Raw genomic sequence first — 72,089 nt, 5'->3', positions numbered from 1 at the left:
ATGCTAGAATGCATGCATATTCTAGTTTAAAATAATACAAACAAACTGTGAAGATGACAGATTTTTGTTTACACCAGAAACTAGCTGGTGGGGTGGTTAAAGTAGAAACGATTCCTTATTGGAAAATGCATAAGGATGCGGTAGCTCCATATAGGGGAACACCTGTGTCAGCTGGGTTGGATTTGCATGCTTTAGAAGTTGTTATCATTAACCCCTCGCAGGTTACAACCATTCCCACAGGTATAGGATGTAAAATACCTGACTAACATTATGGGCAAATAGCTACCCAATCCAGTTTTGCTCAGAAAGGAGCTATAGGGATAGGAGGAGTAATTGACTCCGACTATCAAGAATAAATTAAAGTGATCATGATTAACCTGGGAAATAGTGAGTTAATTATTGGAAAAGGAGAGAGGATGGGTTAAAGTTTTTAGGGGAGGACACTGTGTATACACAGGCCAAAGAGTTGTATAGCCCAGGTTCTCCTGAGGGCCCTTTTACACTTAATGCGTTGGTATGCATTAGTATGCATACAATTTTGTTGTTTGTTTTTTCTTGTTTTTTGTTGTTTTTTTCCCAATGGCGATGCATTGTGAATAGACTTCAATGTTTTTTCAGTGTATAGTGTGAAAGAGGCCATAGGGGGACACGGACGCTGGACTGTACATCAGTTGTTATTTTGATTACAGTTAACAGCAGCTGATTAAGTGTAAAGGGACCCTAATTCCTTTATTTGTAGAGAGGAAAGCCATCAGTAAAGGGTGATGAATATTTTGGTTCTACTAATACAGTAAATGTTGGAGCTAAAATGTGGGTCAGAATCCCCAAGGACCGCCTCCTCCAGCAGATGTGATTGCAGTAAGCAAGGACCGAACTCTGCTGGTAATGAGGCCAGAACAGAAAAAGTGGGAATATATCCCACAGGAAAAATGTTATTTGCAAGAATAAGTCACACTTGTTTGGGTTTTTTGCAGATTGACCTCCATGTCTATGGCATTGTCCTTGGAATCCTTGGTATCGTGTGGTTGGAAAGCTGTTGCGTTAATGCAAGGACTTCAGGTATTCGAGTAACCGATACAGGGGATCCACGGTGACTTTCGTGTGGGGAAATAAAACCAAGAGTTGTCTACAGAGAAACTTTACCAGTAATGCTAGGCAAGCATGTGACGTTCTCAATGTTACTTTCAATGGAACATGTCTCGGTGGGGCCTACTTTGATATTTGTGGATATGATGGATGCTAAAGTGGACCCTGGGCATATAAAGAGACTACCTTCCACTTGTGTAAAGGTGGGGCAACATGCCTAAAAGACTGTGATTCATGCTAAAATCACGTTTCCAGCTGCCATAAACTGTTCTAAACCACACCAAATACGGAGAGAGTGGTATGACACTTTGTTAGATGGATATGGGACATTGACTGGAACTCTTAATAGTTTTGATATTGAAACATTAGCAAATAGATTGCATAACGTTGGAAGTAAAATAAATGATGTTTTAAAATTACAAGCTAAATGGATGCCAACTATATGGGCGCCATTTAAGTTACAAGCTAAAATAGATGATGATTTGCTTGGCTTAATTAACGCAAGTGCCTCTGTTATGTATGAAACAGATGTTAATATAACTAGAATTGTAAACTGGACTATCTGTTCCATGCAAACCTTACAACAGCAACAACAGAGAGTTATTTCAAACTATGTTGTTGACTGGAAATGAGGAGGTTTGGAGGACCGTGTTCAGTTCCATGATAAGAACTGATCACTGGATAGATATCAAAGCACCTAAAGTGATGTGCAATGATACATTTTGCATGGGACAATTGACACTTTACAATGTTACTAAAAGTAGTATAATGTGTAAGAATGTTATTTTGCCATTATTAATTGGGCCAGAAGGTGATCAGCACTTCTGGGTACCTACGTTTTATGGACAGGTTATTGATGACAGCAACAGAACAGATGATTTGACTTTTTGTGATAATACTTTAAACAGTAAAATATGTAAGTTACAGTCTACTGCATATGAACCTTGTTTGTTACAGAACACTGTAAACAAATGTGGGCGGACCATAATGCCTATAACATACCGCTGGATGGTGGAAATAACACCTCAAGTGGTATGTGTAGTGACAGATCGTCAGGTGGTCCCTAAAATGAGGGTGCCTTTTGCAGGATGTATACACAATATCACTGTATTCCAATGGGAAAATGAAACTTTTATGTTGATGCCTGATATAGCGTTAACTACAAAGGTTTCCTGGCAAGGCCAAGGTTTGGAAGTTCCCAATTGGGATCTAAACCTGACTAAACTAAAGCGGATTGTTGAAAAATCTAACGGAAGTGAAAAAGTGCTATTAAAAAGTTGAATAGAAGTATAATCGTACACCAGCTCAGTACTGCCGTGATTGCAAACAAAATTGTTAAAGTGGGCTCTGCCATAGCAGATGCCACCTCTCACCATTGGTGGGATGTATTTATGGGTTATTCGCCATCAGCAGAAACAATGATGAAGTGTATAGTTCATCCTATTTTTTGATTGTAATGATTGTTATAGTTATCCTATCCAGATGGAACTGGTATGTGGCATATGGGATCTGTTGTAAGAGGAAAAAAGTTGTCATGGTTTCATATGTTAATGGTCATCACTAAGGACCGAATGTGATACAAGTCTGAAGAGTCTGTGTGAATGACTGGCTGTTAGGTAAGAAACACATTAGCAAGCTAGTCTGCAGGCAGATAGGACATATTTTGATCTTTTAGTAGTGATGCACCATTCTCCATAAGAAAACCATTGACAGAAGAACAAAAGGTTACTGCAAGTTATAAAAACATACGGCTGTGCGCTGTGTTCACGCGGTTATCACGAGGGATGAATCATACTTCCACGTTGTGGATAGGCTGAAGGACGAACCCACCCAGTCACAACAAGTACTGAGCATGCGTGGCACGTGATATGGTTATATAACATTGTGTTGCAATAAGCGCGTAACCCTGAATTAACTGTTTCAGGGAATGCGCAACTTAACTAGAACTAGTTCTGTTTATGAAAATATTGACTATAAGTCATCCAACCATAGTGAAGCTCATGCCTGTGCATCCCCAGGATGCAATAGGGAAAATGGGTGGAGCTATGAGTATAAGAAAGAGAGATTTCCCTTGCTCTGATGGGACTCTCCACTACTGACGAGTTGTGTGATGTTGTGTATGCGCTGCCTCCTGACGATCGCTGGTCCCCCGATACGGAGTGATGATGCAATATCCGGTAATGTATTGATTCTTTACTCTATTACTTATCCATGATTCACTGCTATACCTGTAAATAATGTAAATAATTGAATAAATATCCTAATACAGTGTGAAGTCGTAAGCTATGTATTTACCTAGTCTGTGTGCTAGTGTGAGTCGAGTGTGAGGCCTTAGCAACGCCAAAAACATAGCATTACACCCTGGCAGTGGGAAACACAGACAGACAGCAGAAGGGCAGTACACAGCAGCCCACTGTAGGTGTAAAATGTGTGGCTGCAGGCGACGTAATAGTCAAAGTGAACCAGGCTGGCTTAGTGAGCAGGAGCCAGGAGGTGGTAAAGGGTGGTAAGGCACATTAACGATGGTTCCGGCAGCCAGTTCATGTCCCCCTCTCGCCGACAACAGGGGCCAGGAACTCGCCTTCCACCCACGCCTGGTTCATCTTGAGAAACGTCAGTCTGTCCACAGACTTGTGAGACAGACGTGAGCGTTTCTCGGTGACCACGCCACCAGCTGCACTGAAGCAGCGCTCGGACAGCACGCTGGAAGGGGGGCAGGACAGCACTTCCAGGGCGTACTGCGCCAGCTCGCTCCAGATCTCCATGCGCTTGACCCAATACTCCATGGGATCAACAGGGGCATCGCTGTCAAGCCCGCTGTACGACCCCATGTAGTCAGCCACCATGCGGGTCAGGCGCTGGCTGTGACCGGAGGAGGATGCTGCTGCATGCATCTCCTCTCTAGTCACTGCTGCCGGAGCCTCTACAGTCCTGTAGAGCTCGTGGCTGAGAGACAGCAGGTCTGTGGGGCGCTTGCTGCTGCTGGATGCAGGCACCTGCTGCTGCCTCTGTGCTGGCTGCTGGACAGTGGGGGTGGAAGGCTGGGGGAAGGCTTCCTCCAAGAGCTCAACAAGGGCCTGCTGCAAGCTCCTTATTTGTTGCGCTGGGTCTCCTCCTGCAGGCGGCAGGAACTGGCTCAACTTCCCCTTGAGGCGTGGGTCCAACATCATGCTGATCCAGATGTCCTCCCTCTGCTTCATCTGGATCACCCTGGGGTCCCTGCGCAGGCACGTCAGCATGTGCGCTGCCATTGGGAAGAGGCGGGCCACGTCTGCTGGCACATCGACGTCAGTGCTGTCCTCATCCTCCTCCTCTGCCGCCTCATCCTCTCTCCACCCCCGCACCAACTCAGCTGCGCTGTGCTGATCCCCCTCATCAGCAGCCAGGTCAGGGACCTCCACCAAGTCCTCCTCCTCCTCCCCCTCAGAGGTGGACTGCGCAGCTGGTTGCCGCTCCTGCTGGTCCAAGGCTGCCGCTCCCTGTTCCAGCAAAGCATCGAGGGCCCTGTTCAGCAGAGAAACCAGGGGCACCCACTCGCAGACCATAGCATGGTCCCTGCTCACCATGTTTGTGGCCTGCAGGAAGGGAGCCAGCACTAAGCACACCTGCTGCATGGTGCCTCCAGTCATCATCGGGGACGATGGACGGGAAGTTGCTGGTCTTGTCCCTTCTCTGAGCTGCGGAAACAGTGGCCAGGGCAAGGTACTGTTTGACAGCGCGCCTCTGTTCAACCAGACGCTCCAACATCGCCAGGGTGGAGTTCCAGCGAGTCGGAACGTCAAGGATCAGCCGATGGCGTGGCAGATCCAGCTCCTTTTGCACGTCTTCCAGGCTCGCACAGGCTGCAGCCGAGCGCCGGAAGTGACGCACAACATTCCTTGCCGTTTCCAGCAGTTCGCCCATCCCCTGGTAGGTGCGCAGGAACTTCTGCACCACCAGGTTCAGCACGTGGGCAAGACAGGGGATGTGGGTCAGGTTTCCCCTGTCTATTGCGGCAACCAGATTGGCCCCATTGTCGGCCACCACCTCTCCGACTCTGAGGCCTCTGGGGGTCAGCCAAATCCTCTCCTGCTCCTGGAGTTTGGCCAACACATGGGTTGCCGTCAGCTTGGTCTTCCCAAGGCTGACCAAGTGCAGCAGCGCTTGGCAGTGGCGGGCCTTCACGCTGCTGCTGAGGCGGGGGGTTTGGCCAGGTGTGCCGGAGGATGGCAGAGGATCGGAGGAACCTGCTGCAGTTCCCCTGAGCCTGCGGGGTGGCACCACCCACTGTGTTGCTGCTGCTGCTGTGCCCGCTGCTGCTCTCCCATCCTCACCCCCTTCCACCAAGCTGACCCAGTGGACAGTGAAGGACAGGTAGCGGCCTGTCCCGAAGCGGCTGCTCCAGGAGTCCATGGTGACGTGGACCCTTTCACCAACCGCGTGCTCCAGCCCTCGCTCCACATTGGCCATCACAAAGCGGTGCAGTGCAGGAATGGCCTTGCGGGCAAAGAAGTGTCTGCTGGGGAGCTGCCAGTCTGGGGCTGCGCAAGCAAGCAGCGCACGAATGTCGCTCCCCTCCTGCACGAGCGTGTACGGCAGGAGTTGGGAGCACATGGCCCGTGCCAGCAAGCCGTTCAGCTGCCGCACGCGACGGCTGCTGGGAGGCAGAGCCCTAACCACCCCCTGGAAGGACTCGCTCAAAAGGCTCTGGCGTGGCCTTTTGCTGACACGGGAATCAGCAGACACAGCAGAGGAGGCCACTGAGGACTGGCTGCCAGAACAGGCCTCAGTGTCGGCGGCAGGAGTTGCAGAGGGGGGAGGAGCAGTGCGTTTCCGCACTCCTGCTGGTGCTGCTGGAGGAGCAGGAGGGCGGGTGGCTGCTGTTGCTGCTGCTGCTGCTGAAGGCTGTGCAGTGATGGGTGTGGTGCCACTGCCAGCACCAGATGCCTTCAGCCTCTGGAACTCCTCATGCTGGTGGAAATGTTTAGCCGCAAGGTGGTTGATGAGCGAGCTGGTGCTGAACTTTAAGGGGTCTGCACCTCTGCTCAACTTCCGCTGACAGTGGTTGCAAGTGGCGTACTTGCTGTACACAGTGGGCATGGTGAAAAACCGCCAGATTGGTGACAGAAACATCCCCCTACGGCATGGAAGCGCTGCTGCCTGTCTCCCTGTGGTGGTTGGGGGGGGGGGCTTGGGTGCGGCTGGTGGTGGTACTGGCTGATGCTGCTGCTGCTGCTGCTGAGCCTGAGACACCAGCAGGCTGTGGGACGCTGCCAATGCTTGCAATGATGCGCCTCCTTGCAAGGCCCACAAGCGCATCCTCCTCCTCCTCCTCAGAGCTGCTGAGGACGACATCCCCTGGAGGTGGTGGCACCCAGTCTCTGTCTGTCACCGGGTCATCATCATCATGCCCCTCCTGAAACATGTCCTGCTGGGATGATGACCCCCCAAACTCCTCTCCTGATGCATGGATGGGACGCTTGACTGTCGCCACAGTCTTGCTGTCCAATCCCTCCTCCCCCAAAGTGCCCATCAGCATCTCCTCCTCAAAATCGCCAACAACAGCAGACAATACCCTGATGGTGCCTGGGGTAAAAAGACTGCTGAGTGACAGGTCAGCGACTGATGGTGAACTGGCCTCCTCCCCAGGCCCTGCTGGGCGGCTGCTGCGAACAGGGGTGGTGGTGGTGGTGGTGGTGGTGGTGGTGGTGGTGAGGGTGGAGGCCTCGGATGCAGAGCTGATGGCGGGCTGCTCATCCTCCGTCATGAGTTGCACCACAGTGTCTGCATCCTTTTCCTCAATGGGACGTTTCCGACCCGGCTGGAGGAAAATGGGAGCAGGTGCTACACGCTGCTGCTGCTGTGTCTCTGCAGCGTGAGTTGCAGATGCTCCTGCTGGGCGGCGCCCAAGGCGTCCACGGCCAGTGGCTATGGGAGGAATGTTAGCCACTGACGCTGCTGCTGCTGCTGCGGAACTGTGCATGGTGGCGCGCCCGCGGCCGCGGCTTGCCACAATGCTGCTCCCTCTCCTCCTGATTCCCTTGCTGCCCTTCCCCTTGCCCAAACCGCGCTGGCTGCCACTTCCAGACATCTTAAATGTTTTGGGCGTATAGACAAAAGTTTTGTAAAAGGGCGGGTGAAAAGTGGGGTACTTTAATGGAGTGGGTTGGTTGGTGAGGTGACTGAGTGAGTGTCCCCTAGTACAGTAAGTAAGTAGTAACAGTCAGGAAGTACAACTAGCAGTTACAATAATCAGTAGTAATCACAAGTAAATTTAGTGTGTGTACACTCAGACAGTGAGTGCACGCACGCAGGAGCTAGTAGCCTATGAACACAGTGACTGAGTGTCCTAGACTCCTAGTACAGTAAGAGTAAGTAGTAACAGTAAGTAGAACTAACTAATTACAATAATCAATCAGCGATCAGAAGGAAATGGAGTGTGGGTGTGTGTACACTCAGACAGTGAGTGCACGCACGCAGGAGCTAGTAGCCTATGAACACAGTGACTGAGTGTCCTAGACTCCTAGTACAGTAAGAGTAAGTAGTAACAGTAAGTAGAACTAACTAATTACAATAATCAATCAGCGATCAGAAGGAAATGGAGTGTGGGTGTGTGTACACTCAGACAGTGAGTGCACGCACGCAGGAGCTAGTAGCCTATGAACACAGTGACTGAGTGTCCTAGACTCCTAGTACAGTAAGAGTAAGTAGTAACAGTAAGTACAACTAACTAATTACGATAATCAATCAGCGATCAGAAGGAAATGGAGTGTGGGTGTGTGTACACTCAGACAGTGAGTGCACGCACGCAGGAGCTAGTAGCCTATGAACACAGTGACTGAGTGTCCTAGACTCCTAGTACAGTAAGAGTAAGTAGTAACAGTAAGTAGAACTAACTAATTACAATAATCAATCAGCGATTAGAAGGAAATGGAGTGTGGGTGTGTGTACACTCAGACAGTGAGTGCACGCACGCAGGAGCTAGTAGCCTATGAACACAGTGACTGAGTGTCCTAGACTCCTAGTACAGTAAGAGTAAGTAGTAACAGTAAGTACAACTAACTAATTACGATAATCAATCAGCGATCAGAAGGAAATGGAGTGTGGGTGTGTGTACACTCAGACAGTGAGTGCACGCACGCAGGAGCTAGTAGCCTATGAACACAGTGACTGAGTGTCCTAGACTCCTAGTACAGTAAGAGTAAGTAGTAACAGTAAGTAGAACTAACTAATTACAATAATCAATCAGCGATCAGAAGGAAATGGAGTGTGGGTGTGTGTGTACACTCAGACAGTGAGTGCACGCACGCAGGAGCTAGTAGCCTATGAACACAGTGACTGAGTGTCCTAGACTCCTAGTACAGTAAGAGTAAGTAGTAACAGTAAGTAGAACTAACTAATTACAATAATCAATCAGCGATCAGAAGGAAATGGAGTGTGGGTGTGTGTACACTCAGACAGTGAGTGCACGCACGCAGGAGCTAGTAGCCTATGAACACAGTGACTGAGTGTCCTAGACTCCTAGTACAGTAAGAGTAAGTAGTAACAGTAAGTAGAACTAACTAATTACAATAATCAATCAGCGATCAGAAGGAAATGGAGTGTGGGTGTGTGTACACTCAGACAGTGAGTGCACGCACGCAGGAGCTAGTAGCCTATGAACACAGTGACTGAGTGTCCTAGACTCCTAGTACAGTAAGAGTAAGTAGTAACAGTAAGTAGAACTAACTAATTACAATAATCAATCAGCGATCAGAAGGAAATGGAGTGTGGGTGTGTGTACACTCAGACAGTGAGTGCACGCATGCAGGAGCTAGTAGCCTATGAACACAGTGACTGAGTGTCCTAGACTCCTAGTACAGTAAGAGTAAGTAGTAACAGTAAGTACAACTAACTAATTACGATAATCAATCAGCGATCAGAAGGAAATGGAGTGTGGGTGTGTGTACACTCAGACAGTGAGTGCACGCACGCAGGAGCTAGTAGCCTATGAACACAGTGACTGAGTGTCCTAGACTCCTAGTACAGTAAGAGTAAGTAGTAACAGTAAGTAGAACTAACTAATTACAATAATCAATCAGCGATCAGAAGGAAATGGAGTGTGGGTGTGTGTACACTCAGACAGTGAGTGCACGCACGCAGGAGCTAGTAGCCTATGAACACAGTGACTGAGTGTCCTAGACTCCTAGTACAGTAAGAGTAAGTAGTAACAGTAAGTACAACTAACTAATTACGATAATCAATCAGCGATCAGAAGGAAATGGAGTGTGGGTGTGTGTACACTCAGACAGTGAGTGCACGCACGCAGGAGCTAGTAGCCTATGAACACAGTGACTGAGTGTCCTAGACTCCTAGTACAGTAAGAGTAAGTAGTAACAGTAAGTAGAACTAACTAATTACAATAATCAATCAGCGATCAGAAGGAAATGGAGTGTGGGTGTGTGTGTACACTCAGACAGTGAGTGCACGCACGCAGGAGCTAGTAGCCTATGAACACAGTGACTGAGTGTCCTAGACTCCTAGTACAGTAAGAGTAAGTAGTAACAGTAAGTAGAACTAACTAATTACAATAATCAATCAGCGATCAGAAGGAAATGGAGTGTGGGTGTGTGTACACTCAGACAGTGAGTGCACGCACGCAGGAGCTAGTAGCCTATGAACACAGTGACTGAGTGTCCTAGACTCCTAGTACAGTAAGAGTAAGTAGTAACAGTAAGTAGAACTAACTAATTACAATAATCAATCAGCGATCAGAAGGAAATGGAGTGTGGGTGTGTGTGTACACTCAGACAGTGAGTGCACGCACGCAGGAGCTAGTAGCCTATGAACACAGTGACTGAGTGTCCTAGACTCCTAGTACAGTAAGAGTAAGTAGTAACAGTAAGTAGAACTAACTAATTACAATAATCAATCAGCGATCAGAAGGAAATGGAGTGTGGGTGTGTGTACACTCAGACAGTGAGTGCACGCACGCAGGAGCTAGTAGCCTATGAACACAGTGACTGAGTGTCCTAGACTCCTAGTACAGTAAGAGTAAGTAGTAACAGTAAGTAGAACTAACTAATTACAATAATCAATCAGCGATCAGAAGGAAATGGAGTGTGGGTGTGTGTACACTCAGACAGTGAGTGCACGCACGCAGGAGCTAGTAGCCTATGAACACAGTGACTGAGTGTCCTAGACTCCTAGTACAGTAAGAGTAAGTAGTAACAGTAAGTACAACTAACTAATTACGATAATCAATCAGCGATCAGAAGGAAATGGAGTGTGGGTGTGTGTACACTCAGACAGTGAGTGCACGCACGCAGGAGCTAGTAGCCTATGGACAGTGACTGAGTGTCCTAGACTCCTAGTACAGTAAGAGTAAGTAGTAACAGTAAGTAGAACTAACTAATTACAATAATCAATCAGCGATCAGAAGGAAATGGAGTGTGGGTGTGTGTACACTCAGACAGTGAGTGCACGCACGCAGGAGCTAGTAGCCTATGAACACAGTGACTGAGTGTCCTAGACTCCTAGTACAGTAAGAGTAAGTAGTAACAGTAAGTACAACTAACTAATTACGATAATCAATCAGCGATCAGAAGGAAATGGAGTGTGGGTGTGTGTACACTCAGACAGTGAGTGCACGCACGCAGGAGCTAGTAGCCTATGGACAGTGACTGAGTGTCCTAGACTCCTAGTACAGTAAGAGTAAGTAGTAACAGTAAGTAGAACTAACTAATTACAATAATCAATCAGCGATCAGAAGGAAATAGAGTGTGTGTTGTGTGTGTACACTCAGACAGTGAGTGCAGTGCGCACACGCAGGAGCTAGTAGCCTATATGAACAGTGACAGTGAGTGTCCCTACGGGTACAGTAAGAGTATAAGTAGTAAGTAAGTACAACTAACTAACAATAATCTATCAGTAATCAGAAGGAAATAGAGTGTGTGTACACACAGACAGTGAGTGAGTGCACACACGCAGGAGCTAGCTAGTAGCCTATAAACAGTGACAGTCAGTGAGTGTCCTACTCCTAGTACAGTATAACTACAATACTATTAGTAAAGGACAGCAGAAATACTGGTATAGATGAGAGAAATAAACAGAGGACAGCTGCCCACAGAGGCAAGGCCCCCCTGAGGCCTAAACCTGTAAGCTTGCAGCAGCTGCCTGTCTCTAATGTAACACACAAGCTACTAACTAAAATACAATGTCTATCTAACTAACAACAATATAGGTGTATATGGCAGGTGTAGGTGAGCAAAAACGCTAGGTAAATGATCACAATAGAGCACTTGCTAAGCCAAAGCACAAAGGAGCAACTCTCTCTCTGTACAAGTCTCAGGCAAGCATGGAGAAACGGAACATGGCGGCCGCTATTTATAGGGTAGGGGCTGGCCAGGGTCCCCCTCTGTGATTGGCTGCCGTCAGAGGGCCTGGGAGTCCTCTGATTGGCTCTAAGGACATCAATCTGGGCTATGACGCTATTCGAGCTCGGTACCGAGCTCGAATAGCGCCGAGTTGCTCGAATAGCTCGAATAGTGAATGGGCTATTCGAGTGTACTCGGATAGCCCATTCGAATAGCTCCAGCTATTCGGAGCTCGAATACCGAGCTCGAATAGCTGAAAAAGAGCTCGAATATTCGAGCTACTCGAATATTCGAGCTCTGCTGAGCACCACTGACCGCGATATGCTAACAAACTCCCAGAGCAGGGAGTTTCTCAACTATAGCCTGACATGCAGTATAGCTGATAGACTCCCTGACATATGGGCTCATCATTTTGCAGCATGGCTAAATTACTGCTAAATCTGCTTCTCTTCCTGCCATGGAAGTTTGTCACTGTGGCACTTGAGTGGCATGAACAAATGTGCATTGGGTAAATCTTTAACTCTCTCTTTAATTAAGATCAAAGAGGATATTGGCATGGAATCATGCAAAAAAAGGTATTTAATACCAATCGCAGTGTCCTGATGGGTAGCGGCAGCGGCGCACACATGCACAGTGGCGGCGGGAGCGAGCGAAGCATTAAAAAGTCCTAGAGCCTGTAACAGGATCCAACAGGACGTCTTAATGTGTCAGCTTGCCGTTAAAGAGCAACTGAAGCTAAAAAAAATTATGATATAATGAATTGGTTGTGTAGTACGGATAATTACTAGAAGATTAGTAGCAAAGAAAATATTTTTTTTTTAGTTATATAGTGTTTTTTTATAACATTGCATCATTCTCTAATATTTGCAGTTTACACACTACTCAGCATTCTAAATGTTTTTACAGAGCAGTCTTGTAAACTATTGACCTGTCCTGACCTGAGAAAAAGAAAATACTGTGACTGACCATTGAGATAATAGGCTTTAGAAGACAGAGCTCTCTGCTACTTTAAAAGTCGTGGAGCTCAATGGCTTTTTTGCATAGATAACAACTGGAGTTTCTTAACTCTTCCTGTACTGGAAACAATATTAGACTTATGTCTCTGCTCCTAGGGCCATATGCAATTTACTTTTTCACCTGAGTTTTCTCCAAGGTGATATTTTTACAACTTAAAATAAAATGCCTTTTACGCCACCAGCAAGCAAACAAATACTCAAAATAACTTTTACAGTAATTGTTGACCTACTTTTTGGTACTTTTTTTTCATCGCAAAGTGCTAAAAAGTTATTTTCAATTGAAGATAAAAAATTATCTCCTAGGAGAAAACCCAGGTGAAAAAGTGAATTGCATATGGGCCCTAATGTTTTATTTTTTAGCTGTACTACATATACAAGTTAAGTAGTTATAAAGTTATTGGCGAATTAAAGGGAGGAGCGATGAAAGGTGAAAATTGCTCTGGTCCTTAAAGGGAATGTCCAAGCAAAATAAAAAAATGAGTTTCACTTACCTGGGGCTTCTACCAGCCCCATGGAGCCATCCTGTGCCCTCGTAGTCACTCACTGCTGCTCCAGTCCCCCGCTGGCAGCTTGCCGACCCCGAAGGTCGGCGGGACACATTGCGTACATTTTTACGCATTTCCGCTAGTGCAAGAACATTAACACATACATTTTTACGCATTACTGGTTCAATGCGTAAAAATTTACGCATTGAACCAGTAACGCGTAAAAATGTATGTGTTAATGTTCCTGCACTAGCGGGAATGCGTAAAAATTTACGCAATGCGGCCCACCGACCTCCGAGGTCGGCAAGCTGCCAGCGGGGGACTGGAGCAGCAGTAAGTGACTACGAGGGCACAGGATGGCTGCATGGGGCTGGTAGAAGCCCCAGGTAAGTGAAACTCATTTTTTTATTTTGCTTGAACCTTCCCTTTAAAGGGTAAAAACCTTTAGTGGTTAACTAGCTATAAAATTGTGGGTTTAGAGCTGTCTTGATTTAGTGTGGTATGGAGTTCCAAAGGGTAAGGGCAGTAATAAGATGACTCTGGCTCTAAAAGTTTTGAGGTGGACTTTTGGGGGGACCAAGTTATTAGATCCTATTGGTCTGAAGTTGTTGGAATCCAATGCAGTCACAACAAATTGCCTTCAGGTATCCAGGTCCTAAATTGTCTAGGGATTTACACATTAGTTGGACAATCTTAAAGCAGATTTTCCGTTTTAGAACTAGTCTGTTGAGTGAGTAAAAGAAAAAAAAGTGCTATGTGGCAATAGTGAGGTTTGGTTTGTTAACAATCTTGCAGCAGCACTCTGTATTAACTGTAGGTGTTGTAGATCTTTGTTTGGAAGTCCTATACAGAGGGCATTGCATTGCAGTAGTCCAGCCAAGATGTGATGAAGACAAGGACTAAGGTTGGAGTATCTTCTCCAGGGATGAACTGCTTAAAGTGAACCTTAAGAAAAAATAAACTAATGAGATAAACAATCCATTCACAGAGGCATAATGTTCATGATCATTTGTGGCATTTAGGGGTGGTGAAAAGTACACTGTAGTGACTGTGGTAAATTATAGTGTACCTAAAGGTTTTTTGCATAATGTGGGGTATTTTATGTGTAGTAACACTGTAACAACTGTGGTAATTTATGGTGTAACTAAAGGTTTTTTGCATAATGTGTGGTATTTGATGTAATATTATAAGAATTTGCCTTATATGAAACACTGATATGGATGTGTATGGGGACAAGGATTTAGGCACTGTGGCTTTAATATAGTAGTTTGTGGAGGGAAGCTTGATCCATATGGGTGGCAGGGATTTAAGTTGTAAATGGCGCAGGAAGAGCCGCACGTATCCTCTACATATATGTGCTGTATATTGGAAGACGGGTTTTATAGCAATGACTTTGATGTAGCCATATGTATAAGCGGAGTGATTACAGTGTGCTGCGGCCGCGGTTTTGCTGATAGACTAGTGGGTGGATCTCGCTAGACTTGGGAGGGGAAAAGGAAGTTACGTATGGGGACCACTGGTTGGAACGCATTGAGGAGGTGGAAGTTCTTTTGGCACAGACGGCGGTAATTATAATTATAGTTTATGTAGCGAGTAAGTGGGGAATATACTTGAAGGGAGGGAATGCATGCAGTGTTCAAGCGCTGTAAGGTACATGCAGACTATGTATGGAATATTGTGGAGATGGCAAATGTTTTTAATGATGTTGGGCGATTTGAATATGTATGAGGGGGAAGGTATTTAAAGCACTGCACACCAATCCTGCCCAGAGCCCCTGATGAGTCGTGTGATGAAACACGTAGGGCGTGGCTAAAGGCCATGAAGTGCTGCAGTGCATGGAGGAGACATCCTCGGATTTGTTTTATATGCCTGAAAACATTTGATGTTTGTGAATAGCGCTACTTTTATATTTGATCTTATTAAAAGGTGTTACACTATAGAAGCTTATCTAGTTGCAGTTGGTCTGGTATTTGCTGGGGGTGACAAACTACTGGATGCCAAGAGGGGAACCATCATTCATAACAGGACTGTGTACACATGCGTAGAGCCGGGACAAGGTCCTCCAGCACCCAAGGCTGAGACAGCAAAGTGCGCCCCTCCATCCCTCCCACCCCAGCCATCACACACTGATTGCTACTAGACCAAGGCCCAGTGAACACCAAAAAGAGCTAGCATAATCGCAAACGCTCAGTAGTTTTTCAAGAAATTTTCCTAGGCGATTCTAGGCATGTGCCTAGCTATTTTCTAATTATGCCTAGAGATTTTTGGGGCATTTCAGTTTAGCATTTTGTTACAGTAGAGCTGGAACTGAACAGCTTCTATAACAAAAACGCTTGGAAAATCGCTCTGAGCTACCGCTTTTCAGAACGATTTTCCACTTTCCTATACTTAACATTGTGGCTGAATTGCCTGAGAAATCAGCAAAAATGCTACTGGACCTGCGTTTGGGGAAAAAACACATCGCTCTGGTGTGATCCATCCCATTCAAATACAAGCGCTTTTCAAAGTACTGGCAAATTGTAAAAGCGCTCTTGGTGTGCACTAGTCCTAAGAGGCGCACCCCCCCCCCCCCCACACACACACACCTCTTAATCTGGCTTGCAGTCACTGCCATGTATCCCCTTTTCTTATTTCTCCCTGCGTCAAACACAATAGGAAATGAAAGCTGAGTGAGTTGTGCGCCCCCTCCTACACTGCGCCCTGAGGCTGGAGCCTCTCTCGCCTCTGCCTCGGCACGGCCCTGCACATGCGGTTGAAGCTGTCTGTGGGTTGGGCAGCATACATGAAAAGGTGAGCACTCTTCCTGATGGTGCTGGGTGCACAATGAACTGTTAAGGTGCCCCCCCCCAATAAATTTTACACGGTGACTTTGCAGCGGTGTCCCCCATAGGACTTTGAAAACAGTCTATGCTATGATTTTATGTATTTTTTTGCATGAATGTGAGGATCATCTTAAAGCAGAAGGAGCCGGGAAGCCATTTCTGTGATTATCAAGCTGCATGTGCTGTCTGTGGGTCTGGGCAGCCATACCAAAAGGTGAGGGAGATTCCTAGTGGTGGTGGAGTATACACAGGAGGAGAAGTTGTACCACAGCACACAGGTGATATATGGTGGAAGATTCCCAAAGTTATACATCCTGTGCGATGATCTGTTTGTTTTTATTCATTTCTGAGGTGCATTGAAGTGGAAGACCAGGATTGGAAAAATCAGGAAGAGGTTTCACTTTGTGGACTTCAATTAGTGGACTGTGAGGCAGCGAATGGTTTTTTAATTTTTTTTAAATAATTATGCATTGCTGCTACCTTGTCTATGAGCAGATGAGAATATTTGTGAAAAATAAGCCACAGACAAGAGACTGAAATAATACTTTAGATCAAAATGTATATCTTTTATATCATACAATTTTTTGAATCAATTAGGAAATATCATGTAACGTTTCATACATATCAATTTTGACAGCTCTTTCACTCTACAAGAATATTAAGCATCATTTTCAGAAAGACAATCATAAACATATGCCATATTTTTCTTGCTCCTGACCATAAGACGCACATAGCTTTAGAGGACAAAAACCAGGGGACAAAATATATACTAATATACAGCACACACCAGACAATCTGTGCACCGCTTCCTTAATCACTTGGTTTATTTTCCATGTAAAACATCAGCAGGTATCAAGGCATTAGTCCTGTGACAACATTCTCATATACATTTATATTGTGCCGGTCTGACCTGTGCCATGGACGGGTGCGGGAGGGTGACCAGGGAAAGAGGAGGACCGCGCGACAGTAATGTATAGTTTGAATATAATCACAGAGTGATGTTAAGTATCTACACAGTCCCATTTCGCCATGTTGCGGCGATCCGATATATATGTACACGCGTGTCCATGGTGACACAGCAACCACTTACCCAACGCCATGTCACAGGCCGGTCTCCTCCCCTCCAGCCCCGCACCTAATCACTTCCCAGCACCCAGTGGCCAATGGCGCGCGTGATGGGCGGGGCTTCCGAGTATCATCACGGAAGCCCGTACACGCCGCCATTCGCCCAAGGATACCTGCACGTGAACAAGCGCCACACCGGCGCGAAACGGCTGTCGCGCGGTCCTCCTCTTTCCCTGGTCACCCTCCCGCACCCGTCCATGGCACAGGTCAGACCGGCACAATATAAATGTATATGAGAATGTTGTCACAGGACTAATGCCTTGATACCTGCTGATGTTTTACATGGAAAATAAACCAAGTGATTAAGGAAGCGGTGCACAGATTGTCTGGTGTGTGCTGTATATGAATTCATGTTTCAAAGTTATCTGTTTGCACGCTTCTACACGCAAGATCCCAGGTGCAGCAAGGAATAGGACGGGACTTTTTACTTTATATGGTGCAGCAGACCCTATTACCTTCCCCCTACTTAGTGCCGGGCAAACCAGCATCTTTTGTGTACAAAATATATACTAAACCTGGTGCATCCATAGTGAAGGGGCATCTTGTGGATTATGCCCCCTTTGTACTTCATGCGCCTTGTACCGCTTGTGTCTTCCTGTGTCCTCCTGTGTCCCTCATGTGTCCGCCTCTGTCCTCCTCGTGTCATCCTCTATGTCCCTTTGTGCCCCCGTGTCCTCCATGTTTCCCCCTGTGTCCTCCTCTGCATGGGCACAGTAAAGAGTGACTTTTTTCCCCACTTTTGGGAGAGAAAAAGTGAGTCTTTAGTCAAAAAATTAGAGTCCTTATTTTCAGGTGCTGCAAGAGATTCCTCATTACTACTCCAAGATCAGCATGCACACAGATACAGGTTGGAACAGGGTTCAATATCAGCATGCACACATGTGCAGGTAGTATTAGGGATCAGGATCAGTGTGCACACACAGGTACAGGAAGGTTCAGGGAATAAGGATCAGCAGTCACACAAGTTCAGGTAGGATCAGGTTCAGGATCAGCGTGCACACATTTGCAAGTTTTATCAGGGATCGGGATCAGCGTGCACACACAGGTACAGGTTGGATCAGGGTTCAGGATCAGCATGCACAAATGTGCAGGTAGTATCAGGGCTCAGGATCAGTGTGCACACACAGGTACAGGTTGGATCAGGGATGAAGATCAGCATGCACACAGGTACAGGTAGGATCAGGGATAAGGATTAGCATGCACACAGATACAGGGTGGCTCAGGGATCAGGATCAGTGTGTCCACATGTGCAGGTAGTATCAGGGATCAGGATCAGTGTGCACACACAGGTACAGGTAGTATCAGGGATCAGGATCAGTGTGCACACACAAGTACAGATTGGATCAGGGTTCAGGATCAGCATGCACACATTTCATTTGCAGGTAGTATCAGGAATCAGGATCTGCGTGCACACACAGGTACAGGTTGGATCGGGATGTGTAAGTAAGTAAATGCATTAGAAACAACACATTTGAAATAGATCTTCCCTGTGCAATTCACACAGTTGCTGCTGTGATGGGTTTAAAACTACTTGACCACCACCAGATAGAGTAGAGTTTACACAAGTATAAACAAATAATAAATACTTGGTTCTGTTTCTATGTTTAGAACACATTATGCATCTCCATCTTGTGGCCAAAAAGTAAAACCACATCCAAATACCCTATTATACAATACAATATATACAATACAATAACATTTCTATAGCGCTTTTCTCCCATAGGACTCAAAGCGCTTAGGCTCTCTCAGATTCAGTAATTAGTAGGATGAAGTATTCACACAACAAAAGTTATATTTCTGCAAATGCCAAACTGAACAGGTGGGTTTTCAATCTGGATTTAAACACGTCCAGGGATGGAGCTGTCCTGATCTCTAGAGGTAAGGAGTTCCAAAACGTAGGGGCAGCATAACAGAAGGCTCTGGGACCAAAAGTTTCCAAGTGGACTCTGGGTATAACTAGATTATTAGAACCTGTTGATCTGAGAATGCGGGGATTGCTATGCAGCTGCAACATATCTTTCATGTATCCAGGGCCTAGATTATTCAGGGATTTAAATGTCAGTAGGCCGATCTTGAATAGGACTCCCCATTCTATAGGTAGCCAGTGAAGGGAGTGCAAGACTGGCGTTATGTGGCAGTGACGGGGTTGGTTGGTTAGCAGTCTGGCAGCAGTATTCTGAATCAGCTGTAGGCGGTACAAGCAGAGGCGTCACTAGGGTTGGTGTCACCCGGTGCGGAAACTCATGGTGTCACCCCCTCCCACCCCATGAACCTCCAAACTTCACCAGGTAGTACCGTTGCTTGTTATAGGGGGGTGTTAAAATGATCACCATGTGGCCCTGTTAGCCTCTGAACTCTGTTATAAGCTCAACAAGGAGCAGCCAGAAGGGAGTATAGCAGGAGAGAGTAGTCTATCAGACAGTAGCCTGGTCAGTATTTACATAGCCTTCTCCACTCTCCCTTAGCCTGGAGCTTGGTGTCACCCCCTCTGCTGCTGACACCTGGTGCGGTCCGCACCTACCGCACCCCCCTAGTGACGCTACTGGGTACAAGACCTTTTTTGGAAGGCCCAGGGCCGGCCCGCTCATGAGGCGGCAAAAAGTCTAGGGCCGGCCCTGGGAAGGCCAGTGTAAAGAGCATTGCAGTAGTCCAGTTGGGATGTGATGAAGGCGTGGCCTAAGGTTGGCAGATCTTCTGGGGGTATGAGGTGCTTGATTTTTGCAATGTTCTTCAGGTGAAAATAGGATGATTTCACCACAGCAGAGATTTAAGTTCTGAAGTTTAAATCCCCATCAATTAGAACTCCCAGGCTACGCACATGATTAGAGCTGCGTAGATCCGTGCCTCCTATTCCCAGTGGTGAAGACTGCAAGTTAAGTTGTTTTGTTATCATGCTCTGCCCTCCAATCAGAAGGACTTCAGTTTTGTCTGCATTTAGTTTCAGCCAGTTGTCATTCATCCATTTCTGTAGTTCACATAAGCAGGCGTTTATAGTTAGAGTTGGGTCTGTCACACCAGGCTTGAATGAAAGATATAGTTGGGTGTCGTCTGCATAGCAGTGGTATGTCAGGCCATGTTTTTGGATTAGTTTTCCCAGCGGTAACATGTAAATCGTGAAAAGCAGGGGAGAGAGGATTGAGCCCTGGGGCACCCCATACTTAACCACCCTGGCGTTCTGATTAAATCGCCAGGGTGGGTGCGGGAGGGTTTTTTTTAAATAAAAAAAAAACTATTTCATGCAGCCAACTGAAAGTTGGCTGCATGAAAGCCCACTAGAGGGCGCTCCGGAGGCGATCTTCCGATCGCCTCCGGCGCCCAGAATAAACAAGGAAGGCCGCAATGAGCGGCCTTCCTTGTTTTGCTTATATCGTCGCCATAGCGACGAGCGGAGTGACGTCATCGACGTCAGCCGACGTCGTGACGTCAGCCGCCTCCGATCCAGCCCTTAGCGCTGGCCGGAACTTTTTGTTCCGGCTACGCTGGGCTCAGGCGGCTAGGGGGGCCCTCTTTCGCCGCTGCTCGCGGCGAATCGCCGCAGAGCGGCGGCGATCAGGCAGCACACGCGGCTGGCAAAGTGCCGGCTGCGTGTGCTGCTTTTTATTTCATTGAAATCGGCCCAGCAGGGCCTGAGCGGCAGCCGCTGGCGGTGTTGGACGAGCTGAGCTCGTCCAGACCGCTCAGCTGGTTAAAGGGATACTGTAGGGGGGTCGGGGGAAAATGAGCTGAACTTACCCGGGGCTTCTAATGGTCCCCCGCAGACATCCTGTGCCCGCGCAGCCGCTCACCGATGCTCCGGCCCCGCCTCCGGTTCACTTCTGGAATTTCTGACTTTAAAGTCAGAAACATTGATAAAGATAAATCTTGGGGTACAATCCTTTATATTGTGAAGGATCAAAACACAGTCCTTTTTTAGGGCAATCCACCTTGCCCCTCAACACATTTGTAGCTTTAGAAAAGGACTATATTGGTTAATGCAATCTCAAAAAGGCAAAAAAAGTCTCTGAAAAAACTTTATTGACTCATATAGAAAAGGATCAAAACATACGGCTCTTCAATATCACAGTGGTAGATCAATAAAAACACATTAGGTTGACTTATGCCAACAATTGGTTGTAGCTTAGCGGGTATGAAACTTCAAGGCAACGACACATGTTCGTTTCGGGCTTTTATACAAGATATGTGCCCTTCATCAGGCCGTGATACCCAATTCTAAAAGTAAAAACAACATATAACAACACATTAAAATCACAAACTATAATTCATCAGATACGACAAAAAGAGTTGTCGCAAGAGAACCACCACCACGAAAAGTTAATAGCATGTACACTGAGTTCAATCCAGAAGTCCACATGCCTACCTAGCCCAGATAGCGTATACACCTGATAATAGGGTGTGTGATATATATACAAAGATCAGGCTAGAGGAATGTAGTACCATAAGAATGTGTCAAGATGAAGATAGAGTGAGCAAAGAAAGAAATAAGAACCCAAGGAGAAGTTCTCAAGAAAGACCAAGGTGGAACCGCCTCATAGAGACTAGTAAATATCAGTCCCCATGTCCACATACTGGTCAGAAAAAGATGTGCATGAGCATCATGCACAAAGTGTGGCTGAATCAAAGATCTAGATAAAAAGAAGTAAAGGGGATAATCAACATACCTGTGTAGCTTAACCAGAAAAAGGAAGACCAATCAGGCAAAATGAGCCATATACTGGGGGGCGTCTGAACTCACCAGACGCACACTACCTAAAATACAAAAAGATCCATCCCAGTGTCATAAAGTGCCCAAGCGTATAACACAACAGAAAAGTCTCCAATACATCAATCAAAGAGGCACCCTACAAAATAACCAGATAAGGCTACCTAAATGTAAGGACTGACATATGAGCACACAATGTTGCACACACGTGTGACCAAGGATAAGGCAGCCACATGTATAGATGCAAGTGAGCATCCCGAGTATTCATGCTCTAAACAAGCTATGTGTCCACATCCTTGTGTGCATGTACATATGCGGCCCCACAAAAAGCACCATCTCTGGATCATACAACAGATAGCATAGTCCTAACAGTAAATAGATAGAGCACTGTGCAGGATATATGTTCAACTGTAGCAGGCCATAAGGCAAGGATACATGGCGAAATGCAAAGCGTCAACCAGGGGGGTATATTCAGCTGTAACAGATTATAAAGCAGAAATGCATAACAAATACAGAACATCAACCGGGGGGAAAAACTAGCTCGCTATAAGGCACATTAGATACATGAGTAAGCTTACCTTCCCAACGGCTAAAGTCAGATGCGACAAGGTGGGAACCCAGTTGAGAAATGGCATCCAATGTCGTTTAAATATCCCACCATGTGTTGCAAACTACATGAGTTCAGCCAATCCGGAGCTTACGGTGGCAAAGCCACGTCAGAGTGCATCCTCCACCCGGACACAGAAGTCCGTGCAAGAGGAAATAGCTCCCATGACTCACGAAGGGCGGCGAGGAGGACGCCGCCCCCTCCCACCAGAAGTGACGTCAGCCTCACCTAGCGCCAATGAGAGTCCGCTTTGGGAGAAGTGAACACCAATAGGAGTCCGCAGTGGGGAGGAACAGCTCACAGCAAGGCTGGAACGCGGAAGGCAATCTGCATAGAAAGCGGATCACTCGTAACCACGCTGGAGCGCAGAGAGAGGTATGTATATAGTGAGGACGCATGAGCAAAAACAAACTCAGATTAGAATAGTTTTGTTTTAGAGATGCCAAATAAAACTAACTAAGATCCACTATAGAACATCATTAAAGAACATAGGGATAATAACGAAATCTATTACTTCCCCCATGGAGACGGATTTAAAGGGGCCAACACAATAAACATTAAGAACATAAGCACAATAATGAAATTCTTTGCTTCACACTAGGAAGACAAGTGTAGAAAAATAGAAACAAAGGAAACCTTTTCTAAGGCAACATACTAAAGATTGGTACACTGGAGACAATCCCATAGTGGAAAAATTACAAAAACAGTAAAAAAAGGGATTACATCGTATCACAAGCCTGAGCACCACACTGGGACTAAAAAATACCGGAATTCCAAAAATGCTGGTCCAAGCTACACGGTAATAAGGACGGTCACCATCGATAATCCCAGGGCCAGATACCCTCCACTGAATAGTACTGTCAAGAAAGAAAAGAGAAAGATAGAGGACACATTTTATAAATGGACAGGCACATAGAGTATCATCCAAATACAGTCATCTAGATTGGTCTATATTCAATATTGAGACCAGCTGGATTCAGTGTCTGTAAGAATCTGATCCAGCGGGCCTCTTTGTGTAACAAGATTAATTCCCTGTTGCCACCCCTTCTAGGAGGAGGAACTATGTCCAAGACACAAAATCTCAGTTGATTCGCCGAGTGGCCCATCGAGACAAAGTGCTGGGCCACCGGGGAGTCAATTCGAGATGGATCAAGATTGCGTTTTAAAGCCACATTAATCTTGGACCTGTGCTCAATGATACGCTCCTTCACAGCTCTAGTGGTTTCCCCCACGTACATCTTGCCACATGGACACTTAATACCATAAACCACATACTCAGTATCACATGTGGCATAATGAGAAAATTTTACCGGAAACCCTTTCATAGGATGATCAATACTTTTCCCTCTTAGAACTAACTGACAACATGAGCAGTGCAGACATGGGAACGTGCCCCTGCGCACAGGTGCCAGATATCTCTGGGCCCCTGCTTTGCAAGATCCCATGTCTGCCCTGATTAAATGACCCCTTATCGACTGTGCCCTTCTATAGGCCACCATGGGTACCTGCTTAAATGCCGGTATCTCGGTACTAATGGACCGCAAAATGGGCCAATGCCGCTTGACCACATCTGCAACCCTGGACGACAGTATATTAAAAGACGTAGCCAGAATCATCCGTTCCTGGTTGTTATTTCTCGTATCTTTCCGGGATTTTTTTAAAAGATCAATTCGCTCATATTTCATTACGTCTTTTTTAATACGTTCAACCAAATTTTTAGGGTAATGTCGATCAATGAATTTAGATGCCATCCCGGACATACGTCTTTCCACCTGCCGTTCATCACTAACAATTCGACGTACTCGCATGAGCTGTGATTTTGGTAATGACTCTCGTAGGGGCTTAGGGTGGAAACTATGAAAGTCCAAAAGAGTATTGCGGTCCGTGGGTTTGGAGAACAGGTCAAACGACAATAGCTGGCCCCGCTTAGATACATTTACATCAAGAAACGCAATTTGTGACATGTCGACATTAAAGGTAAACTTCAAAGCAGTAGAGGCTCCCTGGAGTTCTTCGTAGAAGAGGTCGAAGGAGGACCGGGGCCCCGCCCAGACCAAAAAGATATAATCAATATATCTGCGCCACATGCAGGCGTGGTTTCTGAAAAGGTCATTGCGGTATACCCAGTCCTCCTCAAACCTCTCCACAAATAAGTTGGCGTACACAGGGGCCACATTGGAACCCATTGAGGATCCCCTCTGTTGGAGATAAAAAGTATCCTGGAACAGGAAGAAGTTCCTCTCTAGTACTAGCTCTAAAAGAGACATGATAAATTCAACCTGTAATCCACTGACTGTAAGATCTCCTAGTAGGGATTGTCGCACAGCCGCCTTTCCCTCCGTATGTGGAATACAAGTATAGAGTGACTCTATATCTAATGTGATAAGTAGGCAGTTCTCATGTGGTAAAATCAGTTCACTCATTTGGTTAATAAAATCAGATGTATCTCTGATGTATGATTTCTGGTTGAGCATGTACTTTCTGAGTACCTTATCTAAGAAAATAGCCGTGTGGCTAAACACTGAATCACACCCAGCCACAATAGGTCTCCCAGGTGGTTGGGCATGTGGACTTCTGGATTGAACTCAGTGTACATGCTATTAACTTTTCGTGGTGGTGGTTCTCTTGCGACAACTCTTTTTGTCGTATCTGATGAATTATAGTTTGTGATTTTAATGTGTTGTTATATGTTGTTTTTACTTTTAGAATTGGGTATCACGGCCTGATGAAGGGCACATATCTTGTATAAAAGCCCGAAACGAACATGTGTCGTTGCCTTGAAGTTTCATACCCGCTAAGCTACAACCAATTGTTGGCATAAGTCAACCTAATGTGTTTTTATTGATCTACCACTGTGATATTGAAGAGCCGTATGTTTTGATCCTTTTCTATATGAGTCAATAAAGTTTTTTCAGAGACTTTTTTTGCCTTTTTGAGATTGCATTAACCAATATAGTCCTTTTTTAAAGTCAGAAAACCACTGCGCCTGCGTTGCCGTGTCCTCGATCCCGCTAGTGTCATCAAGAGCGCACAGCCCAGGCCCAGTTTGGTCTGTTTCTGCGCAGTACACTCCTGGTGACATCAGCGGGAGCGAGGACACGGCAACGCAGGCGCAGTGGTTTTCTGACTTTAAAGTCAGAAATTCCAGAAGTGAACTGGAGGCGGGGCCGGAGCATTGGGGAGTGGCTGCGCCAACACAGGATGTCTGCGGGGGACCATTAGAAGCCCCGGGTAAGTTCAGCTCATTTTCCCCCGACCCCCCTACAGTATCCCTTTAAGTGATACAGGGATGGACAGGAAGGGCCCCATAGACACTTTGTGGGTTCTGCCACTCAAGAAGGATTGGAACCACTGAAGAACTATGCCATCAATGCCGCAGTATTCCTGTAGCCTGTTTATCAAGATGTCATGGTCAACTGTATCAAAGGCTGCAGAAAGGTCTAGCAGTATGAGGATCGAGCACTCTCCTCTGTCTCTTGCCATGAGCACGTGGTTGCATATTTGGATGAGGGCAGTTTCAGTGCTGTGGTGTTTCCTGAAGCCAGGCTGGAATGGGTCTTAACTGTTGTTTTGTAGGATTTTGGCTTCTAGCTGGAGGTAGTGTCAATTAGCTTGCCCAGAAAGGGGAGGTTAGAGACAGGTCTGTAGCTGGTCATTGCATCTGGGTCCAGGGAGGGTTTTTTGAGGAGAGGCCTGATGATTGCTTCCTTCAGTAAAGCAGGAAATATCCCTGATTGTAAGGAACAGTTCACAATTTTTAGGAATACCGGTACGAACAGGTCGGGGTAGTTCAAAATGAACTGTGTTGGGCCAGGATCCAGGTCACAGGTAGTGTTGGGCGAACACCTGGATGTTCGGGTTCAGGAAAGTTCGCCGAACATGGCCGCGATGTTCGGCATGTTCGGGCCGAACCCCGAACTCCCCGAACATCCCGCTTTTGGGGGCCCTATGGGGTCGCAGGCATAAGGGGGGAGCATGCCCCGATCGCGGGGGGGTCGGAAATTCCCCCCACCTCCTCCGCTAGCGCTCCCCCCTCTGCCCGCATCCCCATACAAAAGTTTAATGAAGTAAAACAGTACCGGTCCGGTGGTAGTGGGTGGCTGGCAGTGGGCGGCACTGTTTAGTGAGTGACTGAGGAGGAGGAGTCCGGAGAGTGACGCGTTGAGGGAGGCCGGGCAGCGGGCGGTTCAGCAGTAGTACGGTACTACTGCTGAACCGCCCGCTGCCCGGCCTCCCTCAACGCGTCACTCTCCGGACTCCTCCTCCTCAGTCACTCACTAAACAGTGCCGCCCACTGCCAGCCACCCACTACCACCGGACCGGTACTGTTTTACTTCATTAAACTTTTGTATGGGGTAGCGGGCAGAGGGGGGAGCGCTAGCGGAGGGGGTGGGGGGAATTTCCGACCCCCCCCCCCCCCCGCGATTGGGGCATGCTCCCCCCTTATGCCTGCGACCCCATAGGGGGGCAGTATTCGGCCGAACAGGGCCCTGTTCGGCCGAACAGGGGCCCTGTTCGGCCCTGTTCGCGGCCATTTAGTAGTTCGGGGCGAACCCGAACTTAAAAGGTCGAACACCATCAGGTGTTCGGCCGAACTCGAACATCACCCGAACAGGGTGATGTTCTGCAGAACCCGAACAGTGGCGAACACTGTTCGCCCAACACTAGTCACAGGTAGTTAGGCGGACGTGAAGGAGGATGCTTGATGTGACTTCTTCATCAATTTCTTTGAAGTTTGACCAAGGTGTTACATTGTCTCTGCTAATGGTCTTCGGGCGCTATATTAGGCTCAGATGCTGTAAGTTGGATGGCGGACCTTATAGCGGAGACTTTGTCTGTGAAGAAATGGGCAAATTGGTCACAGAGGTCCTTTGAAGACTCGATATTAAGTTTTTGACATGCCGGGTTGCAGAGTTTTTCCACTGTGCGGAACAGTTGGGCTGGTTTGTAATCTCTTGTGATAGAAAGGATGATTTTTTTCCCGTGATTACCTTTTGGTAGCTCTTCAAGTGGAGGATTAAGGCATGTTTGTGTTCTGGGGACTGAGATTTGCGCCACAGTCTCTCAAGTTTCCGGCCTTGTCTTTTCAGCTCTTTTATAGCGTTATCAAACCACTGTGCATGATGGTGTGGAGTAAGATATTTGGTGCGCAGAGGATCAATGGTCTCAAAGGATGAGGACACACATTTGTTGTATTTAAACACCAGAGTATCAGGGTCCAAGCTAGAGTCAGTCAATTCATCAAAGCTAAGGTTATCTCGGATAGGTTGAGGTGTTAGCCCTTTTAAGCGGCGATATTTTATTTGATTCTTGACCTGGTGTTTGACAGCTGGTATTGAGAGGGAGAAGTGGATAGTGTGATGGTCTGACCAGGCAACAGGATTAATTTCCACATTGGCTATTGACAGCCCAGTATGGAATATAAGGTCCAGAGTGTGACCTTTCCTGTGAGTAGCAGAACTGATTGATTGGAGGAAGCCCAGTTCATGTAAGGCACGAGGTAGCTCTATTCCAAATTGTGAAGAGGAGTCATCCACCCATGTATTGAAATCTCCAAGAACAATCCATCTGGGGTGTTCCAGTGTTAGGTTGCATAGGAGGTCTACAAGTTCCTGAAGGAAGTCTGAGTATTTTTCTGGTGGGCGGTAGATCAGCAATATGTTAATGTTTTTCTCAGCTGAAAGTTGCACCCCGAAGCATTCAAACGAGTTGGTAGGACCTACAGTAAGTGGTCTGATTTTCAAAGCTGGTTTAAAGCAAAGTGCAACCCTTCCTCCCCTGCGTTCTTTCCTGTTGCAGTATATCACGGAATAGTTTGTTGGCATGGCGGCCTCCAGGGTGGGGCCAACTGGTTCAGAAAGCCAGGTTTCAGTCAGGCAGGCCAGATCAGAAGACTCTATTAGATCATGTATGATTGCTGTTTTGTTGTTTATCGATCTGACGTTACAGAGGACAGCCTTGATGGGGCTACCCTGGGAGCTAGGGTCTGAGATTGAGGACTCCAGGACAGAACAGTCTCCAGATGTGTGGCTGTCATCTCTGCTGGATTGTGCTGGAGCTATTAGGGTTGTTGGCTGGGTGTACTCTGTAGATTTTGTCACAGAGTTATTTTGGTTCTGCAGTGAAGAACATCTTTTCCCACGTCCTCTCGATCCTCTCTTTGTCTTTCTGAAGATTCCAACTGACTTAAGTAGAATTATTGTTGATTTGTCAATTGGATATATATTTCTTGGTTGGTATACTGCGAGAAGTGTCTGTGCTGAATATTGATGTTTACACATTAGGATGGACAAGAGACAGCTCAGGGCTCCTGCTGAGAAAGGCCCTATTTAGAGTCAAGGTGTGAACTTTCTCAGCTGTGGCTGGTATCCTGCAGAGATCAAAGGGCCTGTATAGACTGAATTGTCCTTACACAGAGATGTATGGATGGACAGCATGGATTTGAAAACACAGTCCTTTGTTTAAGAATTTGAAGAAATAATATATAATATATGTAGAAAAATATAGTCTATTGAGCATAGATGCTGTAGATAATCGATGAAAGTTACTCACAGGATGGGAGAGGGCAGGCACAAAGAGGCAGAAAGTCTTTAAGGTCTCAGGTCAATTCCAAGGAAGGTGGGCAGTGTTCAGCCGTGTGTGATACCAAGGAAGATCCAATCCAGCTTAAATCTTTGCCATCCCAAGTAATCCAGGTGTTCTGAGAGGTTATAGGTGTTGCTGGAGAAGTGCTACATTAGAATCCACTGAAATTTCGGTCCAGTCTTTCCATTAAGAGGTTTAAAGTAGCAGAAATGAGATGTAATGTCTGGAGCAGCCTTAGAGAGCAGCAGCACCAGTCTGGGCGCGCTCAGTTCCAGATCCAGACACCTTCCCATAGAAAAATGAAATACATTTTCATTATTTTTAAAAACCCTTGAAGGTCATATCTGAGAAGGTGGACCAGGGGGATGAGTTTAGATTGCTAGGGAGGGGAATCATGTGACATGGCATCAGGCTGCCAGTGGTGAGTGTAACGACTAGTGCCAGCAGGACTACAGATCTCTGATTATGTGGTGATCTGCAGTATCACCAATAATACAGATACTATATCTGATTATATGGTGATCTGCAGAATCACCAATAATACAGATATAGTACGCAAACGGTGTGTAAGACGTGACAAAGTCACTAGCTTTACTGCACAAAGTGTGGTGATTGGTGCAAACAGTACGTTTCTGATAGAATCTCAGCGGTAACCTCACCAGTGGCGATGGAGGCTACAGATAGAACCACAGCGGTAATCTCACCAGTGGCAGGGCCCAATGGTGAGAGAGAGTAGTCAGACAGATCAGGTAGGCAACAGACGGGCAGATAAGGTACAGTAACGTAAGTCAAATCGTAGTCGGTAAACAGGCCAAGATTGGCAACAGATCAGAAGAGCAGAGGCACAGAATCAGGAGGCAAAATCAGAGTCGAGGTCGGGCAGGGGTCAGCAACAATCAGACTGGCAAAGTACAGAATCGATAGGCAGAGAGTAGAGTCAAGAATTCAGGCAAAGAGCCATACACAATAAATACAATGGTATTGAATGCTACTGATTACAGCTATCAAAGGTCTGAGTGTTAACACGAAGTATTCGCAACAACAGACCATGAGCAAATGACATCTCCCAGCTTAAATACAGGAAGCAAATTCAAGCCGCCCGCTCAGAGGGCTGAACCAATCAGCAGCGTGTGATTGGCAGGTTGGTGTCAGCTGACCGCAAGATCAGCTGACCCGTCTCCTCAGATTATAAAGGTCCTTCCGCCCCGCCCGCGAGCGTGCTGACCTAATCTGATGTGCAGAGGAGAGACCTGTTCTGCCAGAGGTTGTGCAAGATGTCTGAGAGGATGCGGCAGCCGCCGGGGTGACGTCAGACGCGGAAGCGGCGGCCGCAGCACTCTCCGCTGGTGAGGTAATACTGCTATACCTGACAGTGAGAATGGAGACCTCTGATTTAAGGAAGCAAATATTTTGACTTTTTTTTAATGTATTACTTAACCTCCTTAGCGGTAACCCCGTGTGTGACACGGGGTAAGCCGCCGGAGGGTGCCGCTCAGGCCCTGCTGGGCCGATTTACTTAATTTTTTTTTTGCTGGACGCAGCTAGCACTTTGCTAGCTGCGCCAGCACCCCAATCGCCGCCGCCGCGCGCCCGATCGCCGCTATCCGGTGCGGCACGCGCCCCCCCCCCAGACCCCGAGCGCTGCCTGGCCAATCAGTGCCAGGCAGCGCCGAGGGGTGGATCGGGTCTCCCAATGACGTCCCGACGTCGCTGACGTCGGTGACGTCATTCCGCCCCGTCGCCATGGCGACGGGGGAAGCCCTCCAGGAAATCCCGTTCTTTGAACGGGATTTCCTGATCGCCTATCGCCGGAGGCGATCGGCGGGGCTGGGGGGATGCCGCTGAGCAGCGGCTATCATGTAGCGAGCCCTCGGCTCGCTACATGATTTAAAAAAAAATAATTAAACAAAAACTGCTGCGCTGCCCCCTGGCGGTATTTTTCATACCGCCAAGGGGGTTAATTAATGCTTTAAAATATATGAGGGCAAACTAGGCCTTTAATAGCGGTAGAGATCATTTTTCATCTTCTGCTTAAAATAACTTTCAAAACTCTGTTATTAAAAAAGTACCAAAAAGTAGCTGAAAAAGTACTGTCAACATTATTGAAAAATATTTTCTTGTTTGATGATGGCTTAAAATGCATGTTATTGATAAGGTGAGAAAATATCACCTAGGAGAAAACTCAGGAGAAAAAGTGAAGTACAAATTCCCTTATTCAGTTCATGTTTCCTCCTACCCGAGGTGATATAAATAAAATGCTTTTTGCTTTTTAAGCTATTAGCGAGTTAGAAAATGTTCAAAATAATTTTGACCTACTTTTTGGTACTTTTTGACCACAGCCACAGTGAATTGAAGAAGGGCCAGGGGCCCCTATGCAATTAACCTTTTCTCTTGACTTTTCTCCCAGGAGATATATTTTCATCTTCTCTTTAAAATAACTTTTCAGCACTCAAAATAGTTTTCAGTATTTTCTTGATTGCTGGTCTTTTAAAAGGTCTTATGTTGACAAGGAGTGAAAATATTGCCTAGGAGAAAAAGATAGTTGCCTATGAGCCAGAGGCCCTTATTCAATTCACTTTGTATCCTAAGTTTGGTCCTAGGACATACGTTTTTATCTTCTGTTTAAATAACTTTACAGAACTCTGCAGTTGAAAATGTATCAAAAAGTAGGTAAAAAGAATGTACCTGTAGGGGCTGATTCCGCCGAGACCCAATCGGAATATGTCACATCCGGGTCTCGGCGCTTGTTCCCCACTGATGACGCTGCCGGTGGCTCACAGGCTGCACTTCCTGATAGGCGGAGGTTGCGTTCCCAGTACGCCCTCCGCAAAGGTAAACAGTAGTCAGCTGACTCAGGTCAGCTGACAGAGCGGTGTCAGCTGATTATTCATCTGACACCTAGGCAGGGCCTTGCCGTATGATTAGCTATGTGGAGTGTGGTCGGCCACTGATTGGAAGTTGTTCTGTATTTAAACCTGCAGAGTGCTCCCAGTCATCGCCTGTGATAAGCATAGCTTTGGCTAGTTGTTGGGTGCGCACTCTATTTGTTACTGATATCTGGATCTTGACCTCGGCTTGTATTTTGACTACTCTGTTGTGTTTAACCTCTGCTTGACTCCTAGAAACCCTTTGCTTGCTGCCTGGACCGACCTCTGCTAGTTACTGGACTTCCCTTGTTTGCTGCCTGGACCGAACTCTGCTAGTTACTGGACATCCTTTGCTTTCCGCCTGGACCGACCTTGGACTGTTACTGGATATTCCTTGTATGCCACTTGAACTGGACGATAAGTATAAGTCTACTTCCCTTATCAATCGATTAACAGTGTGCATACAATCCCGCATAAACTGTCACATATAATCTGGGGCTTCTGTTGTCTATTGCATAATTTTGCATGCAGGCTAAAAGGAACTGTGTTTTGCTTGCATCAATTATCACCTGTTGCTAAAATACTGAATGCAAGTCGGCTTACTTGGATCATTTCATAACACTGATCAAATTACCATTGCTATAGAATAACTTTGCATCCACACCTGGATCACTTTACCTGAACTTTGTACATGATACTGCTGAACTGTGTACTAGCCTCAGTAGTGGCTCCTGGTGGTATATCTGCCTTCTACGTCAGCTTGTATGCCTTGCTCGCCTAAGTCCTAATTAGGGCCAGCTAGTGGTGTCCCAGGTAGGGACAGTGTAGGTTTCAGATAGTGGTGTGCCAGGCAGGGATAGTTAGGTGAAGATCAAGACCTCAAGCCTGGGACATACACGCTGACTCCGAGAATTATACCACCGAGCCTTACCGTAGGTGAAAAAGTTCTGTAAAAATTATTCTGCATATTTTCTTGCTTGCTGGTAGCTTACAAGGCATATTATTTATAAGGTGTGAAACTATCTTCTAGGAGATAATTTTTCATCTTGTATTTAAAAAATTTTTTTTTATCACTCTGCATTTGAAAAAGTACCAAAAAGTGGGTGAAAAAGTACTATCATTTTTTTTGTCAGTATTTTCTTGCTTGCTAGTTCAGAAACTATCACCTAGGAGAAAGTTCAGCAGTCCTGAGTTTTCCCCAAGGTGATATTTCACAACTTTTCAATAAAATAAGGCTAGCTTCTAAAATCCTCAGCCTTATGGGTCTTTGCAGTTACTGCTGACCCTTAGTGCAGGGCTGTTTCTAGTCATTTTGATGCTCCAGTTCTCTAACTATTGTCCTTCCAATACATTGAAAGAGCAAAGCCTTAACCTACATTAATTAGTTATATTAAATTAATAAAATATATGCAGACACGTTGTTTCTCAAAAGAAGTCTATAAAAGAAACACAATTTATTACCAGGCCCAATAGATCTCACTGGGCCAAACTCATGGCATCCACATAAAAAACCCCTTCCTATAAAGTAATTCTTATAATGGATGTGACTATGTGTCAAAAGATCTGCTATAATCAAAATAAACCTAATCGAAAACAATTGCAGCTTAATAAGACCATTAATAGTACCTGCCCTTTCATTGTTATGCTATTCAGATGTACTTTGCTATGCTATCACACCATTTAGGTGTTAAAATCATCACGTATCCCTGCCTTAATAAAACCAACAGTGATGTATGAATTCCCTAAAGGATAGCATGCTGAGAATAGCTATGTCACCCCCCCCCCCCCCCGTGCAGGCCTGTGCCTAGTTTGTCTATGCCTACAAACAGTCCTGCCTTACTGATAGAAGGATCAGTAGAACAGACATCGGAATCCTATGTGGATGGACTTGGAATCCATTCACATTCCTTCTTCAGTTCCTCTTCACGGTTCTGTAGGCTATGCTGCACACCTTGTAGCTCTGTGGCACACAACCTTATGTCTTTAGCCTCCTTTGTTTTGCCCCCATTTTGCAGATCTTTTGCTCCCTTGAAAACAAAATATGCATCGACAAATATAAACAATCCGGCAAAAATTCCAGAAAGGGCAGTAAGTGTTCGCCCCCCCTGCATTGCTACTTTTGTGCCTTGAGCTGAAGCTTCAGATATTCTGATGAGACGGGCTACTCTGGCAGCCTCTACTCCTGCAAAACCGAATCTCCCCCCAATTCTTGCAAACTCAGGGGTGTCTTCATTGCTGCTCAAGTTACACTGCCAGTTATTCAGCTCTTTGTCTATTTTTTCTGAAATCTTTTTCATCTCTTCAATCTTCTTGTTAGCTTTTGTGACAATCTCTTCCACTCTGCTGAGTTTGTTTTTAGTACTGATAGTGTCAGCTATAGAAGCCGCTGCACCTGTTACACCACCTGCTGTAGCCGTGGTGATGCCAATCGCACTGAGAGTTAGGGAGGTACCGAGTGTGAACGGTGCGAGAACCAGGCCTGCAAGTGTGGTGAGCCCTCCTGCTATTCCAACAGCACTTCCTGCCACGCTGGCAATGGTGGCTTTTTTGTGGAACTCATCCATGTCATCGGCAATACTACGCATTTCTTGGGTACAGTTGCCAAGCTGATCACGAAGCTCTGTCAGGGTGTCTAAGAACTCTTTTACGTATTGTTTCATCTGGACAAAATACAAATATAAAGAGATCACATTGATAAAATGTTTATACACATATAAAAGTCTACCTCCCCAAAACTTTTAAAACTTTGAAGACCTCCTAGTAAAATAAATCCCACATTCCTTACTTACCACTCTAAGGGCTTTATTCACTAAACCGTGATAACTCAAATATCACACCTTATCAAAGATATCACACCTTATCAAAGTTAACACACCTTATTAGAGTAGCATAGCGAGCGCTACAAACTTAAGCCTGCTAAATTGCAATGGCACTCATCCTGCCCTGAGCCCATGCGGGTTTGTGCTACTCTGATAAGGCTTGTTAACTTTGATAAGGTGTGATATCTTTGATAAGGTGTGATATCTTAAAAAGCCCTCTCACTAAAATCTTATGCAAAACAAAAGTTTGCCTGTATACAGAAGGTATTTGCGATTATTCAGGTTGGAGTGAGCATATGATGAGTTCTGGTTCCTTATGAGCTTACTGGGTAGTCTGTAACTCTGGGTGTTTCAAGTCCTATATCATAGAGCCACATTAGTCCATGCCATGCACTGATAAGGATCATCCAATCTGAAACAGTCTGTATGCATGTTGGATTATTGTGGCTCCATACAATTAACTAGCTGACACATGATTGCATTCCAGCAGTTCTGGAGGTGTGGTTAGTTTACAGGAAAAGCAAAGGATGATTTACATATTCATCAATGAGACATCACATATTCAACAGACCCCCAAATCCAAGTGCTTGGTGAAAATTTTGCCTCTGTGGTCTCTTAGGGCTCGATTCACAAAGCGGTGATAACTCAGTTATCACGCCTAAAAGACTTTAGGCGTGATAACCTTTGCACTAGCAAAGTTATCACCGCTTTGTGCTCTAACGCGCGCGCGCAAAGTCCCATAGGGCTTAATGGGAGCTTCGCGCGAAGTGCTGGGTGCTGCGCGCGCGTCTGCGCGCTGGAGCGCGCAAAACTTTGAGCGCGGAAAATTTGCGCGAGTTTCTTCTTATCATGCCTAAACTGAGTTTAGGCGTGATAAAGGGGTTTTCACTCGCGTGCAAACACTTTGCACCGCATTGTGAATCAGGCCCTTAGAGTTATAGTGTGCCCGGGCCAAAGCTCGGGTACAAAATCACTTACTTAACATGAAGGGTTAACACTCTTTTGGTGCTTGGGTACCCTAATGACCCACAGTGGTCTGAAACTAGTAGGTGGCATGCCAGCTTTTAACCGGTTTTAAATACAAATTAAACTTGGAAATTATTTTATTGACATCTGGCTGATAAATTGGATGTGTGCAACCATCTTAATTTGTTAAATGGGCAACCCGTTATATGCTAACTGCAAGCTGAAGGAGTTTGTAAGTGCAGCAGAGGTTTAAGTACTGTACCTTTAATAAAATTTACCACACAGAGTGCACTGCTTTCTGCCTCTTTTGTTCCCCCAGGCCACTGTACCGAGAACTGCTAGTGCTAGGTCACCTAGGACGGAAGACAGCTGTAGTTGTCACACTTGCCACATGGAGTGGTAAGAGCCTGATCTGAATGGCATTGGGTTCCCAGCAGTGAAAGTGCATTGGTACTGTGCTGAAGGTTTTGGCCAAGGTGAGCTATACAGATAGGTGAGTAGGGGGCGCGCCAAAATCACATACTTATCTAAGAAGAGAGAAGCCTCTGGATCCTATTGAGGGTTCCCTCACTATCCCCTGATCCCCCGCCACTGAGCACGGTTCCTGGGTGCAGAAGAACACATAACCACCTGACCAGTGCAGAAAGCTGAAAACACGGGACCATAAGAGACTCTCACTGCCGTGTGACAGACCAGAGAGATGTGCCACCAGGACCCCACTGCCCCTGTTGTGATTCGCCACTAACCATGGCTTCCTCCGAGGTTCCCAGTACTGCATGACCTGGTCAACCCGGAAAGAGGTAGGGGAATTTGCGAGCCAACGGAGGGGGATGAAGAAGTACAGGGGGAAGGGTGAGCATGAGAACTGATGCTTATACATGCTTGCTCCCCCCATATTTAGAAAATGCTTTGCCTACGGTATACTTTAAAATCACTCATTTCTAATGTAAACTAATATGAAAATGCGATAGGCCATTAGATTTAGAGTCCATTTGAGTGACAGTTTGTGATGTAAATCCTTTGGTAGATTTTGTAAAGTGGTGTAGAAAAAGTGTCAGCGATATACAACTGTATAATAATAGAATAAACGATAAGTGAGCTTCCTGAAATTAACATGTTTGAAAAATGATTCATAACCTACCCGTTCCTCTAGCTCCATCATTTCACGTTCCCTGTTCTCCGGATCATTCAATGCAGGACATGTTTCCATGCTGTCAGCCATGGTTTCTGTTTTTAAAGAGGAACTTCAGTGAAAATAATGTCATACAAAAAAGTGCTTAATTTTTTACAATAATTATGTATAAATGATTTAGTCAGTGTGTGCTCATTGTAAAATCTTTCCTCTCCGGATTTACATTCTGACATTCATTACATGGTGACATTTTTATTGCTGGCAAGTGATGGCAGTTGGAAACAGCTGTTATTTCCCACAATGCACAGTGTGGGAGGGGTTTCACCAAAACATCAGCCATACAGAGCCCCCTGATGATCCGTTTGTGAAAAGGACAAGATTTCTCATGGGAATCAGCTACTGATTGGGATGAAGTTCAATTCTTGGTTACGGTTTCTCTTTCAATCAGTAAACTTTTTTTTTGTTTTTTTGTTTTTTAACAAGTATGGGGATTTTACAACTAACAGATAAATAGTCACACACAAAAAAACCTCATAGGGCCATATCCTATTGCTGAACGCTCTGGCGAGTTTTTAACCACTTCCCGACCGCCGTATATACAATTGGCGGCCGGGAAGTGCACCCCGCAAGGACCGCCGTATAGACAAATGGCGGCGGTCCTTGTAGGGGCATGGGCGGAGCGATCGCGTCATCCGTGACGCGATCCTCCGCCTGGCGCCGCTCACCCGCCGCAACATCCCGCCGGCCATACGGAAGCGCCGGCGGGATGTTAACCCGACGATCGCCGCATACAAAGTGTATAATACACTTTGTAATGTTTACAAAGTGTATTATACAGGCTGCCTCCTGCCCTGGTGGTCCCAGTGTCCGAGGGACCACCAGGGCAGGCTGCAGCCACCCTAGTCTGCACCAAGCACACTGATTTCCCCCCCCCCTGCCCCAGATCGCCGACAGCACCCATCAGACCCTCCCTGCCCACGCCCCAGACCACTGTTTGCACCCAATCACCCCCCTAATCACCCATCAATCACTCCCTGTCACTATCTGCCAAAGCTATTTTTTTTATCCCCCCCCCTGCCCCCTGCTCCCTCCTGATCACCCCCCCACCCCTCAGATTCTCCCCAGACCCCCCCCCCAGACCCCCCCCCCATGTACTGTATGCATCTATCCCCCCTGATCACCTGTCAATCACCTGTCAATCACCTGTCAATCACCTGTCAATCACCCATCAATTACCCCCTGTCACTCCCACCCATCAATCAGCCCCTAACCTGCCCCTTGCGGGCAATCTGATCACCCCCCCACACCAATAGATCGCCCGCAGATCCGACATCAGATCACCTCCTTTTTTTTAGTCCCTAATCTGCCCCCTACTCCCTCCTGATCACCCCCCCCACCCCTCAGATTCTTCCCAGACCCCCCCCCCCCGTGTACTGTATGCATCTATCCCCCCTGATCACCTGTCAATCACCTGTCAATCACCCGTCAATCACCCGTCAATCACCCCCTGTCACTGCCACCCATCAATCAGCCCCTAACCTGCCCCTTGCGGGCAATCTGATCACCCACCCACACCAATAGATCGCCCGCAGATCCGACATCAGATCACCTCCCAAGTGCAGGGTTTACATCTCTTCTCTCCTCTAAACACCCACTAATTACCCATCAATCACCCATCAATCACCCCCTATCACCACCTGTCACTGTTACCCATCAGATTAGACCCTAATCTGCCCCTTGTGGGCACCCAATCACCCGCCCACACGCTCAGATTGCCCTCAGACCCCCCCTTATCAATTCGCCAGTGCAATATTTACCTCTGTTATTCCCTGTAATAACCCACTGATCACCTGTCAATCACCTGCCAATCACCCATCAATCACCCCCTGTCACCCCCTGTCACTGCCACCCATCAATCAGCCCCTAACCTGCCCCTTGCGGGCAATCTGATCACCCACCCACACCAATAGATCGCCCGCAAACCCGCCGTCAGATTACCTCCCAAATGTATTGTTTACATCTGTTATCTTCTCTAAACACCCACTAATTACCCATCAATCACCCATCAATCACCCCCTATCACCACCTGTCACTGTTACCTATCAGATCAGACCCTAATCTGCCCCTTGCGGGCACCCAATCACCCGCCCACACGCTCAGATTGCCCTCAGACCCCCCCCCCCTTATCAATTCGCCAGTGCATTAATTACATCTGTCCTTCCCTGTAATAACCCACTGATCACCTGTCAATCACCTGCCAATCACCTATCACCCATCAATCACCCCCTGTCACTGCCACCCAACAATCAGCCCCTAACCTGCCCCTTGCGGGCAATCTGATCACCCACCCACACCAATAGATCGCCCGCAGATCCGACATCAGATCACCACCCAAGCGCAGCGTTTACATCTATTCTCTCCTCTAAACACCCACTAATTACCCATCAATCACCCATCAATCACCCCCTATCACCACCTGTCACTGTTACCCATCAGATCAGACCCTAATCTGCCCCTTTGCGGGCACCCAATCACCCGCCTACATGCTCAGATTGCCCTCAGACCCCCCCTTATCAATTCGCCTGGGCATTATTTACATCTGTCTTTCCCTGTAATAACCCACTGATCACCTGTAAATCACCTGTCAATCACCCATCAATCACCCCCTGTCACTGCCACCCATCAATCACCCCCTGTCACTGCCACCCATCAATCAGCCCCTAACCTGCCCCTTGCGGGCAAACTGATCACCCACCCACACCAATAGATCGCCCGCAGATCCGACATCAGATCACCACCCAAGCGCAGTTTTTCCATCTATTCTCTCCTCTAAACACCCACTAATTACCCATCAATCACCCATCAATCACCCCCTATCACCACCTGTCACTGTTACCCATCAGATCAGACCCTAATCTGCCCCTTGTGGGCACCCAATCACCCGCCTACACGCTCAGATTGCCCTCAGACCCCCCCTTATCAATTCGCCAGTGCAATATTTACATCTGTTCTCCCCTGTAATAACCCACTGATTACCTGTCAATCACCTATCAATCACCCATCAATCACCCCCTGTCACTGCCACCCATCAATCACCCCCTGTCACTGCCACCCATCATTTACCCGCTGTCACTGCCACCCATCAATCAGCCCCTAACCTGCCCCTTGCGGGCAATCTGATCACCCACCCACACCAATAGATCACCCGCAGATCCGACGTCCGATCACCTCCCAAGTGCAGTGTTTACATCTGTTCTCTACCCTAAACACCCACTAATTACCCATCAATCACCCCCTGTCACTGCTACCTATCAGATTAGACCCCTATCTGCCCCTAGGGCACTCAATCACCCGCCCACACCCTCAGAATGCCCTCAGACCCCAGCCCTGATCACCTCGCCAGTTCATTGCTTGCGTCTATTCCCCCCTCTAATCACACCTTGAGACACCCATCAATCACCTCCTGTCACCCCCTAGCACACCTACCCATCAGATCAGGCCCTAATTTGCCCCATGTGGGCTCCTGATCACTCGGCCAAACCCTCAGATCCCCCTCAGACCCCCTTCCGATCACCTCCCCAGTGCATTGATTGCATCTATTTTCCCCTCTAACCACCCCCTGAGACACCCATCAATCACCTCCTGTCACCCCCCTAGCACTCCTATCCATCAGATCAGGCCCAATACAACCTGTCATCTAAAAGGCCACCCTGCTTATGACCGGTTCCACAAAATTCGCCCCCTCATAGACCACCTGTCATCAAAATTTGCAGATGCTTATACCCCTGAACAGTCATTTTGAGACATTTGGTTTCCAGACTACTCACGGTTTTGGGCCCGTAAAATGCCAGGGCGGTATAGGAACCCCACAAGTGACCCCATTTTAGAAAAAAAGACACCCCAAGGTATTCTGTTAGGTGTATGACGAGTTCATAGAAGATTTTATTTTTTGTCAAAAGTTAGCGGAAATTGATTTTTATTGGTTTTTTTTCACAAAGTGTCATTTTTCACTAACTTGTGACAAAAAATAAAATCATCTATGAACTCGCCATACACCTAACGGAATACCTTGGGGTGTCTTCTTTCTAAAATGGGGTCACTTGTGGGGTTCCTATACTGCCCTGGCATTTTAGGGGCCCTAAACCCCGAGGAGTAGTCTAGAAAACAAATGCCTCAAAATGACCTGTGAATAGGACGTTGGGCCCCTTAGCGCACCTAGGCTGCAAAAAAGTGTCACACATGTGGTACCGCCGTACTCAGGAAAAGTAGTATAATGTGTTTTGGGGTGTATTTTTACACATACCCATGCTGGGTGGGAGAAATTTCTATGTAAATGGACAATTGTGTGTAAAAAAAATCAAACAATTGTCATTTACAGAGATATTTCTCCCACTTAGCATGGGTATGTGTAAAAATACACCCCAAAACACATTATACTACTTCTCCTGAGTACGGTGGTACCACATGTGTGGCACTTTTTTACACCCTAAGTACGCTAAGGGGCCCAAAGTCTAATGAGTACCTTTAGGATTTCACAGGTCATTTTGCGACATTTAGTTTCAAGACTACTCCTCACGGTTTAGGGCCCCTAAAATGCCAGGGCAGTATAGGAACCCCACAAATGACCCCATTCTAGAAAGAAGACACCCAAAGGTATTCCGTACGGAGTATGGTGAGTTCATAGAAGATTTTATCTTTTGTCACAAGTTAGCGGAAAATGACACTTTGTGAAAAAAAAACAATTAAAATCAATTTCCGCTAACTTGTGACAAAAAAATAAAAACTTCTATGAACTCACCATACTCCTAACGGAATACCTTGGGGTGTCTTCTTTCTAAAATGGGGTCATTAGTGGGGTTCCTATACTGCCCTGGCATTTTAGGGGCCCTAAACCGTGAGGAGTAGTCTTGAAACAAAAATGACCTGTGAAATCCTAAAGGTACTCATTGGACTTTGGGCCCCTTAGTGCAGTTAGGGTGCAAAAAAGTGCCACACATGTGGTATCTCCGTACCCGGGAGAAGTAGTATAATGTGTTTTGGGGTGTATTTTTACACATACCCATGCTGGGTGGGAGAAATACCTCTGTAAATGACAATCTTTTGATTTTTTTACACACAATTGTCCATTCACAGAGGTATTTCTCCCACCCAGCATGGGAATGTGTAAAAATACACCCCAAAACACATTGTACTACTTCTCCCGAATACGGCGATACCAAATGTGTGGCACTTTTTTGCACCCTAACTGCGCTAAAGGGTCCAAAGTCCAATGAGTACCTTTAGGATTTCACAGGTCATTTTGCGACATTTAGTTTCAAGACTACTCCTCACGGTTTAGGGCCCCTAAAATGCCAGGGCAGTATAGGAACCCCATAAATGACCCCATTTTAGAAAGAAGACACCCCAAGGTATTCCGTTAGTAGTATAGCGAGTTCATAGAAGATTTTATTTTTTGTCACAAGTTAGCGGAAATTGATTTTAATTGTGTTTTTTCACAAAGTGTCATTTTCCGCTAACTTGTGACAAAAAATAAAATCTTCTATGAACTCACCATACTCATAACGGAATACCTTGGGGTGTCTTCTTTCTAAAATGGGGTCATTTGTGGGGTTCCTATACTGCCCTGGCATTTTAGGGGCCCTAAACCGTGAGGAGTAGTCTTGAAACGAAATTTCTCAAAATGACCTGTGAAATCCTAAAGGTACTCATTGGACTTTGGGCCCTTTAGTGCAGTTAAGGTGCAAAAAAGTGCCACACATGTGGTATCGCCGTACTCAGGAGAAGTAGTATAATGTGTTTTGGGGTGTATTTTTACACATACCCATGCTGAGTGGGAGAAAGATCTCTGTAAATGGACAATTGTGTGTAAAAAAATTAAAAAATTGTCATTTACAGAGATATTTCTCCCACCCAGCATGGGTATGTGTAAAAATACACCCCAAAACACATTATACTACTTCTCCTGAGTATGGCAATACCACATGTGTGGCACTTTTTTGCAGCCTAACTGCGCTAAGGGGTCCAAAGTCCAATGAGCACCTTTAGGCTTTACTGGGGTGCTTACAATTTAGCACCCCCCAAAATGTCAGGACAGTAAACACACCCCACAAATGACCCATTTTGGAAAGTAGACCCTTCAAGGTATTCAGAGAGTGGCATGGTGAGTCCGTGGCAGATTTCATTTTTTTTTGTCGCAAGTTAGAAGAAATGGAAACTTTTTTTTTTTTTGTCACAAAGTGTCATTTTCCGCTTACTTGTGACAAAAAATAATATCTTCTATGAACTCATTATGCCTCTCAGTGAATACTTTGGGATGTTTTCTTTCCAAAATGGGGTCATTTGGGGGGTATTTATACTATCCTGGAATTCTAGCCCCTCATGAAACATGACAGGGGGTCAGAAAAGTCATAGATGCTTGAAAATGGGAAAATTCACTTTTTGCACCATAGTTTGTAAACGGTATAACTTTTACCCAAACCAATAAATATACACTGAATGGGTTTTTTTTTATCCAAAACATGTTTGTCCACATTTTTTGCGCTGCATGTATACAGAAATTTTACTTTATTTGAAAAATGTCAGCACAGAAAGTTAAAAAAATCATTTTTTTGCCAAAATTCATGTCTTTTTTGATGAATATAATAAAAAGTAAAAATCGCAGGAGCAATCAAATAGCACCAAAAGAAAGCTTTATTAGTGACAAGAAAAGGAGCCAAAATTAATTTAGGTGGTAGGTTGTATGAGCGAGCAATAAACCGTGAAAGCTGCAGTGGTCTGAATGGAAAAAAAGTGGCCGGTCCATAAGGGGTAGAAAGCCCTAGGTCCTCAAGTGGTTAACTTAGGCGATGGAGGAATTGCCTAATCTTATTAAACTTCAGACCCCCCCAGGCGGAAAAGAACTCGCTTGGGCGATATAATCACCCAGCGAGTTCTTAACACGGTATCCAAATTACCCTTTTAATGTCTCTGGGAAGCGATGCTTCCCAGCAGACATAACCGTTAGCATACACCTGCAAAAAGCAGGTCTAAACCAGCTAACGCACATCATTGCCGCAGCATCTGGGGATCTCCTTTAATAAGGAAACCCCCAGAGCTCCCTGTCAGGGCACCGTATATGTTAGAAGCCCCCCACGTAGCTCTGCCGGTCACCCCTGTAAAGATACATACCGTCGCTAATCACCCAACGCCTCTCTCCACAAGTTCTGTTGCATAATTACAGTGTATCTATCACTGTAATTACTGTGCGCATAGGAGCCCGGGCAAAGCATCTTTGAATCTCAAGCCAGGGCTCCCCATTGGTCCGCTGTCTGAGACATTTTCTTGGCTCAGACAGCGGACCAGGGAGCAACGGCAAGGGGGTGCAGCAGCGAGGGGTGAGCGCATGCAGAATGCGTATCTAAAGCTTTTACTCTCACCTCCAAGGATCCACATGCCACATGTCCTTCCTCCATCCTGGTTCTAGGCATCCTGTATCATGGTAACAGCACCCCCTATGATGACATCACAGGGGGGCTGTTACCATGATACGGGATGCCTAGAACCAGGAAGAAGGAAGGACATGCGTCACGTGGATCCCAGGAGGTTAGTAACAGCTTCCACTGCGTACTATGCGTTCGCCCCCCTACCCCTACATGCTGATCCCTATCTACCCAAATAGGGGGGCTCTCTGGCTACCTAAATGGTGGGTTCTCTGCCTAAATGAATGGGAAGCTCTCTGACTACCTAAATGGAGGTACTCTCTAGCTACCTAAAGGTGGGGGGCTCTCTGGCTGTCTAATTGGGGGGACTCTTGGTGGCCTAAAGAGGGGGGTTCTCTGGCTACCTAAAGAGGGGGGGAGGGGTCACTGGCTGCCTAAAAAAGGGAGGTCTCTGGCAACCTACAAGGAGGGGGCTCTCTGGCCATATGAATGGGGGACTTTCTAGCTACCTAAATGGAGCCTCTTTGGCTACCTAAATGGGGGCACATCTTATACTGGGGGGCTGCATCTGGCTACCTAATCCTTTAGGCTCTTGTGGCTACCTATACTGGTGGACTGCATCTGTCTACCTGATGTTGGGGTCTCCTGTTGATACCTATGCTGGGGGGGCGCATCTGTCTAACAGCTGCTCTGGCTACCTATACAGGATTGGGAGAAGGGGGGCTGCCTACGTCTGGCTAATTAATACTGGTACTGGGGTCTCTGGCTAGCTATATTGGGGGCTATCTAATACTGGGGCCCACCTCTGGCTATTACATCACAATAGTGGGCCTGAGTCTATGGGGGTGCGAGTTCCCTGAATCTATTACAAGTATCAACCCTTGCAGCGCAAGTTAAAAATCTCCTCCGCACTCTATGCTGTGGTAGTACAGCATAACGTGCGGTGCTAACATAACGAGCGCTCCATTACTTTAAAAAGTGCTTCATTAACTTAACGGGCGCTTCACTGAACCCGCCCTGAGCCCCGGCGGGTCCAGTGGCTTCAAAGGACAAGATTCCTGCACTTTGATTGGCCCAATAGGCTGACTGTCAGGCGACACTGACAGTCAGCCTATTAAGCCAATCAAAATGCAGGAATCTCATCTATATATAATATATACCGTATATTAAGCAATACTCCAAGAAATTCCAATTTGGGCTTTCAAGCAGAGCCAAGACTAGTTCAACAGCCAACAAGGATCACATTTATTCTTTCACAAAATTCTTCAAGTTCTTATAGATACAGATTGAATAATAACATGTACAGTAGCTGCACATGCGGCGTTCCAAATAATGGCCTGACGTGTTTTGTGGCCAAAAGCCGCTTTTTGAGAGACACATGAAATAACACATACAATTCCAGACCTAAATGCGTCTCATGATTCTGTGATGCTTGTGCAAAAAAGACACTCCATGCTAGGCGTGTCCCTCCTCAATCGTGAGGTGCACCCGGCGCAGAGTGTCTTATTAAGAAATACCTTGTAGTTTAGAAAAGAAAATCTATTTTAAAAATGCAAAGGAAAAAATGCAAATTGTTTTTAAAAATTACAGTTTAACGGCGAAACCGCCATGTTTTCTGTTAGTACAGCGCTGCGATCAGCAGCAGCGCTGTACTGTGGACAGCCATGTGACACGGCTGTCCCTCTGGGGCACTTGAGAGCGATTGGCTCTCATAGGCAGAAGTCTATGACAGTCGATCGCCAGGATTGGCCCGCTGGGGGGAGGGAGGGATTTGTAAAAAAAAAAAAAAAAAAAAAAAAGAAATAGTTAAAAAATAATATAAAAATATAAATATTTATTTAAAAAAAAATAAACAACTTGGGGGCGATCAGACCCCACCAACCAAGATCTCTGTTGGTGGGGGGAAAAGGGGGGGGGGGATCACTCATGTGCTGTGTTGTGCGGCCCTGCAGCTTGGCCTTAAACCTGCAGTGGCCATTTTAGTAAAAATGTTCCTGGTCTTTAGGGGGGTTTACCACTGTGGTCCTCAAGTGGTTAAAAAACATTTTTCCTTTGCATTTTCAAAATCAATTATCTAAAAAACTTCAAGGTCTTCTTTAAAAAAATATTTTTTAACTCGTTCCCACTATTCTCCTTAACATAACAGTACTGAGCAATATTGGTGACAACAGCATGCTTTGCTATTAACCGCTAAATTCAGCATGAAATTATGCAAAAATTGCACAAAAGTGCAGTTCCTGATTAAATTTACATACCAAATTGATAAAAAAATGATTTCACTTTGTAATTTTGATTAAAGCTGCAAAATTACTATTATGCAAAATTCGTGCTCATCACTAATCTTCATAGAAAATAAAAATAGTATGACAGGCAAAAAAACAGACTCTTTCTCCACCCTGACAGCCTCAACAAAACTAGGTGGTTTTGGGTTTCTTAGCCCTCTTTATTAATTAATTATTAATATTATGCATCGATTTTAGACATGTCCCAGTATTGGAATTGTAATGCCCCTTGCAAATATTGGGTTAAGCAGGTACAACTAGCTTCTAGAGCCTCCTTCTAGACATTTAAGCTCTTAAAGGAATCATCAGGCAACTTAAATGTAAATCTGATTTACTTACCTGGGCTTTCTCCAGCCCCTCACAGCTGCCTGTCCCGCGCTCCATTCACAGCCACCATCCCGGGGTCCCACATGGTGCAGAGGACGACCTCGAGGTCGTCCTTACTGCGCCTACATGAAGCGTCCCTGTCAACCAAGCCCAGGTTGTCAGCAGCGTACTGCACAGGCGCAGAGCTACTGCGCCCGTGCAGTACGCCACGGACTACCTAGGCTTGACTGACAGCGGTGCTTCACGCAGGCACAGTAAGGACGACTTTGAGGTCGTCCTCTGCACCATGCGGGGACCCCAGACCGGTGGCTGCTAACAGAGTGCTCACCGTGGGACAGACAACTGCGAGGGGCTGGGGAAAGCCTCAGGTAAGTAAATCAGATTTATATTTTAGTTGCCTGATGATTCCTTTAAGAATTCCAATCTGCCTTTGGCAGCCAGACCGCACCCACTAATTAAAACCACCTTGGCAGCATGGGATTTTGCTTTACGTCTATCTCCCTCCAAGTTAAAAAAAATGTCATAGCACGACATCTCTCACAGCCTTATGGACAGCTATTCCAGATCTTAAAGAGAATCTGTACTGTCCGATTTGTATAATAAAAAACAAACCAAATGAGTCACTGTGATCTCCTGGATCCCTCTTTGCCATTTCCGCCGCTCCCCAGTGTTTACAAACAAAAAACGCAGTTTGATATACCACTCCGTGCATTCCGGTTAACTGCACTTGACTGCACATTGTATTAGTCAAGTCAGTGCATACCTTTCACTTCATCCCCCCGATATGGACAAAACGGACAAAACGGCTAGAGGCAGAGGTAGAGGCAGACCCAGAGAAAGGCCACCCAGCAGGTCTGTGCGAGGTCGTGTTGATGTGATTTCGTGTGGCCCTGGCCCAAAGTACAGTGCTCAGAAGAAGGCACGTCCCATCAACTCCCAAGATTGTCATTACGTGGTTGACTATTTTACACAGAACACCTCATCTTCCGCAGCCACCAGCGCTTCTACAAGCACCACATCCGTTGCATTTGACACTTCGCAGGAGTTAATTGGTGGGGAAAAAACTGATTCACAGCCATTATTGTTACAACCAGATGAAGGCGCTAAGCAAGTTACACCACCTCATATGTCTGAGTTAGGTGGCGACACTATGGACGTAACGTGTGAGGATGAGGATGATGAAGTACCTGCTGTTGGTGCAGTTTTGGAGGTGTCTGAGGCAAGCGAAGCTGGGCAGGATGATTATGATGATGACGATGATACGGATACCACGTGGGATCCTAAGAGACAAGATGACCCAGGGGACAGTTCAGAGGGGGAGCCAGAGAGGAGTAGGAGGAGACGAGTTGCTGAGAGAAGCAGAGGGAGCTCGTCATCAGAAACAGCTGGTTGCAGTGTCCGGAGTTGTGATTGTCAGTGGAACCAAGGAGACGCGAGATCCTAATCCACTTCACTGATTGCTAAGAACACTGGTGAGTATAGGGATCACATGACCAGGAGCCAAACAGCATGGCACCTCATCAGTGCTGGGAGATATCAACATTTACATCCCTTTACCATCGCTCTTTTGTGACTCCCCCCCCCCCCCCCACACACACACACACACACACACATACACACACACACACACATATACACACACACACACACACACACACACACACACACACACACACACACACACACACACACACACACACAGGAACACACAGCCTGGTGACTCATCTACCAAGACAGGATCATAACTGTCATAATATCTTCCCCATAACAAGTGTGACCACAACAACAACATCTGGCCTAAAGGATGGACTCCTGGATTGGAAAGCAGCAGGGTAATTAGTTGGAGCCCCGGCCCTGACCCCTCTGTACCTTACAAAGAATCTAGCTGTTTTATAAATAATGGTTCATACAGAGTAATAAGGGTAGGTGTTGCATACACAGCATGTAAAATATATATAAAATGAAAATTACATAAAGCATAATTTTGGTAAAGTCCAGTAAACTTAACATGTTTTGGCTGCACACGTTAAGTTTACCGGGGTTTAGTAAACACACCTCTTAGTGTTTCAAAAGCGTGTACAGCTATCACCTCAATCAACTTTTATAGGTTTTATATCGGTAAATCTAGCCTCAGTGGAGATATTAAGATCATAGGAGTCTGTATTGTAATTAATAATGTATACAGAGCAATTTCTATATAGTGCTAAAACTGGACTGACATAACGTGCCCATAATAATGTAAGAGCAAGGAGAGAGGCTGCGGGCATGTTTTTAGAAGGAGGGACATCAGGACACAATGTATACCACATAATGTATGGTATAATATAGATTTTTTTTTGGGGGGGGGGAGGGGTTTATCATTACAAAACAAATTGAACATCCAAACACAACATAAACAGTACCAAGATGTTTCAAAACCTTTACTACACTCAGCAGCCTTTGCAGTTTGTGGAGAACTAACACGATAGAGCAGATAGTGAAAGAAACTTTGTAACCTAAAATTTAACTGGACTTTAAAAATAATAAAAAAGAAAAACATTGGCACTAAGATTTAGCAAGTAAAGTAATGAAAAATTAAAATATACTTACTAAACACCACAGGAAATAATGAGCAGGCTGTAGCTCAGCTGAAAAGTAAAAATGAAAGGAAAATGTTTTCAACATTTATCAAACATCATAAAGTTACTGTTGATAGCTCTAGAGACTTTGTTCATGCTTATCTTCCTTATAGCAGTCCAATAAAAGGGAGCTGTGTGACCATCGTTTAAAAAAAATACGGCGTGGGTACGCGCCTTTTAAAAGGCTGCAGTAATCCAGACCACATTAGAACAGATATAAGAACTTATAAGATAAAAGAAATAAGGCTGAAAATTTTGTTGCAGAGTCTCTTGAAAATCGCCTCTTGGCTATCAGCGGGAATATCAACAATTGAGGATACAGCAAATTCTAGTCTGAGACCATTCACCTTTTTAAAATGAAAATATAAACTTCCTGACACGGAAATATTTGCTTATGTGATGTCCAAATTTCCTACCTATTCACCAATAAACCCTTCCAAACAAATCATTTATGTCAAGATCTCTGGGACTTCTATATACCTCTAAATACCTCTTATTTTAAAATGCCTTTCTCACTCTTAAATGCTTAAAAAAAATCTATGCAAGTGGTACCTGACCCCATTATCATATCTAAAATATCCTCTAACCTTGCTGCTGGAGAAATTGCTCCCAGATAGGCACACTCCACCACATGTTATGGTCTTGCCCAGTCGTTAAACCCTACTGGAATAATGTAGAGAAGCTATTATCCACTATTGTGGGCTCAAAGTGCCAGATCTCACTCAATATACATTTCCCCTTAACTTACGTCTAGCTTCCACTCATATCATATGCGCAGCCAGACAATTACTTCTCTCTAATTGGAACCAATCCCAACTCCCTTCAACTTCTCAAATTATTCCTCTAGTGGATCAGAACCTCAAAATGGAACATCTACTCAGACATAAAGACAACCAAAGTATGTGAAAGGTAAAGGGGAATTTGACTGGGCTTCCCTTCTGCACTACATTTAAGTCTAAGTTAAGGTAAACTTGGTACTAATCAATCTCCAGGATAGCTCAGCCTTCCCTTCACCTTTACCTATTTGTTCCTTCTGATTGACCATCCCCCTAGGTCACAAGTCTGAGTCATGAAAACAATGTAGACAAAGACCACTGTGACTGAGATCAGGTGGTTCTTCATTTATCTTTTGTGTAAACCAGTAAAAGTACATGTAGATCCGTAGTTTCAGGGCCGGATTTACCATAAGGCACTGTAGGCACATGCCTACAGGCTCCTGATGTTGAAAAGGCAGCTGACTCCCCTCCCTGAGAGCCTTCCTCCCTCTTTCCTTATGCAGAGTCCTGATAAGAGTGTAAATGAGAAGTTACTCACCCTTCTGGCATTCCACTCACCAGATCTCCCTTCAGCCAGGGGCACCTCTTGCTACTTAATACTGAGGTTCCCCTAGCTACCTAATACTTGGGGGCACCTCTAGCTACTTAATACTGAGGGTATTCTGGCTACCTAATACTAAGGGGCACCTGTAGCTGTCTATGATGGGAAAGGTAAGTAAGGGAGAAGTGACAGCTGGGACAGCCAGTACAGTTGCAGTGCAGTTTGGCTGGGATTTGTAGGTTCCTTGAGAGCGAAGACTAGGGTGCCATAGCATCTATGCCTATATGCTCCTGTGAGGTAAATACGGGCCAGCGAAGTTTATTTCTAATTATTTTGTATGCTTTAAAATGTTTTAATATGTTGATAATTCAAGTTGCTAAACCCTCTCAAAAAGAAGATACTCTAGGAAGGAACCTTTTATAAGATAGTCTTCAGCTTGTTAATGATTGTTCAATTATTTCATTGTAACAAGTTTTTTCCTATCGTTTATAATTGGCTAATTCTTTCTTCTAATGTTAAAATCTCTAATAAAAATCATCTACACACAAAAAAAAGAGAAGATAAATAGAAACCTTCATAGAAAATAAAGAGAAAATTAAAAAAATACAAATAAATTGCTTAAAAAAAAAGGACATCGCAGCAGCAATCAGATCCTACCAACCGGAAGCTCTGTTGGTGGGAAGGAAAGGAGGTAAGATTCATTTGTCTGCTAAGTTATATGTCTTGTTTGAGCAATAAACTGTTAAAGCTGCAAAGTGCTAAATTGTAAAAAATGGCCTGGTCACGGGGGGGTGGTAGTGTAAGCCTGTGGTCCTCAAGAGGTTAATCCTGCCACTAAGTACCACGTGCCATAATTACACAGCTGGAGCGGCCATGTAACGTTCGTCTAAAGGGCACCAAAATTACCAGGTGCGAGTGTGCGCCATAATTACCTGTCTCAGTGTAAACATGCCTAAACAGAGCTAGTAAGGCGACAAGCACCTCCCCTCCATCCAGCACCAGAGCCAGTCTCGTGCTGCCATAATTTCCAGGTTTTGACTTGACAACATCATCAAAATGGGATATGGTACTTGAGGAAGTATGAGGCTGCCTGGAGTGCTGGACAGAAGGGAGCTGTGATTGTCAGTGTGACCAAGGAGAGGCGAGATCCTAATCATCCACTTCACTGATGACCCCCCCCACACACACACACACACAGAAACACACAGTCTGGTGACTCATCTACCAAGACAGGATCATAACTGTCATAATCTCCTCCCCATAACAATTGTGACCACAACAACAACACCTGAAGGATGGACTCCTGGATTGGAAAGCAGCAGGGTAATTAGTTGGACCCCGGCCCTGACTCCTCTGCACCTTACAAAGAATCTAGCTGTTTTATAAATAATGGTTCATACAGAGTAATAAGGGTAGGTGTTTGTGACAAACGTTGGATAGGCAGCTGCAGTGAACAGCGCTACCACCGCAGCTGCCTCCATCTCCCTGCCTAGCAATCTGATTGCTGCTGCTCTAGCACGCCGAGGACAGGTCTGTCAGCCGCACATAGGGTCGCATTGTCGCGTGCGCGCGTGCACATACAGGACCTTTATGCGGGGAGGAGGCGCGTCAGCTGACCGGCTGGTCGGCTGACGTCAGAGGAGACACTCGCCGCTCCTCATTGGCTGATAGGAATAGGCGTGCCGGAGGGGTCTCCGTCTCCTCTGCTTCATAAGCCTAGCCTAGTCACTCGCAACTTGTCTGCTGTTGCGAATACTTCGTGTTAGCGCTCAGACCTTTTGATAGCTTTATTATTTAGCATTGAAAGACTGTATATTATCTGTATATGACTCTGGCTCGTTCTGACTACTCTTCCGCTCAGTGATTCTGTACTTCTGCCCATCTGATCTTGCTGCCGACTCTGCCTGTTAAACCTCCTTGTCTTTGCCTTCCGATTTTGTACTGTATCTGTCTGTCTGTTGCCAACTCGATTAGTCAGACCACTCTACTCTCACCAGAGGGCCCTTGACTCTGGTGAGGGGCTCTGTACTGTTAGTACCCACCAGCACCTCTGGTGAGGTATAGCTAAACCTATCAGTACTACTGTTGCACCAAGCACTATACTTTGCTATTAGCTATCACTTCAGTTACCTACTATACTTGCATTATTGGTGATTCAGCAGATCACCACATAATCAGGTATAGTGTCTGGGTTATTGGTGATACTGCAGATCACCTAATAACCAGACATCTGTTAATTGCTGACACCAATCGTTACAGTGTTGCATACGCAGCATGTAAAATATATATAAAATGAAAATTACATAAAGCATAATTTTGGTAAAGCCCAGTAAACTTAACATGTGTTGGCTGCACACGTTAAGTTTACCGGGGTTTAGTAAACACACCTCTTAGTGTTTCAAAAGCGTGTACAGCTATCACCTCAATCAACTTTTATTGGTTTGATATCGGCAAATCTAGCCTCAGTGGAGATATCAAGATCATAGGAGTCTGTATTGTAATTAATAGTGTATACAGAGCAATTTCTATATAACTGGACTGACATAACGTGCCCATAATAATGTAAGGGTAAGGGGAGAGGATGCGGGCATGTTTTTAGAAGGAGGGACATCAGGACGCAATGTATACCACATAATATATGGTATAGTATAGATTTTTTTGGGGGGGGGGGAGGGGTTTACCATCACAAAACAAATTTAACATCCAAACACAACATAAACAGTACCAAGATGTTTCAAAACCTTTACTACACTCAGCAGCCTTTGCAGTTTGTGGAGAACTAACACGATAGAGCAGATAGTAAAAGAAACTATTGTAACCTAAAATGTAAGGCCCGGTTCACATTAGCGGCTGCTATCCGGAATCGCCATGCCGGAGCCGTGCCGGAGCCGGACCGCATGCGGACCGGACGAAACGGACGCACGGCATAGCAATGAAAGTCTATGCGACCGTTCACATGCGTCCGTTTCGTCCGGACCGGAGCCGGACCGGATCCGGACTCCGGCGTCCGTTCCAACATGCGCTATTTTTTGGTCCGGCTGGTCCGGCTGACGTATCCGGACCGGAGCCGGAATGTTGCATCCGGCCAATGGAAACCAATGAGAACCGGAGAGCGCACAACACACTGGCTATAAAAACCGGATGTTGTACCACACTTCCTATGCTGTCTCTATGGTATGGTGGCCATTTTGGATGGGGACCACATGGCACCAGCGTTCACAGAGTGGAGCAGCAGTGACTTCATGCTGGAGCTCTTTGGCAGCAATATGGAGCAGGATCTGTCTGATAGCGAGGGGGTGAGGCCCTACACATCAGAAGACCTCATCCTACAGGTGCAGCAGGTACCAGCCCTGTGGGACAAGGGGGATGCGGACCACAGCAACATCAAAAAATGCAGAGGCCTGTGGAAAAAAATTGCCAAGCTGTATGTGGAGGACTTTGAGAACTTGAGCAAGAGACAGCAAGGCACAGAGGGTATGTTGACTAGAAGTTTTTTGGGGGGGCTTGTGGTTTAAGCTTGTGATGTATTCCACTTTTGCTATGGATTTGTGTCACCCACGTGTTGCCCACCCACCCGTGGCCCACCCACCTGTTCCCCACCCACCTGTACCCCACCTGTGATGTATCCCACCCACCTGTACCCCACCTGTGATGTACCCCACCTGTGCTGTATCCCACCCACCTGTGATGTATCCCACCCACCTGTACCCCACCTGTGATGTATCCCACCCACCTGTACCCCACCTGTGATGTATCCCACCCACCTGTACCCCACCTGTGATGTATCCCACCTGTGATGTATCCCACCCACCTGTACCCCACCTGTGCTGTATCCCACCCACCTGTGATGTATCACACCCACCTGTACCCCACCTGTGATGTATCCCACCTGTGATGTATCCCACCCACCAGTACCCCACCTGTGATGTATCCCACCCACCTGTACCCCACCTGTGATGTATCCCACCTGTGATGTATCCCACCCACCTGTGATGTATCCCACCCACCTGTACCCCACCTGTGATGTATCCCACCTGTGATGTATCCCACCCACCTGTGATGTATCCCACCCACCTGTACCCCACCTGTGATGTATCCCACCCACCTGTACCCCACCTGTGATGTATCCCACCCACCTGTACCCCACCTGTGATGTATCCCACCCACCTGTACCCCACCTGTGATGTATCCCACCCACCTCTACCCCACCTGTGATGTATCCCACCCACCTCTACCCCACCTGTGATGTATCCCACCTGTGATGTATCCCACCCACCTGTACCCCACCTGTGCTGTATCCCACCCACCTGTGATGTATCACACCCACCTGTACCCCACCTGTGATGTATCCCACCCACCTGTACCCCACCTGTGATGTATCCCACCTGTGATGTATCCCACCCACCTGTACCCCACCTGTGATGTATCCCACCCACCTGTACCCCACCTGTGATGTATCCCACCTGTGATGTATCCCACCCACCAGTACCCCACCTGTGATGTATCCCACCCACCTGTACCCCACCTGTGATGTATCCCACCTGTGATGTATCCCACCCACCTGTGATGTATCCCACCCACCTGCGATGTACCCCACCTGTGCACATAAAACATACACAATGACCAATTATTATACATCAATTTATTGTAAAAAATTAATACATTTAAAATCACTCAAAAACTTGAAACTCCAAAATAAACACATTTCAACAAAACATATTAAAAACCAAACATTCACCCTCGTCCTGGTGGTGTGGTAAAATAAAGTCTCAGTTGGTCCCTGTTCCGCAGTGACACTACCCTTGGCCTGGTTGCATACCTCCGCAGGGGCATTAGTGGAAGCCCATTCGGGGGTTCCGGAGTCTCTCTTTCCTCCTGCCGCACAAAGTTGTGGAGGATGCATGCTGCCTTCACCACGACAACTGCGTTGCCCGGTTTCAGCAGCATGGGCGTGTGGAACACCCTCCACTTTGACACCAGGATCCCAAATGTGCACTCCACCATTCTCCTTGCACGGCTCAACCGAGCATTGAAGTGTAGCTGGCTGGCATCAAGTCCCCTGTCTGGGTACGGACGCATTACATGGTCGGACAGGGCGAAGGCCTCGTCCCCCACAAACACATAGGGGTAGGCCGGTGCCCTTGTCCCAGGCCAGGGTCTGTCACGGGGGAGACGCAGTCTGCCTTCCTCCATCAGCCGGCAAAGGGTCGTACGCTGGAAAATTCCAGAGTCATTGGAACTACCGTACGACCCCACATCCACGTACACAAACTTGTAGTCCGCATCTGCCACTGCCATTAGAACAATGCTGAAGTATTTTTTATAGTTGAAATAATGGCTGCCACTCCCCACGGGTTTCTGAATCCGGATGTGTTTCCCATCCAGTGCGCCAACACAATTAGGAAACTTGCACTCGGTCCAGAAGCCCTGGGCGATCTCCTCCCATTTCGTGGTGTCCGGCACAGGCATGTATCTGGCCCTCAGTCGCGTCCAAAGGATCCTCGAAGTCCTCACGACGATGCCTGCCACCGTGCTCTTCCCAATACGAAATGTGACATGTAGCGATGTATATGTTTGTCCAGTTGCGATGTACCTACAAGAGAAATAATCGAAATCAATTTTTCATGTCGTTACAGGAGAAAGGTTCAAGACAAGGTGGCGCAATATACGGGATGCATATGTGAAATGGCTACGGAAGAAAAAACTTGCCGAACGAAGTGGCAGTGGCGGGGGAAGGCGACAAAAAGACTACCAATTTGCCAAGCAATTGTCTTTCATCAATGCAAGCCTGGAACCTAGACTGTAAGTACCACTACTGTGGGCAGGAACTGAGAGCTCATTTACCATGACTTCGGCCATGTATTGCTATGGCCTCAATTCCCATGGCTAGCGAACTTTTCTCACAAGCTTTATCAAATGTTGGGTAGAAACGGTTGATAAAGTGATTGCTAGTGTTTGCTAGCTCTGTGAATTGACACCACATGCTGTTTGGCACACCAATAAATATTGTTTTTATCTACAGGACTGAAGACAATTTGGAGCAAGAGGAACCGACCCAGGAGGCACGGTTCAGCAGTGAGGAGAGCTTGGTGGATGATGACGTCGCCGATGTAACCTATTGCCCCGAGGAGAGGAGTAGGAGGAGGGAGTCCTTAATCCCAACTCTCTCCTTTGATGATGACTTGGCAGAAGAGAGCTTGGATGTTGAGGTTGCAGGACCGAGTGTGGAAGAAGCTGAACCTCCACAATCGACCGCTATGGAAGCTCCAGGGGAACAAGAACAAAGTGAGGAGCACCGAGAGACTGCAGCACAACCAGTGCGCAGGGCAACCCCGACACAGGCCAGAGGACGGGAAGATGCTGCCACACCACCAGTGAGGACCACCACACCAGTGAGGCGTCGAGGTACCCTCCCCCCAACAAGGAGAGAGACAGAGTCCGAGATGTCCGGGGCTGTCTCCGGACTTCTCGGGATTCTTCAGAGCCACCAAACTCTCATAACCCGGCAGTTGCAAGATGAGGACAGGGGCCATATCATGGAGCAGTACAAGTCCCACATCACTTCACTGCAATGTGAGCTCGACGCTGTACATGGGCACTACAGGGACGAGCTTAAAATGATGCATGAGATGCACAGAGGAGAAATCGACCAACTGCGTGCGCAGCATCATCAGTCGGTGGGCCAGCTGCAGAACATGATGCAGCAAATGCATCAACAAAGCAAGGAACTACTGAAATTGCAGGCACACCCGTGTTTTCACACTGTGATGTCTCTAATACCATATCTGGAAAAGGTGCCTTCCCAAAACCTGATGGCGTGCCATTCCAATTTGCTGGAGGTGATTAAACAGCACATGGACACGCCATTATTGCAACCACCAATTTTTAGACCCCCACAACCAACAGCGGTGCCCACCTGGCAATCATCACAGATGTACACCGGCTACAGAGGCAGTCAATATGGGCCACCGCTGTCAGGGTCCAGCTCATCCACGACCAGCACCCAAGAGAGTCCAGATTTCCAGGCAGCAACTCCCACCTTTTCTAGTAGTGGTGCCGATATAATTTGAAAAAAAAAGTCAAATTGTTCCTGGACATGCTCCTCTGAATACCTCCGATCCTCGGAGGAAGGATACCATCACAGGGCTTTTTAACTTTTGGTTTTGCTGGACTTGAACTTTAGGGCCTGGTGTCCCCGAAAGACACTACCTGGGTCACAACCTTGTGCCTGTTGCACTGCACCTGTAGTCCTGCACCTGTGCCTTTGATTCCTCTTGTTCCTTACTTTGTTGATCCTAATCACTTGCACAAGACCCTTGGAGCCATGGGTGAAGGACACCTTCACTGGTCGGTGAGAGGCCTAGCCTTTTCACTGACCTGTGTCCTTCATCCATGGCTCAGAGGGTCCTGTGCCAGTCGTTAGGTTTTAGAAGCACTAATAATTTAGGGCCTGGTGTCCCCGAAAGACACTACCTGGGTCACAACCTTGTGCCTGTTGCACTGCACCTGTAGTCCTGCACCTGTGCCTTTGATTCCTCTTGTTCCTTACTTTGTTGTTCCTAATCACTTGCACAAGACCCTTGGAGCCATGGGTGAAGGACACCTTCACTGGTCGGTGAGAGGCCTAGCCTTTTCACTGACCTGTGTCCTTCATCCATGGCTCAGAGGGTCCTGTGCCAGTGGTTAGGTTTTAGAAGCACTAATAATTTAGGGCCTGGTGTCCCCGAAAGACACTACCTGGGTCACAACCTTGTGCCTGTTGCACTGCACCTGTAGTCCTGCTCCTGTGCCTTTGATTCCTCTTGTTCCTTACTTTGTTGATCCTAATCACTTGCACAAGACCCTTGGAGCCATGGGTGAAGGACACCTTCACTGGTCGGTGAGAGGCCTAGCCTTTTCACTGACCTGTGTCCTTCATCCATGGCTCAGAGGGTCATGTGCCAGTGGTTAGGTTTTTAAAGCACTTCAATTTTAGGGCCTGGTGTCCCCGAAAGACACTACCTGGGTCACAACCTTGTGCCTGTTGCACTGCACCTGTAGTCATGCACCTCTGCCATCGGTTCCTCTTGCTCCTCACTTTGTTCTTGTTCCTAACCACTTGCACAAGACCCTTGAAACCATGGATGAAGGACACCTACACTGGTCGGTGAGAGGCCTAGCCTTTTCACTGACCTGTGTCCTTCATCCATGGCTCAGAGGGTCCTGTGCCAGTGGTTAGGTTTTAGAAGCACTAATAATTTAGGGCCTGGTGTCCCCGAAAGACACTACCTGGGTCACAACCTTGTGCCTGTTGCACTGCACCTGTAGTCCTGCTCCTCTGCCATCGGTTCCTCTTGCTCCTCACTTTGTTCTTGTTCCTAACCACTTGCACAAGACCCTTTGAACCATGGATGAAGGACACCTTGACTGGTCGGTGAGAGGCCTAGCCTTTTCACTGACCTGTGTCCTTCATCCATGGCTCAGAGGGTCCTGTGCCAGTGGTTAGGTTTTTAAAGCACTTCAATTTTAGGGCCTGGTGTCCCCGAAAGACACTACCTGGGTCACAACCTTGTGCCTGTTGCACTGCACCTGTATTCCTGCTCCTCTGCCATCGGTTCCTCTTGCTCCTCACTTTGTTCTTGTTCCTAACCACTTGCACAAGACACTTGGAGCCATGGATGAAGGACACCTTGACTGGTCGGTGAGAGGCCTAGCCTTTTCACTGACCTGTGTCCTTCATCCATGGCTCAGAGGGTCATGTGCCAGTGGTTAGGTTTTTAAAGCACTTCAATTTTAGGGCCTGGTGTCCCCGAAAGACACTACCTGGGTCACAACCTTGTGCCTGTTGCACTGCACCTGTATTCCTGCTCCTCTGCCATCGGTTCCTCTTGCTCCTCACTTTGTTCTTGTTCCTAACCACTTGCACAAGACACTTGGAGCCATGGATGAAGGACACCTTGACTGGTCGGTGAGAGGCCTAGCCTTTTCACTGACCTGTGTCCTTCATCCATGGCTCAGAGGGTCATGTGCCAGTGGTTAGGTTTTTGAAGCACTTCAATTTTAGGGCCTGGTGTCCCCGAAAGACACTACCTGGGTCACAACCTTGTGCCTGTTGCACTGCACCTGTAGTCATGCACCTCTGCCATCGGTTCCTCTTGCTCCTCACTTTGTTCTTGTTCCTAACCACTTGCACAAGACCCTTGGAGCCATGGATGAAGGACACCTTGACTGGTCGGTGAGAGGCCTAGCCTTTTCACTGACCTGTGTCCTTCATCCATGGCTCAGAGGGTCCTGTGCCAGTGGTTAGGTTTTTGAAGCACTTCAATTTATTAGGGCCTGGTGTCCCCGAAAGACACTTGGGCAGCTATGCCCTACAACTCTTCCAGCACAAAGTTGGTGGTTGGTGTTCCTTAAAACTGACCGGGCTATACCATAGATATGTTATTTTTTTGTCTTCCATGTTGGAAAGTGGTTGTTTTTGCAATAAAAAAATTTGTTTTTACATACCTCAGTGTGATGAGTAGTTGTTCTTGTGGTGTGACTGCTCTCCTGAACGTGGTATCCTTCTTCCTAAGGTCATCCTTCACCATCTCCAAAAGGGTATCAAACCTGTCAGGAGATGGAAAGGAAGAAGCTGTAAAGTATGTTGTGGGACAAGGTGTTGGGTGGAGGATGGGGGAGGTGTTACAGAGGTTTGGGAGTGTTGTGGAGGGTGGGGGTGTACTGTATAGCTAGGTATACAGGGGTGTGGGGGTCAGGGTGGTGTGTTTAGCTAGGTATACAGGGATGAGGTGTTGTGGGGGTGAGGGTGGGGTGTTTAGGAATGGTGGGGGTTGGTGTATTTAGGCCTATATACTTACAGGGGAAAAGACATCCGAGTGTAGCTGTAGAACTTCTGTGGGTGTCGTCTGAGGTCCCGGTAGAGGGCCTGGAACTCTCCCTTCCTCTGCCTCCTGGCTAGTAGAGGGTGCACCCACCATCTCCTGCGAGGAGCACGCCTTCTCCCCACATAGTAGTAGGTAAACAACAGGAAGGAGAGAATTCCCAGGTAATAAGCGTAAAAAATGACTGGATCCATGGTCCCAACTGCTGTCTCTGTATCCAAGGATGGTCTCCACACGTCCAGCTGTCTCCAACAATGACCCCAGAGCTTCTGCTGACCTCCCAGAACCCCAGGTATTTATACAGGTTGTTATCTCTTTAAGAATCCGGATCCGGACCGGAACCGTGTTCATACCGCACGGAAACCGTATGCAACCGGACCGGATCCGGACCGGATCCGGACAGGAACCGTACGGTTCAGGTCCGATCCGGCTCCGGTGCGGTCCGGACATCCGGTGCGGTTTTTGCAAAACCGCAAGTGTGAACGGGGCCTAACTGGACTTTAAAAATAATAAAAAAGAAAAACATTGGCACTAAGATTTAGTAAGTAAAGTAATGAAAAATTAAAATATACTTACTAAACACCACAGGAAATAATGCGCAGGCTGTAGCTCAGCTGAAAAGTAAAAATGAAAAGAAAATGTTTTCAACATTTATCAAACATCATAAAGTTACTGTTGATAGCTCTAGAGACTTTGTTCATGCTTATCTTCCTTAGAGCAGTCCAATAAAAGGGAGCTGTGTGACCATAACGTTATTCAAGCCCAGCTTCTCTACTTTTATTGGCAACCTTTGGCTAGCACGCCGAGGACGGGTCTGTCAGCCGCACATAGGGTCGCATTGTCGCGTGCGCGCACACAGACAGGACCTGTATGCGGGGAGGAGACGCGTCAGCTGACCGGCCGGTCGGCTGACGTCAGAGGAGCCGCTCACCGCTCCTCATTGGCTGATAGGAGTAGGCGTGCCGGAGGGGTCTCCTCTGCTTCATAAGCCTAGCCGAGTCACTCGCAACTTGTCTGCTGTTGCGAATACTTCGTTTTAGCGCTCAGACGTTTTGATAGCTTTATTATTTAGCATTGAAAGACTGTATATTATCTGTGTATAACTCTGGCTCGTTCTGACTAGTGTTGGGCGAACACCTGGATGTTCGGGTTCGCGAACGTTCGCCGAACATGGCCGCGATGTTCGGGTGTTCGCGCCGAACTCCGAACATAATGGAAGTCAATGGGGACCCGAACTTTCGTGCTTTCTAAAGCTTCCGTACATGCTACATACCCCAAATTTGCAGGGTATGTGCACCTTGGGAGTGGGTACAGGAGGAAAAAAAGATTTAGCAAAAAGAGCTTATAGTTTTTGAGAAAATTGATTGTAAAGTTTCAAAGGAAAAACTGTCTTTTAAATGCGGAAAATGTCATGTTTCTTTGCACAGGTAACATGCTTTTTGCCGCCATGCAGTCATAAATGTAATACAGATGAGAGGTTCAATAAACAGGGACCGGCAACGCTAACCCAGCAGCAGCAGCAGCAGCACACGTGGTGGAACAGGAGGAGGCGCAGGAGGAGAAGGCCACGCTTTGAGACACAACAACCCAGGCCTTGCATGAGGACAAGAAGCATGTGGATAGCATGCTTTTCACAGCCATGCAGTCATAAATGTAATATAGATGAGAGGTTCGATAAACAGGGACCGGCAACGCTGTCGCTAACCCAGCAGCAGCAGCAGCACACGTGATGGAACAGGAGGAGGCGCAGGAAGAGAAGGCCACGCTTTTTGAGACACAACAACCCAGGCCTTGCATGAGGACAAAAAGCGTGCGGATATAGCAATGCTTTTTGCCGCCATGCAGTCATAAATGTAATACAGATGAGAGGTTCAATAAACAGGGACCGGAAACGCTAACCCAGCAGCAGCACACGTGATGGAACAGGAGGAGGCGCAGGAGGAGAAGGCCACGCTTTTTGAGACACAACAACCCAGGCCTTGCATGAGGACAAAAAGCGTGCAGATATAGCAATGCTTTTTGCCGCCATGCAGTCATAAATGTAATAAAGATGAGAGGTTCCATAAACAGGGACCGGCAACGCTAACCCAGCAGCAGCAGCAGCACACGTGATGGAACAGGAGGAGGCGCAGGAGGAGAAGGCCATGCTTTTTGAGACACAACAACCCAGACCTTGCATGAGGACAAAAAGCGTGTGGATATAGCAATGCTTTTTGCCGCCATGCAGTCATAAATGTAATAAAGATGAGAGGTTCCATAAACAAGGACCGGCAACGCTAACCCAGCAGCAGAGGCAGCACACGTGATGGAACGGGAGGAGGCGCAGGAGGAGAAGGCCACGCTTTGAGACACAACAACCCAGGCCTTGCATGAGGACAAAAAGCCTGCGGATAGCATGCTTTTTACCGCCATGCAGTCATAATTGTAATATAGATGAGAGGTTCAATAAACAGGGACCGGCAACGCTGTCGCTAACCCAGCAGCAGCAGCAGCACACGTGATGGAACAGGAGGAGGCGCAGGAGAAGGCCACGCTTTTTGAGACACAACAACCCAGGCCTTGCATGAGGACAAAAAGCGTGCGGATATAGCAATGCTTTTTGCCGCCATGCAGTCATAAATGTAATAAAGATAAGAAGTTCCATAAACAGGGACCGGCAACGCTAACCCAGCAGCAGCAGCAGCACACGTGATGGAACAGGAGGAGGCGCAGGAGAAGGCCACACTTTTTGAGACACAACAACCCAGGCCTTGCATGAGGACAAAAAGCGTGCGAATATAGCAATGCTTTTTGCCGTCATGCAGTCATAAATGTAATACAGATGAGAGGTTCCATAAACAGGGACCGGCAACGCTAACCCAGCAGCAGCAGCAGCACACGTGATGGAACAGGAGGAGGCGCAGGAGGAGAAGGCCACGCTTTTTGAGACACAACAACCCAGGCCTTGCATGAGGATAAAAAGCGTGTGGATATAGCAATGCTTTTTGCCGCCATGCAGTCATAAATGTAATAAAGATAAGAGGTTCCATAAACAGGGACCGGCAACGCTAACCCATCACAGATGGTCATTGTTCATGTTACTTGGTTGGGGTCCGGGAGTGTTGCATAGTCGTTTCCAATCCAGGATTGATTCATTTTAATTTGAGTCAGACGGTCTGCATTTTCTGTGGAGAGGCGGATACGCCGATCTGTGACGATGCCTCCGGCAGCACTGAAACAGCGTTCCGACATAACGCTGGCTGCCGGGCAAGCCAGCACCTCTATTGCGTACATTGCCAGTTCGTGCCAGGTGTCTAGCTTCGATACCCAATAGTTGAAGGGTGCAGATGGATTGTTCGACACAGCTATGCCATCTGACATGTAGTCCTTGACCATCTTCTCCAGGCGATCGGTGTTGGAGGTGGATCTGCACGCTTGCTGTTCTGTGGGCTGCTGCTGCATGGGTGTCAGAAAATTTTCCCACTCCAAGGACACTGCCGATACCATTCCCTTTTGGGCACTAGCTGTGGCTTGTGTTGTTTGCTGCCCTCCTGGTCGTCCTGGGTTTGCGGAAGTCAGTCTGTCGGCGTACAACTGGCTAGAGGAGGGGGAGGATGTCAATCTCCTCTCTAAAGTCTCCACAAGGGCCTGCTGGTATTCTTCCATTTTGACCTGTCTGACTCTTTCTTCAAGCAGTTTTGGAACATTGTGTTTGTACCGTGGATCCAGAAGTCTATAAACCCAGTAATTGGTGTTGTCCAGAATGCGCACAATGCGTGGGTCGCGTTCAATGCAGTCTAGCATGAATTGAGCCATGTGTGCCAGAGTCCTGCCAGAATCCTCATCATCCTCTTGTGAGCGTTGTGATAGTTGTTGTGATGCATCATAGTCGTCACCTTCTTCCTGGTCTGCTTCTGCTGACCATTCGCGCTGAATTGTGGAAGTCCAACGTGCACTGCTCTGGCCCTCGTCAGTGGTGGCAGGAAATTCCTGCTCCAACTCCAGCTGTTCCTCCTCCTCTTCTTCGTCATAGCTGCTGTGGGCCAGCGTTTCCTGAGGCGGATGGCCTGATGTTGGTACCATCACGCTGATCGTTTTCTCCTTCAGATTCCCCCAGTTGCATCATGACAGCTGTTTCCTTGATTTTCAACATTGACCTCTTCAGTAAACACAGCAGTGGTATGGTAATGCTGACTGAAGAGTTGTCACTGCTCACAAGCAACGTGGATTGCTCAAAATTTTGGAGAACTTGGCAGAGGTCCAACATGTTGGCCCAATCGGATCCACAGAAGCTTGGCAGCTGTCCAGGTGCGCCTCGGTACTGCGCCGTCATGTACTGGACCACTGCACTCTTCTGCTCGCAAAAGCGGGCTAGCATGTGCAGCGTAGAATTCCAGCGCGTAGGGACATCACACAGCAAGCGATGGTGGGGGAGATTGAAGCGCTCCTGCATCTTGGCGAGTGCCCCCGAAGCAGTACTGGAATTTCTACAATGTTTGGCCACTCGTCGCACCTTCAACAGATGATCGGCCACGCCTGGGTATGTCCTCAGGAACCGCTGAACTACTAGGTTCATCACGTGCGCCAGGCAAGGGATGTGTGTCAGCTTAGCCAACCTTAAAGCGCGAATGAGATTACTCCCATTATCACACACAACCATGCCCGGTTTCAGGTCCAGCGGTGCCAGCCACAAATCCGTCTGTTCCTTTATTCCCCTCCAAATTTCCTCCCCTGTGTGCTGCTTATCCCCAAGGCAGATCAGCTTCAGCAACGCTTGCTGACGCATGCCAACAGCTGTGCTGCACTGCTTCCACGATCCTACTGCTGCTGGGTTAGCGTTTCCGGATGAGGTACAGCTTTGAGATGCGTTGGAGGAGAAGGAGTCAGAGAGGTAGGTGCTGCTGTTGTTATCCAGTGGGAGGGACGGCGGTGCAGCTGTTTGCGGCGTGGGCAACACCCGCGCCGTAGCAGGTGAGGAATCGCTGCCAGGCTCCACAAGGTTCACCCAGTGCGCGGTAAGGGAGATGTATAGACCCTGGCCAAACGCACTCGTCCAGGTGTCAGTGGTGAGGTGAACCTTGCAGGCAACGGCATTCTTCAAGCTTCGGGTTATTTTGCTGACCACGTGCTCATGCAACTCAGGCACTGCAGAGCACGCAAAGTGGTAGCGGCTGGGAACCACGTAACGTGGGATGGCCACTGACATCATGCCCTTGAAGCTGTTTGTCTCCACCACTCGATATGGCAGCATTTCGCAGGCCAGAAGCTTGGCTATGCTGGCTGTTACTGCCACGGCCCGGGGGTCATTTGCTGGCAATTTCCTCTTGTGCTCAAACATCTCCGAGACAGACAACTGAACCGTAGGGCTGCACACTGAAGGGCTGTTGGTTGTTGTGTTTGATGAACACTGGGAGACCTCAAGAGCACTAGTCCGGAAAGTGACAGTGTCAGCGTCGTCTGATGTTTGTGAATGTTGTGAACCACGCAATGGCTGGGCTACTGCTGCTGCTGAGGCGGGTCTGGTGGTGAGTCTGGTGAACCTAAGGGAGGCAGTGTTGCTGGTACCCTGTCCTGCCGCGTTTGCCCACAAAGTGGGATGTTTGGATAGCATGTGGCGGCTCATGCTGGTGGTGGAGAGGTTGTTAATACTTTTCCCCCTGCTCAGGCGGGTCTTGCACACCTTGCAAATCTATATTGGTGTGACAGCGCTCCTCTTCCTTTCTACAATTTAAACAGAAATAGACAACCGCACATAGTGCATTACTGCATCACAGATTCCAAATCCCCCAAAAGTGCATGCGTGCTCAAAAGTGCTTCACTCGTGATCTCTGCACCCCTTCACATTAGCAGCTCACCAGATTGACACCACCTCACATTCCAGGTGGGTCTAACGCTTAGCCTTAGAGCAGCCAACTCCAATAACAGTTTCCACAATGCCTTTTTCCACAGTCGGATACTCCGCGTTTAATAATTAGTTCCACATGTAAAAAAATATTATAAAAAGATACATAGCGTAAAACAGTTTTGATAAAAAGTTATGGCCTGCGCAGTATTCACTGCACTCACGTATGTAGGAGGATATCAGGCATCTCGGGCATCACAGCCCAACAGTAAGTCTCCTCTGCTAGCGGTACCGGCGTCCCGATTTTTCCGCTCCTCGTGGCAGCCTCTCTCCTCACCATCCGCGTCTCACCTAAAGCCCAGTGACGTCAGCGCTCCTGGTCACGCGTGAGGTGGTGTCAATCTGGTGAGCTGCTAATGTGAAGGGGTGCAGAGATCACGAGTGAAGCACTTTTGAGCACGCATGCACTTTTGGGGGATTTGGAATCTGTGATGCAGTAATGCACTATGTGCGGTTGTCTATTTCTGTTTAAATTGTAGAAAGGAAGAGGAGCGCTGTCACACCAATATAGACTGTATCCAAGGACCTGTGATAGCGAATACTCGATCAAAGTATCTGCTACTGACCACACCGAATTTGTACTGTGACATTTTCATCTATTGAAGTGTAGCTTTTCCGGGCAGGCGCAGTTAGTGTTTATTATAGACACCTTGCAAATCGCCATGGTACCATCCTCAGTGCAGTCTTCAAAGAAAGCCCAGACTTTGGAGCACCTGCCTTGCTGGCGATTTCTGTTTGCGCCTCTTTTGCGTCTCACTTGAACTTCCACGCTTGTGGTGCCTGAAATTTCGCGCCGCCTACCTTGTGGCACAAGGCATACTCGTGCAGCAGTGGGTTCTTCAACAGACTCATCTGTGCTGCTACGACGGCGATGTTCTCCTTCACATACAAAATCTGGGTCTCTGTCAACATTGTCCATACCCTCCTCCTCTTCCATCTCCTCAAACTCGTCATATGTGATTGTGGGCCGCCGCCGTGGAGTAGAGCTCCCCACAACAACCTCTGCGCAGCACACTCCAACGTCGTCTTCAAGACCTTCTCGGCCGACCTCCTGCAATTGCAACCCCTCCTGCCCAACTTGCTCTGGGATTTGGGTTTCAAAGTCCTCCTCGGACTCGCCTTGCATTTCAGTGCGTGGTGCATTTCCCACAGTCAATGGTTGTGAATCCGGGCACAAAATTTCTGGCTGTTCCATTGACCTTTGAAAGGTGGAAGTTTGTTGGGCTGGGAATAGCTCCTGCGAATACCCCATTGTGTCCTGAGGAAATTCTTCGGACTGGTTATCTGGCAGTTGTGTGCGTGGTGTCGCTGCCGGTTGTGTCAGCTTTGTGCCCACTGGCTCCTTGTAACTGGCTGAGGACTCGGACCTCGTGCGTGATGTGCTGGTGCTGCTTAACCCACTGCTGGACGCTTGAGAGGTCATCCAAGTAATTATCTGGTCCTGTTCTTTTGGATTTGTGAGGGTTGTTGTCCTGGACAACATGGGCGGTATTGAGTGGGTTTTCTTCGGTGCTCCCCTGTGGCCTGTACGTGAACCGTCAGGGGAAACACCTCTTCCCTTGCCCCTCCCTCTTTCACCAGATTTCTTCCTCATTTCACTTATCCTTAAAGTACACACTAACAGCAGTACAGTGGCAGTACAGAAATGCTATACAGTGGTGGGTGAGCGGTGTACCACTATTCCCAGCAGCGACACAGAGCACAATGCTATGCAGTGGTGGGTGAGCGGTGTACCACTATTCCCAGCAGCGACACAGAGCACAATGGTATACAGTGGTGGTTGAGCGGTGTACTACTGTTCCCAGCAGACACACAGAGTGGCAGTAAACACAATGCTATATAGTGCTGGGTGAGCGGTGTACTACTATTCCCAGCAGCAACACAGAGCACAATGCTATACAGGGTGAGCGGTGTACTACTGTTCCCAGCAGACACACAGAGTGGCAGTAAACACAATGCTATATAGTGTGGGTGAGCGGTGTACTACTATTCCCAGCAGCAACACAGAGCACAATGCTATACAGGGTGAGCGGTGTACTACTGTTCCCAGCAGACACACAGAGTGGCAGTAAACACAATGCTATATAGTGTGGGTGAGCGGTGTACTACTATTCCCAGCAGCAACACAGAGCACAATGCTATACAGGGTGAGCGGTGTACTACTGTTCCCAGCAGACACACAGAGTGGCAGTAAACACAATGCTATATAGTGTGGTTGAGCGGTGTACTACTACTGTTCCCAGCAGCGACACAATGACCGGGGGACCTTGGCTAGCCTGGCTGGAGAGAGAACTACCCTGCCTGCCTACCCAAAGCTAAACCCACAGACAAATGGCGGAGAAATGACGTGGATCGGGTATTTATTAACCTGAACCACGTGACCCGTTCGGCCAATCAGAGCGCGTTCGGGTCCGAACCACGTGACCCGTTCAGCCAATCACAGCGCTGGCCGAACGTTCGGGTAACGTTCGGCCATGCGCTCTTAGTTCGGCCATATGGCCGAACAGTTTGGCCGAACACCATCAGGTGTTCGGCCGAACTCGAACATCACCCGAACTGGGTGATGTTCTGCAGAACCCGAACAGTGGCGAACACTGTTCGCCCAACACTAATTTGGACCATGGTCAAAAGGAATCTGGAAAAGGCCTTTTAGACCCAGAAGAAGCAGGCTGATAGAAAGCGGTCAGTGGAATGGGACTTTGTACCCGGGGACATGGTGTGGGTTTCTACCCGGCATCTGGTGTTGAAACAGCCATCAGCAAAATTGGGCCCCAGATTTATAGGCCCATACCCTGTTCCCAAAAAGATTAATAATGTCACTTATGTCATTTCACTGCCACCCAGTATGAGAGGTGTAAAGTCATTCCATGTGTCTCTATCGAAGCCGGCTGTGCATGTGGATTCCTCGCCCCCCCCAGTGGTGATTGATGGTGAACCTGAGTACGAGATTGGGCATATTTTGGATTCTTGTCGGGTGCGTAACTTGGTACAGTACCTGGTTCATTGGAAGGGGTATGGGCCTGAGGAGAGATCTTGGGTGCCGGGTCATCGCATGCATGCTGAGGAACTTAGGAAAAAGTTTCATGAGTTGCATCCTGAGAAGCCATGCAGGACGTGTCCGGAGTCCACGCCTCAAAGGGGGGGTACTGTAACAAACGTTGGAGAGGCAGCTGCGGTGAACAGCGCTACCACCGCAGCTGCCTCCATCTCCCTGCCTAGCAATCTATCCGTGCCTCGGGCGACTAGCACGCCGAGGACGTGTCTGTCAGCCGCACATAGGGTCGCATTGTCGCATGCGCGCGCGCACAGACAGGACCTTTATGCGGGGAGGAGGCGCGTCAGCTGACCGGCCGGTCGCCTGACGTCAGAGGAGATGCTCGCCGCTCCTCATTGGCTGATAGGAATAGGCGTGCCGGAGGGGTCTCCGTCTCCTCTGCTTCATAAGCCTAGCCTAGTCACTCGCAACTTGTCTGCTGTTGCGAATACTTCGTGTTAGCATTCAGACCTTTTGATAGCTTTATTATTTAGCATTGAAAGACTGTATATTATCTGTATATGACTCTGGCTCGTTCTGACTACTCTTCCGCTCAGTGATTCTGTACTTCTGCCCATCTGATCTTGCTGCCGACTCTGCCTGTTAAACCTCCTTGTCTTTGCCTTCCGATTTTGTACTGTATCTGTCTGTCTGTTGCCAACTCGATTAGTCTGACCACTCTACTTTCACCAGAGGGCCCTTGACTCTGGTGAGGGGCTCTGTACTGTTAGTACCCACCAGCTCCTCTGGTGAGGTATAGCTAAACCTATCAGTACTACTGTTGCACCAAGCACTATACTTTGCTATTAGCTATCACTTCAGTTACCTACTATACTTGCATTATTGGTGATTCTGCAGATCACCACATAATCAGGTATAGTGTCTGGGTTATTGGTGATACTGCAGATCACCTAATAACCACACATCTGTTAATTGCTGACACCAATCATTACAGTGTTGCATACACAGCATGTAAAATATATATAAAATGAAAATTACATAAAACATAAATTTGGTAAAGCCCAGTAAACTTAACATGTGTTGGCTGCACACGTTAAGTTTACCGGGGTTTAGTAAACACACCTCTTAGTGTTTCAAAAGCGTGTACAGCTATCACCTCAATCAACTTTTATTGGTTTGATATCGGCAAATCTAGCCTCAGTGGAGATATTAAGATCATAGGAGTCTGTATTGTAATTAATAGTGTATACAGAGCAATTTCTATATAATTGGACTCACATAACGTGCTCATAATAATGTAAGGGTAAGGGGAGAGGATGCGGGCATGTTTTTAGAAGGAGGGACATCAGGACACAATGTATACCACATAATATATGGTATAGTATAGATTTTTTTTGGGGGGGGGGAGGGGGGAGGGGTTTACCATCACAAAACAAATTGAACAACCAAACACAACATAAACAGTACCAAGATGTTTCAAAACCTTTACTACACTCAGCAGCCTTTGCAGTTTGTGGAGAACTAGCACGATAGAGCAGATAGTGAAAGAAACTTTGTAACCTAAAATGTAACTGGACTTTAAAAATAATAAAAAAGAAAAACATTGGCACTAAGATTTAGTAAGTAAAGTAATGAAAAATTAAAATATACTTACTAAACACCACAGGAAATAATGCGCAGGCTGTAGCTCAGCTGAAAAGTAAAAATGAAAGGAAAATGTTTTCAACATTTATCAAACATCATAAAGTTACTGTTGATAGCTCCAGAGACTTTGTTCATGCTTATCTTCCGTATAGCAGTCCAATGAAAGGGAGCTGTGTAACCATAATGTTATTCAAGCCCAGCTTCTCTACTTTTATTGGCAACCTTTGGCTTAGAATACAAACTGCCAGTATACTGTATACTCACACAGCACCTTATTAGTAACACTAGGGCTCAAAACAACCTCTGTTCTAACTTAACCAGACCCCCTAACTCCTATTCTAGACAGGGGTGCCTCTAGCCATTTTGTCACTCCAGGCGAGAAAACCTGTGGCACCCCTCCCCCCCGCCTCTTGGCACCCCCCCCCCCATGAGAATAATCGCAATGCGGCAGCGTTTTACCAGAAAATACACGTACTGCAGCAGCATTTCACCAGAAAACAATCGTAATGTGACAGCCAAGGTTTGCCAGAATATAAACATATTGCGGCAGCATTTCACCAGAAAATAGTCGTAATGCGGCAGCGTTTCACCAAAAAATAGTTGTAATGCGGCAGCGTTTCACCAGAAAATAAAGGTACCGTATATACTGGCGTATAAGACGACTTTTTAACCCTGAAAAATCAACTGAAAAGTCGGGGGTCGTCTTATACGCCGAGTGCCAGAATGTCAGGTCTGGTCAGGGTGCCGTGTGTCAGGCAGAACTGTAATTACCTTATGCTGCAGTCATCCGGTAATAAGAAAGATAGATTGCGTTCTCCGTTTAAAAAATAACTTGTTATAACAGCTTCTTGCGAGCAGCCGCTCGCACGGGTAGCAATGCAGCTTCCGGCATCACCTGACTTGTGACGTGTGCGCTCCACAATACAACCTGGCAATCTCTTCCGGCGTGAGCCTCATCATTGGAGCGCACACGTCACCAGTCAAGGGACGCAGGAAGCTGCACTGCTACCCGTGCGAGTGGCTGCTCGCAAGAAGCTGTTACAACAAGTTATTTTTTAAACTGAGAACGCGATCTATCTTTCTTATTACCGGATGACTGCAGCATAAGGTAATTACAGCTCTGCCTGATACCCGGCACCCTGACTCCTACTATGGGGTAGTCTTATACGGCGAGTATACCCCAACCTCTACATTTTAACTG

At 47.0% G+C, this 72,089-nt stretch overlaps 1 protein-coding gene across 2 annotated transcripts; it reads right to left on the bottom strand.

The window, feature by feature from the left end:
- Nucleotides 1-33,435: 33,435 nt before the first annotated feature.
- Nucleotides 33,436-70,946, bottom strand: LOC137570476 (apolipoprotein L3-like). Of its 2 annotated transcripts, XM_068279142.1 has the most exons (5): nt 70,899-70,946; nt 60,945-60,982; nt 49,160-49,197; nt 36,553-36,638; nt 33,436-34,286 (listed from the first exon to the last, which is right to left on the bottom strand). In XM_068279142.1, the coding sequence occupies exons 4-5, from the start codon at nt 36,631-36,633 to the stop codon at nt 33,501-33,503; spliced, it is 867 nt and encodes a 288-aa protein (XP_068135243.1). In that variant the 5' UTR covers nt 36,634-36,638; nt 49,160-49,197; nt 60,945-60,982; nt 70,899-70,946; the 3' UTR covers nt 33,436-33,500. The 2 variants fall into 2 exon arrangements, with proteins under 2 accessions (XP_068135243.1, XP_068135245.1); XM_068279144.1 differs by lacking the exon at nt 60,945-60,982 and having other exon boundaries at nt 70,899-70,936.
- Between the last annotated feature and the right edge of the window lie 1,143 nt (nt 70,947-72,089).

Source organism: Hyperolius riggenbachi, chromosome 4 (genome assembly GCF_040937935.1).
Source record: "Hyperolius riggenbachi isolate aHypRig1 chromosome 4, aHypRig1.pri, whole genome shotgun sequence".
NCBI classification, from domain to species: Eukaryota; Metazoa; Chordata; class Amphibia; order Anura; family Hyperoliidae; genus Hyperolius; species Hyperolius riggenbachi.
The sequence above is the reverse complement of the archived record's forward strand: the minus strand, read 5'-3'. Positions and strand labels throughout refer to the sequence as shown.

Bases quoted from the DNA above. Each gene is read 5' to 3' on its own strand.
- LOC137570476 (XM_068279142.1), bottom strand. From the start codon at position 36,633: ATGGCTGACAGCATGGAAACATGTCCTGCATTGAATGATCCGGAGAAC. The intron at 34,287-36,552 runs GTAGGTTATGAA...TATTTTGTCCAG, and splicing joins TGATGGAGCTAGAGGAACGG to ATGAAACAATACGTAAAAGA.